The 64,789-nt window shown below is 41.3% G+C and overlaps 3 protein-coding genes across 5 annotated transcripts; 1 reads left to right on the top strand and 2 right to left on the bottom strand.

Annotated features, from left to right (window-relative positions):
* Nucleotides 1-4,533: 4,533 nt before the first annotated feature.
* si:dkeyp-120h9.1 (uncharacterized protein LOC566469 homolog) lies at nucleotides 4,534-17,254 on the bottom strand. The gene is made up of 12 exons (XM_017426793.3): nucleotides 16,971-17,254; nucleotides 13,258-13,571; nucleotides 12,848-13,023; nucleotides 12,553-12,695; nucleotides 11,318-11,443; nucleotides 9,612-9,756; nucleotides 9,347-9,470; nucleotides 8,688-8,791; nucleotides 8,499-8,595; nucleotides 8,248-8,397; nucleotides 7,531-7,714; nucleotides 4,534-6,707 (listed from the first exon to the last, which is right to left on the bottom strand). The coding sequence occupies exons 2-12, from the start codon at nucleotides 13,384-13,386 to the stop codon at nucleotides 6,613-6,615; spliced, it is 1,473 nt and encodes a 490-aa protein (XP_017282282.1). The 5' UTR covers nucleotides 13,387-13,571; nucleotides 16,971-17,254; the 3' UTR covers nucleotides 4,534-6,612.
* Nucleotides 17,255-20,309: 3,055 nt separating this feature from the next.
* Nucleotides 20,310-32,124, top strand: stmn2b (stathmin 2b). 3 transcript variants are annotated; one of them, XM_017426024.3, is made up of 5 exons: nucleotides 20,310-20,466; nucleotides 27,126-27,221; nucleotides 27,305-27,477; nucleotides 28,237-28,428; nucleotides 30,388-32,124. In XM_017426024.3, exons 1-5 carry the CDS (start codon nucleotides 20,448-20,450, stop codon nucleotides 30,445-30,447), a joined length of 540 nt encoding a protein of 179 aa, XP_017281513.1. In that variant the 5' UTR covers nucleotides 20,310-20,447; the 3' UTR covers nucleotides 30,448-32,124. The 3 variants fall into 3 exon arrangements, with proteins under 3 accessions (XP_017281513.1, XP_024863523.1, XP_037831798.1); XM_025007755.2 differs by lacking the exon at nucleotides 20,310-20,466 and adding an exon at nucleotides 25,832-25,954; XM_037975870.1 differs by lacking the exon at nucleotides 20,310-20,466 and adding an exon at nucleotides 25,925-25,944.
* Nucleotides 32,125-34,982: 2,858 nt separating this feature from the next.
* hey1 (hes-related family bHLH transcription factor with YRPW motif 1) lies at nucleotides 34,983-37,328 on the bottom strand. Its single transcript, XM_017420506.3, has 5 exons — nucleotides 37,087-37,328; nucleotides 36,931-37,006; nucleotides 36,725-36,808; nucleotides 36,564-36,645; nucleotides 34,983-36,469 (listed from the first exon to the last, which is right to left on the bottom strand). The coding sequence occupies exons 1-5, from the start codon at nucleotides 37,170-37,172 to the stop codon at nucleotides 35,790-35,792; spliced, it is 1,008 nt and encodes a 335-aa protein (XP_017275995.1). The 5' UTR covers nucleotides 37,173-37,328; the 3' UTR covers nucleotides 34,983-35,789.
* Nucleotides 37,329-64,789: the final 27,461 nt, after the last annotated feature.

The following is a 64,789-nucleotide window of genomic DNA, read 5'->3' as shown; positions in this document are numbered from 1 at the left end:
GGGGGAGGGGGGGGTGAAGAGAAGAAGCAATAAAGTTAATGCAAGGAGGGCAGAGGTGAGGGGACAGGGAGGTGGGAAAATGAAAGTCAGGCGGGTCAGAAGAGCACAATCTGGTAAAGTGGTTCATTTCAGTCACCTCCATCATGGCTTCGAGTTAAAATAAAACCACCAGGGTGACGGATCACTAAAGGGGCTGGTTTGCACTTTCAATCAAATCTTCCAGCTTCATTAAATAAGCCCCTGTTTTCTCTCAGCGTGGGGCCACGAAAAAAGGGGAAGAACTGAGCTGCAATCCTCAGAGGATGAAGAAACACATTTCATCACCTGAAGGCAAAATGCTGATTGGAGTAAGACACTTTCCCTCTGAGCTGAGACGGAAACAGACACTGATAATCATGGGGCTGTGGGAGCCCCCTGCTGGTGGCTACAGGTAATACACAAGTGGCCAAAGGTGAAGGAGGAATGATGGCGTTATTGCTCGAGTTAGCAAAATATCTCATGAACCACTGGACAGATTTTATTGAAGCTTTCACAAAACAATCATTAGATGTACGTCTACAAGTGATTAAATTTTGGGGTCAATCCATTTTAAGATGCCCGCCACAGCCAACTGACCTTATGTGACACAGATCATGAGTATAAACCTGGTGTGGTAGTAGCTGAGAGTCCTCCTCTTTGAGCATCAACACATCTTGGGGGACGTGACCGTGGAGGAGGAAAGGCTCAGAGCCGCCCAGCGTCAATTCAGACAGAAAAACTCAAGTTTAAGTTTCTGTCTTTTGAATTTAAGCACTTCATTCTCTGGATTTATGATTCATCCGCAGCAAAAAGATTTGCCTACACTGTTTCTCTCCACCATTATAATTTGTCCTGAAGGCAAAAATTAAAACAGAATCACTCAAAAGAGCAAGTCAGCTACATTTAGGTGAGGTGATTACAAATTTCAGGTAATAATAAATGATCAAATCTGCCACGTTTTTTTAAAATACTTGTATTTTTATATTAGTGAGAGCAGATAAAACAGCCTGAGTCAAGTTCAGAAGCTTTTTTTGGAGGGGAAACATAAATAAAACATCATCCAGTGCAGAAAAACAGCTTTTTTTTTGCTTTTAAGTTTAGCTTCCTTTGGTTGTGTGTGTGGTGACCTGTTCTGACAAACCTGTAAACTAAGATTTCCATTTAATAAAAATAACTAAATGTTTTCAGGATCCAATTTGAACGGACTCTCTTGTGAACATCATCATTTTGGCTCTCAGTGCATCCATGTCGTTCTGCTCGCACACTAATGTGAACTCATTTTACTGACTCAAAGCATAATGCGTTCATACTGTAGGTAAGTGAAAAGAAACACGATGACAAATAATCTTCAGCCCAGCTTAACAAAAAGTCCAAATCGGCACCGTTCAGTGAGACTTCTCATCTGAAGATGATGGGAAACAACAACAAAAATAATAAATCTGAAGACTAAATTCGTTAAAGGTCTGGTATTCGTTGAAGGAACGCATGTCGCCCGCCGCCTTTCACACCAGCGTTTCCCACTAAGATCCATTAAGTTAGAAATATTTTGTTCAAACATTGACATTTATAACATATGTCCAAACTCCTCCATGATCTGTTAGTGCTCAGAGTGTGTGTTGTGAATGACTCTCAGCTACTACCACACCAGATTCCAGCTCAACATCTGTAAAACTGACAGACTTGGAGCCATTTCTATGAAAGCTAATTCCGATTAACTGTGGTGGCCATCTTGAATCGAGTTGACTCCAAAAAGTTAATCAGTTACAGATGTCTATACAAGGATTATTTCCTAAAAGTTTCAACCCACACTGACCGACGTCATGACGTCATTGATTTAGTTTAAAAAAAAAACTTTCGGTTCTTCCCTCAACTACTCTTGAAAAACAGAAAATAAAATAGCTTCTCATCACAACACCTAATTGGTGTTAGACTGCCTGTAATCTGTAGTGGATCGAGTGCATCATATGGGTTTGCAGTGAACTGTTGTAATATTTTTATGCGGGTTTTCTCTGCCTGAAGTGGTATTTCACTTTTATCTAAATAACATTCAGGTTAAATAACATTCAGGTTGAATGTTATTTAGATCATTAATTATCCAACAACAAGTCTTTAACTGTGTTTACTCCTCTCATCATGGACAACAAGTCCTGTGAATTTGGAGACATTTGTTATTTTTCTGCAAAAGTTACCAGGGGGGAACCAAATATTTCAGCCGTCTGAAATAATCGGTTCCCCCTCCAAAACATGGGAAAAAAATAATTTACCAAAAAGTCCTTAACTGTGTTTATTCCTCTCATCATGGACAACAAGCCCTGTGAATTTGGAGACATTTGTTCTTTTTTTGCGAAAGTTACCAGGGGGGAACCAAATATTTCAGCCTTCTGAAATAACCCGCCACTTCAAATATTTACCCGCATTTGGCCGGTGGCAGGTGCTAATTTCCACCCCTGATCACAACACCAGTTTTAAAAATCTGTAACCATCACAAGCGAATCTATTTTTCCCTACAGAACCCAAACACAGCCTGTTTGGTCTGAACAAACTAAACCTGTTTACTGAACAAGAGAGGAGGGAAATGGTTTTCTGTAAAACCTGAGATTATTAAAGCTATCTGGATGAGAACAGATCTAACCAGGTATCCTCCTGACTCCTGATGTCCTTCAGTTTGGAGCCTAACTGGACTGAACTCTAAGACGTGCCTCCCGTGCTGCTTTTTGTGACACATCCTGATTTGATTTGCCGTCTTCGGCCCTTTGCTTTGTTCTCAGTTAAGAGAGCTCCTGTTCTGTAAGACTCCTGCCGCCTCAGGAAACACAGATGGCTTCACTGGAGGCTCCTTGGGTTCAGAGGCTGGGCCGAAGCAGCACGGAGCATCAGAGCTTTTAATCACGCAGAAGACAAACACGAACACCTGCTTATCGCCATCCAGTCCACTTACGGTTGAACTTCCTGCGGCGGACATGAGGCCTCCAGGGTCGGCTCCGTATCCACCTCAGGCGCCCAGACAGCTCCATCTTGACGAGCAGGTGCCCATCACAGAACAACACGTTCTTCTTCCTCCCATCCCCGGGGCTGATGCTTCCTCCAGAGCATCCAGAGTGCCGGACCTCCTCACCAACGAGGGGGGGTATCTCCTCTCTGCAGGACAGGGACAGGACAGGGACAGGACAGGTACAGGAGGCAGCTGTGGCTACATTTCCCTTCCACCACTTTATCTTTTATGCATGAGTCTGTGGAACCCAACTCCCCTCGGTTCTGGGGAGGAACACAGTCGGGCCTCTGAGAGAGAGAGAAAAGCTGCATCTGAAGAGGAGCGAGAGCAACCTGGAGAAATGTGACACCTCCGAGGCGGCTGGACGGTGGGGGGTTAGGCAGTCACCTGAGGAGGCAGAGACTGTTTACTCATCCTTTCCACTTTGGAACAAGAAAAGAAAAAGAAATACTCTGAAACAAGTCTTCTTAAAGTATCTGCTCCTTGAAAGCTTTCTGTACATGTAACAGTGTAAACGCATACTCAATTCCTTAAAAAAAAAACATTTTTCTTCTAGCATACTTGCTGTTTTTGTCCTTTTAGGCTACTTTTAGCCAGTAGCTAGCCTTTTGCTATCTTTTAGCTACCATTCTGTTTCCTTTAACTAGTCTTTAGCTTGTTTTAAACCAGCCTTTTTGCTACTTTTAGCTTCTCAGCCCAATTTTGCCAGTTTTAGCTTTACCTACAGACTTCAGCTGTTGTTCAGCGCTCAGCATCGGTACAGAAAATGTGTTTTTCCCCTCTCACATCAGCTCTTAAAGTTGGGGGTTTAAATTCAGGTAAAAGGAGACTAAAACAAAAACAGAATAAACAGTTTATATAACATCCAACTGTACTGATAAACAAAAGGTGAAATATATACAGTTTTAATGAAAACTCCTTTTCTGAACATGTTGATGCTTAAAATGCATAATTTTATGTTACATATTGATCCATACTGCCCTTAAAAATGGACGTTTTATGACTAATATAATATGAACAGCTGCTTTATTTTATTAAAGACTTAATATTTTTTAAACATTTTCCCTTCAGTGGCTCAAAGTCAGACCACGTCTGTCTTTAAACTCAGACATCAGTGAGCTGGTAACTCATGTTTTTGGACATAGTTATAAATAATATTGATTATAAAACCGTATAGATTTAGTTCTTAAGTTTTGGCTAAAATGCACTTTTCCTGACAGATGAATCACATCAACAGATTTAGATAAAATGTGTTGATGCTGCTGCAAATATATTTTATTCTTTTATGTTTACATCATATTTATTTTTACAAAGGATCCTCCAAAAAATAATTTCATGTCAAAACAACGATACATACATGGAAAACTCTTACGGTTTAAATTGTTTTTTTAGCAAAGTGTGCAGAAAGTTTCAAAGGTTCAAGCAGTAATTGTGATTTCTTAAAGCAGTCGTTGGGAAACAGTGACCTCTCCTGACAAAAAGAGCTTCTTACTGAAACCAGAGAAGAGTCGGAGGCAGTAAAGTCTATAATCCACATCTGGACGTTGCTTTATTTGGATAAAACATCTTCTGAGTAAATACAATTATTTCATTTGGTCTGTTCACACAAGAGTCAAACCATTTATTCCAAAACATTTTAAACATTTGGTACCACTAAAACGACAAATACAAGTTTATATTGCAACGCTCACTTCCTGCATTTAAATACGAGTTCATTTGTGGAAACACAGTAAATATGGAACTTTTGTTTACTTTAAACACATCCTCACTAGTTTGGTTTCAATGATGTCTAGAATCCCAGAGAAAGCAAATAAACTACATCTGTGTGCTTCTGATAGCTCAGGTCAAGATAAAAAAAAACAAAAAAGGACCTTTAAATCCAGCTGCAGACAAAATAATCTCAACTCTACTGTCTGTCTGTCTGATACGAGCCGACCTGAAGCAACAAAAACAACAAGCAGAAGAACATTTGAGAAACTAAAGCGGTGATTGTGTGCAGCGTTTCCAGCACAAACACAACAACGTTACAACACCTGAAACAGACAGGACCTTGAAGGCACATACACCTCATGAGGATAAACAGCAACGTTTGATTTTTCTTTTACTACCTGGAACTCAACGTCGTACAGCTGCAAAACACCCAGCGAGCAGGAAAGGAAAAAAAGCTCCAGATGTTTGCTCACGTACAGCGAAGACACAAGCCCAAACGGGATAATTCATGTGTTCATGTACTGGAAGGAGAGAAGAATCAACAGCAGCATGAGAACATTAGCATGGTTGGTCCTGAGGTGTGCTTCTACAGAATCTGAGCAAAAAAAACAAAACAGTAAACTCTTAAAACTGCTTCAACGTCTGATACTTAACAGAACAGTTCAGATCTGGTGGAGAGGGCTACTGTGGAAGGGATTCGAATAGTGACCATCTTACCTGTTTGTTTGGAGAAAGGGTTTAATTCTGACCAGGATGATGAGCTAATGGCTGGTCTGAGCAGGTCTCCCGGTTTTTCAGAGAAAACCTTTAAAACAGGCATCATTTTCACATTGCGTGGAGTTTTACACAGAATCCTGCGGTCACGTCCAGGAGTTAACGGCCGCAGCGGGTAACGGCTGGAGTTTTGTTGTGCGGCCTGGGGAATTTCTGTCAGGAAAAGGCCCCAGGTCGCAGCAACTGGAGTCATATTAAAGGACGGCAAGAATCTACTTTGGTCTCAGGTGGTCCGAAACGCCAAACTGAGGTCGATCCAGCTAAAAAAAGGAAAACAATTAACCTTCCCATAGAAGCCCACTTCAAAATGTCTGAACTGTCCCTTTGATTAGAAATGGATAAAAAGAGGCAACATCAACAAGCGTGACCTAAACAAAAAAAATGATGTAAACAAACCGGTAAATGAACTTTTAGCTTGTTGATGGACGTCAACATTAGCTAAAGTTGGAGCGAATCTGAAAATCAAACTTGACGTTTAAGAAATCAAAAAAATTTGACTTTAAACACAAAACACATGACGTTATGTAGATGGCGAAATAAAAACAGAGTGTTAGATTTATGATTCAAGTTATACAAGAACAAAAGTTTCTTTGGGAAAAACCTATGAGTGAAGGCAACTAAAGATTGCGAGAAATAACGGCACTTTTCGTCCAGAATCTCCTCCTCCTTCGAAACAAACTAAAGTAAAACTTCTACATGTATATTTGGTCCTTCAGTAACAGAATAAAACTTCTCTTAATCCACAAACCGACAAAAACAAGTGAAAGCTGTGCAAAAGTGCTGCTGTTCATCGAGTGCCACCAAGAGGTTTAAAAAACAAAAACAAAAAAAAGAGTGACTTTGTTGCTGCCATTCAGGCAACAATAATCTCTTAATCACAAACAAACACCCAGAGCTGGGCCTTTGTGTTGAAGCACGTGAAACGTCCTGCTGGTTTCTAACGCCACGGGAGGAGCTCCAGCTCCTCGGGTTTTTATTTATCTTTTTATTTTTTTCTGTCCCCATACGTTCAGACAACAATCATCCAAATCCAGGCGGTCTGAAACTCACAGCTTCCATTTTCTCGTTCGTCCCGTTCCTGCGCGGTTCTTCCCACGGAGCCCTTTGTTTGGTTTCGATCATTCGATCTTTTCAGGGTCTATGTTGTCAAGATCGATATCTGGCGAGGCCACGCAACACATGCAGAGCTTCTGGGTGACCAGAGAAACCTTATCTGCAGAGAGATGGGAAAAACATATGGAAAAATCTCAAGGGGAGCTTGTGAAAACGGCAAATATATACTTAAAACAAATACTGGTGTTAAGCTCACAGGATTCCTCGTTTTAACCATTTAGCATAAAGTTTGACAGGATTAAACACGAGGTTTAAATATTAGAGTCATTTAGTTCGTAGACTTCTCACTGAACTTTGAAACTCTAATCTTAATCCCACTAATCACCAATTCACAGCATTTTTACTTGGATCTATGGAAGCTGGTTTGTACGAAAGCAACTAATAATCCACTCATGAAAGCGATTCATAACATTCAGGAGAAAACCTGTTCCTGTTCCTCTGTGCTGCTTGGGTTGGGACTTCAAGAAAAGGAAAATACGATAAAAAAAAATATTAAAAGAAACGGGAAATATCTGAGCTCAGATTTGACCGCTAGAGAAATATAAAGATGTCACTCAAAATACAAGCTGATGCTTTTCTGTTCATTGGAAAATCCAGTTCTCTTTAAATTAAATGTAAATCTGAGTACAGTAGTACACCTGATTTGAATCAATGGGGGATTAACAGGCTTCTGCAGAACATGAAGAGGTGATTTAACCACTGAATCAGGTGTGTTGGAGCAGAGAAACAAGGAAAACATGCAGGATGGTGGCCCTTGAGGACCAGGGATGGCCACCCCTGTGCTAAATGATCCAAAATTTTCCCAACTGGGCACAAAGTAAAACTCTTCAGTAACATGAAAGATCATTTGCAACAGATATTCAAACTTCCAGGATCTGTGCCGACCGATCTACTACGCCCACATTCGGCGCGGTCGTTCTTACTGAGCGTTTTGACGAGGAAGGCTGGCCTGGAGGTGGGCGGCAGGTGGAAGCAGACATAGTAGACCGGTGCCCCCGACAGAGCAACGGTGATCCCAACAAGGGAGTTGATGGTGTCACTGTAGAGAGGAACCACCAGCAGGAAAATGCTGCACAAGCAGTAAACTATTGGGAAGAACAAGGAGAGCTGCAGGAGAGATGAGAGAGAGAAAAAAGAAACATTTAAAAAGATTATTCCAATTTTTCTGATGCTTCCATTGTAATCCTGGTTGCTCTGCAATGCAGCTACCTGTAGGATTAAGATAATTAAATATTCCAAGTTATCAGGTTTGAAACATCAGGGGCTTCGAAACACTGTCAGGACTCATTACTGAAGCTACGACTGATGATGATCAGACCTACAGAGCTGCAGGTACTGATGAGTACGCAAAAGTAAATTAATTTCTCACCAAGTGAACAAGAAATGTAAAGATAACATACAGCCTTTTTTATCCTTGTTCTCTTAGCCAACAGAGGAATGACATTATATCTTTAGAACCGCTGCAGCTGCAGGCTCGGCATTTAATTTTTAAAAATTTCATGTAAACAAAATGTGAAGAACTGCTTCAAACACAGCTTACTTGTGCACCGCACAGAGTGGTTTAGTAAAAATGTAAAAATGAGTGTTATTCGAGTTTAAGTCTAGCACAACACAACTCGTGCTGCCACAGGTTCTGCTACCTTAACGGGTCGCGGCATATCAGGAGCTTTGAAGCGAAGGTAGATCTGACTGGCTATGGACATGCCGATGAAGAGCCAGTAATTAAAACTGAAGTAGTTGATCAGCTGGTAGACATCGGGCACAGACAGGTACAACAGAGACATGGCACCCTGGGAGAAGAACCACACACAAACGAGACAAAATGTTACATTTGAGAAAAGGGAAAAAAACTGGAATGAGTCAAAACTCACTAAAACAGTGAAAGACTAACATTAAAAAGCAGTGCTGGGATTGGAGTGTAGCACTTGATGTGGATCATGCACAGGACATTAGGAAGGTGGCCTTCTCTGGACCCAACAAAAATCAACCTGCAACAGAAAACGGATTATTGATTTGCTCAAAATATTATTGGTAAAGTCAACCAGGTCTTTAAGACAGAAATCTGGGTGTGTTCACAGACCTGGAGGCAGCAATGATGGAGGAGTTGAGGCCTCCGTAGCAGGAAATGGCCACAGAAATGGGGATCAGCCATCGTGCCCAGCCCAGCACCTCGTCTGCAAACGTCTGAGAAAGGATTCAGAACAGCGTTTATCACCGACACGCTCTCAGGTGAGATTCAGACACATATCTTAGGCTTCAATAGTTTCTAGGAAAAACTAAAACCCAATCCCTACTCTACAATTCCTGCAAAAAGTTTGATGTTACTTCACCTAATTTCAAGGGGCACAGCGCTCGTGACGTGATGACAACATTTGTAAACCATCACAGTAAACACTCCAATAAAACGATCCTCTAATGGCAATGACAACAGGCACAAGTACAGCTCTTCCTCCATCAGAGGCCTAATGAGATCATGAACTTCCTGCTGCTCCTCTAACGTCTTTAGCTAAACGAGGCTGCTGCAGTCTCGGCTCCTACGGTCACAGATAAGCACGAGGATGCAGCAGAGCCAGATGCTTGTGACTACCAGAGAGGAAATGATTACAATAAAAACAAAACATAAAGACCTAAACCTGATTTTTCCATAAGGCTCAACACATGTGTAAATGCAGCTCAATGACGAGGTTTAGTTAGTGTCCACGTGGTCAAACTGTTGGATGATTAACATCACACACTCACCACAGCAACAGCTTCACTGCTGAGCACCGTGTCTGCATCCATGACGACATAGTACGCTACATTGGTCAAGATGTAGATTATCGTGACGATGGGCATGGAAATCGCAATGGACAAGGGTAGATTCCTACGGAGGAGAAGGATTTTATAGCATCTAGACGAGATTTATTCAAAGTTAAACATGCATTTTTCAAAAAACCCTGCACTGCATGTGGTCATGTGACTAAAATTAATTATTTTAATAAATATGAAAAATGCAACGCCACACCTCTCTGGGTTCTTGATCTCCTCTGTGATAAAGTTGAGCGTGTCCCAGCCGGAGTAGGAGTAGAGCGCCGAGTAGAGGGCGAGAGCCATATCACCAGGGTTCAGCTTGGAGTCTTTGAACGAGTCCTGAAAATTCTGGTCAAAACCTGCTCAAACACAAGGACAACGCTGTCACCATCTGAGACTGAGTGCTGCAGATGTCTTTTAAGTTATTCAGTCAAAATCCAAGCAGCTGTTCTGAAAACTAAACTGAATCTAGTGATCTTTTTAATCCAGGCTTTATTTGATTTAAATACATAAATCTAGTCAATAAATACACACAGTTTGAGAAAATACCTGCATCTAGGTACCATCATATGATGCTCGAGTTAAGACTCTGAGCCATTAAATTATCACAGATTTAAACTATCACTCAGTTCATTTATATGAAATTAATTCACAATGAGTAACTTCTTGTTAGGCTACACAAAACAAATCAGGTCCTAGTCAACGAATCAGCTGGAGAAACTCAAGTTTGTTTATATAGAGAAGAAAAAAAAACATTTCTTTGTGTGACTTCCTTCCTTTTTTACATTTTACAGAGAATATAAAAATGTTTTAAATATTGTTAACCAATACAAACAGAAAACTAAAAAAAACTCCAGGCTCAGTGTTACGACAGAAAATAATATTTAATGCTTTAAGCCTCAAACTGACTGAGAAATCGAATTAAATACAAATCAAAACACCTGATCAGAGGGAAGGACTGAGAAAGGTCCGTCTGCAGACCTGATCTGTAATGGAAAATTTTAACGTTGTTCTTTTTAATAGTAAAATGTATAACAATAATTATGATTCTTGCCTGCACAAGTGAAGACTAAATGACGTTATTCTTCTTCTAACTGTTATGTTTTGTATCAAGGTTTGAAATGCTTCTGTTCTCTGTTCTATGTGGGAACTGAGGAAGACTCTGGTCCTCCCTTCTGGAATTCTGTATTATCAGATCTTCTTTGTGAGAAGCGAAGCTGCTCAGTAACTATGAAAAAGTGTGACTGAAAAATTATGTAATAAAGTCTCCTTATAAAACTGTACATTGTTTTTCTTTCGGGCCTCTTCTCCTGACTGAGCTCAGTGAGTGGGATCTCCGAACGCTCGTTTGCCTTCGGAATAAAATTCTTTTTCAAAGACAAAGATCGATCTTTCTCGTGATTCTTTGAAACAGACATCTCACTACTTGTTGATTATTTTTGCTGCTACAGATCTCTCGGGGTTCGGCTGCGAGTTAACCAGATTAGTTTGGTTGACTGAATAAAAGCAATAATTGTGATAAATGCAGCAAACATTTCTACGGGGCCTTACAGTTCTGACATAAATGAAAAAAGGATGCAACAACACTGCTAAAATATGTTCAGAAACTAAATTTTAAAGACTAGATAAGGTGAGTAAGAGACAGTTCAGTGCGTATCCACCATAGTGTTGATTTAAATGAGAAAAATCTTTTATTGCACAGTCACTGCTAAAGGCACAAATCTGCATTAAACTAAAAAGTTTAAATCAAAGTAATCTTTTCTACAAGGTGGTGTTTCTGCACAGACTGCTGACAGGCTAATCAGTAACTCTGAACAGCCTTCCAGCTGTAATGCAGAACAATGCTGCATTGTCTCGCGCCTCCAGTTCTGAGAAGTGTCATAAAACGCTTTTATTTGTAACACGTCAATAGGACAATACCTTGTCCCAGCTTAACCAGGCCGGTGATGATTATGACGATGAGAGCGAGGACCTTGGCTACGGTGGAGACGACCTGAAGAATCGCACCCCATTTTACTTTCATGCAGTTCACGGCAGTGAGCAAACCTGACGGACAGGAAGACGGAAAATAAATCACTCTACAAAACAAAGAGTGATGAATAAAAGCAGGGAAAATTAGAGCAAAGACTGTCACTTAAAGAACTTCCGAAGAAAATCATTCCCGTTTTGTCAGAGTCATGCACCACACGTTCACTGAATCCACTTAAAAAGAGATCTGCGTGTACAATATTGAATGAGACGTTCAATTTTCAGGAAGATTATGTGTTTAGACATCCAGGTACATGAAAAGGAGAATGATTTCAAACTGCCTGCGCAAGAATAAGAGCACTGATTAATCATCAAAGGCGTTTTATGCGAATCGGCAGCAGCGGTTCAACTTTCGAATAAACCTGATCTGTTTACAACCTGCTCTGCCGCATATTTTACCGCTCTGTCAGGGGGAAACGCACTATGCTCTCTAAACAAACCCAAGCCTGAAGGTTTAAGACTCGACTGCTGGGGTTTGCATTACATTCATACCTCAGTTTAGCGCTGCAAAGCCTCACCTAGTGCATTTACAAAGCAAGGCAGCTTTAAGGAGGCATTAATCTGAATTTAAACTGTAGTCATAAACATATTCTTTAAATGCAGAAGGAAAGACTGGATTAAAAAGTTGTGTTTTGATGCCAAAGCCTCAAAAGTTGCAGCCAGGTGGTCCTGAAGAACATCTCAGAGACGTTTCATGGAAGAGGAAGTTCAAGTTTTATGATCCTTCTGTGTTAACAATTGTTTAGCAACACAGAAGGATCAGTTAGATAAAGCCGATTGTTTGAGGAACAGCAATTAACTGCAAAAATATTTATAAAGTACTAATTTACATAAAAAGATTTTTCCTTATTTACTTTGTTGCCAGCAGCTTAAATAAATGCACACAAAGTAATGACAGAACCAATTTACACTTGCAAAGCAGTTGGACTTCACATATGTTGTGCCATTTAAGCGATTCAGAGACCCAATTGTCTTAAATATCAAACTTTGTTTGGTTTGTAGTTGGCAAAAAGGTTACCCTTATTATCTGTACACATTTTTGCAAGCACACCACGACTTCTGTCAGCCCACGTGTCTATTTACCACCCAAATAACAGCTGGGATGAAGAGCATGGGAAAAGCCTTACATATGATGGCGGCGGCAAAAAGGCGGACGGCGTGATAAGGGGCTGAGCAGGTGGGATAGAAGGGTTGGACCAAGTAGTTGGAGAAGGTCAAGGCGATCACAGCCTGACAGGCTGGTTCTACTATCAACAGGGACGTCCACAGCCTGACACAGAAAAGACAGATTAATGAATGATGAATTTTTATTCTAACATGCCTGTAATGTCTACACAATGAATACACAAAACACACAGGTTTGGTTCAGATTATATGCAGTGTTTGATCAATTAAAAACAAACAAGAAGAGTTTCTACAAACCGAATAAAAGCCAAGAAGCCTCCAAAGGCCTCCAGGATGTAGGCGTAGGAAGCTCCAGACTTCCGGATGGTGGTGCCAAGCTCGGCGTAGCACAACGCTCCGAACACGGAGAATATCCCACCGATGGTCCACACTATCAGAGACAAGCCAAAAGAGCCTGTGTACATGAGAACTCCCTGCAAAGACACACAGGTGGAGAATCAGTAAAAACATCGGGCAACACGACTTGCATATCAAAACAAAGATGGAAAGATCTTTATGTAAACTGAACCACATAACGATCAACTGAATTAAAAAACAATGATAGATGAGATTTAAAGCTGCACTTTTTTATCCTAAATATGATGCAACACAGAGCTGAAGGTCCGTGGATGTCGGTGCTGGAATTTTAAAGAAGCTCGGACTCTTACCTTAGGTGAGACGAAGATCCCAGAGCCAATCATATTTCCCACAATGAGGCAGACCCCGTGGAGGAGGGAAATCTCCTGTTTCAGCCTAACGCCGCTGCCTACAGAAGCCGAGTCTACTTCAGCAACCATCCTGAGGCGTTCGCAGCTTCAAGCCCTCAGTCCTGGCGGGGAAAGATTCACGGGGACCGACAGAGGTGGAAGCACAGGGCAAAAAAAGAAAAGGGGGAGGTTGGTGGGGAGGTCACAAAGAGGCCAAGGTTGTGTCCATTTCAAACAGCCATTGAACCCAAGGCGTACTTCTCCACTGGGATACTCTGCAAACAAAAACAAGGACATACAGCCTCGTCATAAACGTGCCTCACGTGTTCGGAGATTTGGAACGAACTCGGGATGTCCGGTCAATCGGTCACACAGGTGTATCGGTCAGTCAGACATACAGGTGTATCAGTCAGTCGGTCATGCAGGTGTATCAGTCAGTCGGTCATACAGGTGTATCAATCACATGATTTGGAGTTTTCAGCTCAAGAAAATTTATCAGAATAATTTTTGTGCCAGATAAAAAACTTCAAACATTTTTTAAAAACCTGTGCTGTACGCCACAGTGCCGTGGAATAAAAAAGGCGCTATTAGAAGCCAAATTTAAAGATTTAAACTAATTGTTATTTGGGTCTGACCTCATTGAAGAGCAATGTAAAACAATCTGAGCTGTGTTTTACAACAGGCCGTACATATTTAGCTACCACGAAACTCAAAGAAAGACATTTTTCTGAAGGCCACCGAGTTGAAGCTATTAGAGAGTTTTAAAACAAACCTGTCTGACAACAGCTTGTTACAGACAGCTGAAAACAAGACGGTTTAAATTTTATGGCTGAAGACTACTTACTTTCGACTTTAGACTTTAGATAATATACATCTCTAACACTGACACAGACTTCAGGAGACTTTAAAAGTCTGTCTGAACAGACTAAAAACTCAAAGAACAAAGAATGATCAGTAATATATTTGTGATGGACTTAAGAGGTTTAGGAACAGTATTCTAAAATCATGCAAATGATAAGTTTCGTTTATATTATTATCAACACCAATAATTATAATACTGGCCTTTACATACACCACCAGTGAAGATGTTTACAAGAAATACTCTGATAAAAGAAACAGATTTGGAAATGACTTTAGGCGTGAAAACAACGATACAAAGGTGTCCATTGAAAAGTTTCAATGATCCAAAACAGAAGATGTCTTATCTTTGTCTCGTTTTATTCACTGCAGCAAAGCATGAAATGTTTATCACTTTTAAAAAGAAACGCTACAAAGTTTTAACCTCAAATTATCACGACTAGGACTTGGCGCCGGTCTGTTAAAGACTGGATGAAGCCAAGTCCGTCCTCCCCTCTTATTAAATAAATTAAATTATGTAAGCATCTGTTCCTCATCTTTAAGCCAATATGGCTCCTGCAGCCAACGTCCTCCACCGCTGTTTATGAGTTCGGGAAACATCCAACAACTTCCACAACACGTGCTGTTTGCACGTCCCCTTTTCATACAGAAAACACACAAGTTACTCAGCTACTATAATTATTACGACGTGATTAAAACTCAATACCTTTAAGAATAAAACCGGCTTATTCTCACGTCTAAAACGACTGAACAGTTTGTAATGTTGGATTATGTCCCTGTGGTGAAAACAGCCAACCCTCACTGACAAAACTAAAGTTACTGGAAACTTGAATAATATCTAAGTTTAATCTTAACTTTTAACATTTCTACTATTCTGTTAGGTCAAAATATGTTTGTGTTTGAAATCAGAAAAATGAAAAAGGATTTTACAGACGGGTCTTAAATACACCACATCTGTGAGTCTGATATCTGGAGCCTTTAGATTTATACAGAAGTTTATTCCTGAGCTTTACTAATGAAACATTTTACCTTGAAAAACGAGACAAACACCCTCTTTGCATGTTATATGTCAACTAAAAGTAACAATTTTGAGCCGGTTTTACTCAAAGTTCAGATTTCTTTCCAGAAAGTGTAAGCAAATTACAAGTAAATCATTTAACCACTGTGTATATGTTTACAACAAAGCTGTGTTTAGGGACCCCTGTGGCGGTCAGACAAAACAAAAAACACAAAACAAAACATGATGAAGGGAGACAAAACTCAACGTATAGAGTAAAAACAGAAATACCATGACATAAACCGAACTCGCAGAACTTAAAGACATAAATCTAAACATCAAAACTAAAAAAAACTCTTCTTTAGAAAAATACAGACTTGAAACATTCATAAACAACAAAATAATACATTTGAGTAATTAAAGACCTGGCATCCCTTTAAAGAATGATAAATTGCCTCTCAGTCTAGGATCAGAAGGGATGAAGCTGCAGCCGTTTGTCAAACCTTGAGGACTCTCTCAGCTACTACCATATCAAACATCAGCTCAGTATCTGTCAAAAGTTGTAACTATTTGTGTCAATAATGTTGATTAGCCGCGGCAGCCGGCGTGATTCCAAAAGTTAATCAGTTGCAGACGTACACAGTTTTTAAGTTTTTGCTCAAGTTATGTGTTGTGAATCAGTCTCAGCTACTAACATGCCCAATTTCAGCACAAGATCTGTAAAACTGACTGAACGGCTCCCATTTTGGGGTCTTGAAAAGCTAGTTGGCTGTGGCAGCCATCTTGATTGTAGTTGGTTTGAAAGGTTTATCATTTTTGGAAGTTTCGTAAAGATCAGTCCAGTGGGTTGAGAGATATTTTGCTAACAGACTGAGCAGGGGTGATAGAAAGTGGCAAATTTTTAAATATACCGGTCTTGTGCGATCAGTTGGTGTTGCGGATCAGTCTCTGCTACTACCAGGCCAATATCTGTAAAACTGAGTTAGCTGTGGAAGCCATCTTGAATTGGGGTGACATCCATTGATTAGTTTATGAGAGTATCAATAAAATCCGCCCTGTGGTTCGCGAGATATTTTGCTAACAGACAAGTACAAACACATTAACGCTCCTCTGTCGCCTTAGGTCGGCGGGTGACAGTGAGAAAGCCGACAAAAAAAAGAGAAAGTATTTTGATTTTCATATTGTCTAACCCTACAGGAAAAACTCATTGCGTCATGTTCGCCCGAGGCGCGCGCAGCCCCGAGCGGCGCGCTCCTCGCCTGACGGAGGGGCACGAAGCTCGGCTGAACACCGGTCGGATGATGGGCGCTCAGAAACGTGGACGCTCCGCGTCTCCTGAGCGTTTCTTACCTGCGTGACATTTTTAAAGAACCAAAATCGATCCGGGACTGACACGCTCGGGTTCCACGACGACCCCAAACCCCCCCACCCCCGGTGTTTTTCCGCTTCACAAACCGCCTCGTGCTACAGGGTGATCAGCGCGAGCCGGAGGTTGATGTATCCGAGTTAGCACCGGTGGCTAATACCACATTTAAAAAGGGGGATGAATTAAGTGTTTTTTTCCAGCTCAAGCTTTGACTCATCACCTAAGAATGATAAGTCTAAACGGAGTCGGTTTTAATGTCCCCTCAAAGCAGCTAAATGTTTAGCTTTTAGCTAACAAACCAAGCAGCTGGTGATGTACATACATGATGTTACCGACATATCATGCTAACGTTTATTAAAGGAAGTTAAAGTGAAGCCCCATTAAACACGCCGCTGTCGACGGTGTTTAAAGGCTGAAAGATGGGTGTAATTCAAACAAAACACAGCCAGTTACCTCGCAGGGTCCCCCTATCCTCGGCAGGATCGAGCACCAACACATGTGCCGCGTCTGAAGAATGTGTCACTAACTTCTTCGGGCAACATCTGCTCAAGCTCCTCCTCATCAGCAGCCACCGGAGGATGGTGGACACCACCCACTGACAAAACCCGGCAAGGACTGAGGGAGGCGTGCGGTTAAATAGAAGTCGAAGTTAAAGTATTAAGTTGTTTTTAGGTCGTTCCTAAACTACCTAAAGTCGAGTTATTCGCTCGGCGGGGCGACAACTAACGCAGACGCGCTAAAAATCCGAGTGGAAGGAAGGGGGGGGGTGCTCCTTATCGGGTCCGCCGGTGCGCGACCCGTTTGGATGTGGGCGGGGCGTACGCGGCAGACGCTCGGGGCCGAGTCGCCGTTAGAAGGTGGCGCGAACTCCGCCCACTCTCATCGCCCCGTTGTTTGTGCCGGTGAATAAACGGTGCAGAGACTTTCTGCTCGGCCAAACGCATCGATTCGAGTAAGGTGATGTGGCGGCACAGGTGTGCGCCTCCGTCAGCCAATTAGAACCGAGGAGGAAGCTTTTCATTTTTTGTTACGCGTCTGCACTTTTACTCATTTACAGCTGGGCTTAATAAAAAATAAATGATACATAAAAAAGCAACTGATCAGATGAAGTCACATGAACCTTAAAGGCAAGAAATGGCAAATAGCAGGAGAGTGAAAGGCTAAGTAGGGCGATTATGTCTGTCTGTTAGCAAAATATCTCATGAACCACTTAACGAACTTTAATGGAACTTGCAGAAGGTAATCATTACATCCACAGCTAAGCGACAAAAGCAAAAACAAAAATGTCAACATTTCATCCAGTTTTACAAATACTCAGCTAAGATTTGGTGCAAAATAGCAAAATATTTTATGAACCACTCAACGGATTTTAATGAAACCTTTGGAGAGTAATCACTAGATGTGCATCCACAACTAATTAACTTTTGGAGTCAGTCCATTTCAAGATGGCCACCACAGCTAATCGACCTTAGCCCACACAGAAGAGGTGGTAACTCAGTCAGTTTAACAATCACTGAGCTAAAATTTGACACGGTAGTAGCTGAGAGTCATTCACAACACACATCCTGAGCTTGACATCTAACTCTTATTTGTACAGGTAGCCTCGCTGAGATGTAAGGACTAACTTTTCACAGAGACATGAGGTTGCACTAAATGTATAGTTTTCAAGGTTTGACCAAAATGGCTACAACTCCATCGCTCCTCTACATAAAATAATCTTAGTCTCCAACTCCAACATGCATTCCCTCAACGACTTCTAGGCTTGTAATTTTTCAAAATCTCTGAATCTCTTTGAACAATCTCTTTTTATTATCTTAGGGCAACAATAAAACAAAACAGAGCAGTATATATAGTCTCTGCAGCATCCGGCTTTAAGTGGTATGCTGTGGTCATCTGCACCAGTGGTTCCCAAACTTTTCAGCTTTCGACCCATACATTAATAGTGACAAAGGTGTGTGACCCCATATGCTGGCTGTTTAAATATCCAAAAAAGGTAATGAGCCTATTAAATAAGAGCATAATGACAACACAGACAGTCCTAACATCCATTATGCTATTACTTGGTGTTGGGTGACCCACTTTGGGGTCCCAACCCCAACTTTGGGAATCATTGATCTACACCCTCCTCTCAGATCCCCTACTAAAAACTCTGCCCTGGTTAATCAGTGGCTCTTTAGTTGCCCGAGCGGACATTTTAAATAAATAGTAACAGCTTTGTTATCTGAGCAAGCACATTCTTTTTGATAAGGATCTGGTGTTTTGGCTCTGAGCCGTGTTGGGCTGCATGATGAGGACTGATGCACGGGTTTACAAGACTACTAACAGATTACAAACTGAATAATTATTAAATGGATACTATATGTTGACCTAAAGTCTTGTCTTCTGAGTAATAAAATGACTTTACATTTAGTTGGTTTTCTCTAAAACTATAAACCAGTTCAGCTCAGAAACTGGAATTTGCTGCCACCTTGTGGTAGAAAAGCTTCGGTTCATTAATAGACATTTACAGCCACTGAAAGCGTCGCTGTTTTTCAGGAACAGCACATCCAGAGTGTTTATTTATTTATTTATTTTTTATCTTTGGACCTGCTCACCTCTTCACAAAGAAACAAACACCCAGAGCTGCCAGAGGAGGACCTGAGCTCTGGATCTAAGAGGACATGAGGTCTGTCAGACCTTCAGCTGGCAGGAGGGAGTGTGACAGGACGCTTCTCAGGCATCTCCATTGGCTCGGCATGAAGTCAGGTGGGTTGTTTAATGACTGTTCCTGTCATTCCTTTCAAAATAAAACGCTCGACACGTTTCTGACATCAAAACCCTGGGAGGTGAATAACAGTGTCTGTTGACAACAGAGAAATTAAAACAACAAAATTCAAACAAATAAAGAAAGTATGGACGTCAAGAATAATATAGGAAACTAAATATCTATTGTTAATAATTATACACATGGTTAGGTTTCAAAATGCAAAATGAAACACAATGTGGAAATAAAATGCAGATTTTTTGTCATTTTGTCTTATTAAACTTTTAGACTTGTGTCTGTGTACTTTTATAATGCTTTCAAGTCTAATTCACATTTGTATTAATTTATTTAATTTTTTTACATAAACTATTTTTTCATAACATATGCATTTTTCTTATCTTTATTACAGTAAGTCACAGGTTTAAGTTTTAATGACTGCAGCCGTCGTACGACTGTAAAAGCACTCAGGTTTGTTCAAATTTTTTCTTAAGGGTATTTTTTTATTTGTATGCTTATATCAGTTTTGCTGAAGTTAATGAAACAAAGTAATAAGTTTGTCATGAATATAGAGAGTTTTTTCTAGTAAATACTGATTTATTTATATTTTAGAGTCATTCTTATAAGACATGTATAAGTAAAGGTCCGACATTCTTTGAAGGAAAGATGATCTTATTAGAAATTATGGGCATTAAACTGTTTTAGTCAAACATTAAAAGTAATGTTACGCACAATCTCATGTGATATCGCAGGATTTCACAAGGTATGTGTGAATAACTCTCCTCTACTACCACACCAAATTATAGCAATTCTTGTGTTTTCTGAAGTCAGTTGGCTGTGGCAGCCATCTTGAATTGAACTGACTCCAAAAGGTAATCTATTATGGAGGCATGTTCAGTGATTGTTTCCAGAAAGTTTCACTAAAATCCGCTGCTACCACACCAGGTTTGAGGCCGACGTGTGGCCGAGTAGAAGCCATGAGGTCGCGCGGCCGTGCTTTTATTCTGGAGGAGAAGCCCGCAGACTTCCGGCGCTGCCGCCGTTATTTCCCGCGGACTTGCCGCAGCTCCTCACAGACCACCAGGCGCACCGGCAGCCCCCCGTCTCTGCTGACTCAGTGCCTTAACAGCAGTCCCTTCGCCCGGTGAGACAGCATCCAGTGACCCCCCCCTCAGCAGCGCTCCGCAGTCATGGCCAAAACCGCAATCGGTGAGTTTTTATTTTTGTTTTACTCCTCCTCGCTTTTGGGTTTGACTGATTCTTCTAACGGGGTTCAGGAGGATGATGGTGATGATGGTGATGATGATGAGGCGACACCCATGGCACAAAAGGATGCTGAGGGCTGGGGGAGAAGAGGGAGCGGCCAAACTCCTCTGCAACTCGCTGCTTCCTTAGATCCAACTTAAAAAACTGCGTTTTCCCCTGAATCCCCCCACTTTGGGGTTTGGCTGTGAGAATGTTTATTCATGCGGATTTATTTTAATTAATTTTTTTTTTTTTTTGCGTGGTCATGAATAAGCACGGGTCAGTTCAGGATTCGGCTTGCCATTTCAGTGACGCATACAGCTAAACGCTTTCATTTGAAAGGCAATAAAAGCGTAAAAAAAAGCAGATTATTTCGTCGTACCCCCCCNCACGGAGCATCAGTTGATGGATGCTGCACCTGCCTCCCCTCCGCCTGACTCAGAGCCGCGTGCAGCATAATGCAGCGACCCCACCCAACATCTCCGGCCCCTTCAAAGCCGCTCCTCAGGGTGGGAAATATCTCTCCGTGACAAATCTGCTTATGAAAACTGGGCCATCTCCTGTGGCTGAGCCAGATTCTGGGGGTGACCGCTGCAGAGAGAGATAGAGAGAGAGATAAAATAATAATAATAATAATAATAATAATAATAATAATAATAATAATAATAATAATAATAATAATAATAATAATAAAGGAGCATCCACCCTCCGCTCAGGCATAGCTTCGCTGTCGAGGGAAGAATTTATGACCTGCGATGAAATTGAGGATTCCTGTTGGTAAACACAGTCCATAGCCAGGCACGCTGCAGCTTTTTGCTCCCAAAAGTGTGGAGAAATAAAACGAGACTGCGTACTTTTGGAGGCAGGAGGCCTTGGAGGTTGAATTTCCAAATGAAGGCATGAATTATTTGCAGATCTCATGATACGACTTTTAGAGGAAGACGCCTGAACAGCAGCTTCGTGGTGCGGTTTTGTGTCGAATAAGATTTGTGGGTGTGTGGCCAGTTTAGAGGAGAGTGTGTTTGTTTTCTGGTTGACAGAGCACTTGATGGATGGAGGGGCATGCAGAAGGACAGTGGTAAGGGTCTACTAAACAATGATACTCTCTCCCTCCTCCTCCTCCTCTTCCTCCTCTTGTCCTCCTCTTTGGTTTGAGCTGTGGACAGGCAGACAGGGATGGGCACCCAGCAGACATCAGGCCACTCGTCGCTCACAGGGTGGCTGAGTCCAGTTTTTAATTTACTGTAAAGCAGCTATGCAGGGAGCCAAATTCAGCATTTTTATTTTCATGAGATGAAGAGCAGTAAATCCTGAACATTTATGGAGGGATTATTATTTTATTAGGACATCCAAAGGAGGATAAATACTGTATTTACGAGAATCCTGAAGCCTCAGTACTTCAAACTGCTCCACAAAACAAACTCAGAAGAACCGCAAAGTGCATGAATGAATGAGTTCAGATCAGGCCATGTGTGGAAAGATTATGAACAGCTAATATCTTACCTGTTGTAGATAGCTCTTTAAAGGACCCCCGTTTTCATTTTGACCCGATTGAAGAGGTAGTGTTCAGTCCAGCTCATGTGAAAACTAGTTTATAAACCTCTGTTTGATGATTATTCAGGCAGAAATATTCTGGTACTCCTCCTGGAAGTGCTACAGACAGCTGCTTCAAAATAACCGTAGAATTCGATGTAAACTAGAGAAATTACATTTTCTGTGAAAATGCGGCACAAGAGCTTAATGAGGCTGAAACTGAGTTCTTAAAGCTAAAAAAGCAGAACACCAGCTAAAAGTCAAAAGTAGCAAGATGCCAGCTGAAAGCAGCAAAAGTCAGCTAAAGATAAAAGTAGCAAAAAATGATGTAAAAGCTAAAAAAAGCTAAATGCTAACTAAATGTTGAAAGTAGCAAACACTAGCTAAAAACTAAAAGTAGCAAAAAGATGGCTAAACGTTAAATTTTAAAACTAGTAAAAGGTTAGTTGAAAGAATCAAAAGCAAAAAAAGTAGCTAAATACTAGCTAAAAGCTAAAAATAGCACGAGAAGACAAATAAAAGAACAATGCTGAAGCAGATTTCAAATAAAACAATGATTTTAAAGAAAATGAAGAGATCTAAATGTTTTCCTGTGGATAAAATACTTTTAAATGAAGGTAAATGTTTTGAAAAATATAAAAGTTACAAAATTTAAGAGTCATAGCATCCGTCTCCTGAATGACCTGAACTTTATGATAAAAAGAGAGCTAAAATAACACAAAGAATGCAGAAGTAGTTAGAATCTAACTGTTAGATTGCAAAAAGCATACACATAAAAGGTAAAACAACAGCATGAATGCAGACTCTGCATTCAAATAATAACCACAATGAAGGTTAATAAAAGTTTTTGTGTGAATTACTATGAAATTCTCAAACCAATCAGAAATGAACTATTTTTCCAAACTGATCATTATCTGCAACAGGTAAGATCTTAACTGCGTTTTCTGTCATTTTTACACACTTGTCACAGGTGCGGTTGTACGTTTCTCTTCGCAACAATGTGTTCAATCGTTTCATTATGTTTTGTGTCATTTTGACCGTAATTTGTTGACCTTCGAGCTTCCTCCCTGCTGTTGTAATCTGCATGAGCTCCCCTGGACTCGTAATTCGTCCTGATTTATCAACGGGTCCCATCGATCTGCGCGGCACACTCCCATTACCGCTTCAGATGACTGTTGCTCCCGGCTGGGAAGAGGAGGTGACATCAGTCGGCCGGCGTTGGTGGGCTGCGAGCTCAGGAGCTATTTATCACCTATAAATATTCAGATCAGGGACAGATCAGGAGGTTTTAACATGCAGAATATGAGTTTCTGTAGACACGGACAGTAGAAACTGGTTTCCCAGAGAGCAATTTGCTCATTTAATATTTTCTGGCAGTGTCATTCTGATAATCCACTGATTAGATTTAAAGAAAATAGTTATCTTTTTACATAAAGTGACTATTTATGTAGTTTGAGGTGCTTTTAAAGCAAAAACTGACACACGATCTTTAAGTTTCAGATGATGTGGAATTAAAAATCTTTTTTTTTTAACTCTTTGTGACATTTAAAACCTCATGTCCCCAGCTTTCCCTCCATCAAGTCTGTTCTTAGTCGTCTGGGTGCCATAATGGGTTCTTTAATAGTCAATTTTGCTCTTGTGATTGCTTCATAATTTCCTGACTTTATTGTTGCCGGGCCGCTCGACTGTAAAGTTGCTGAACATGCATGTCTCAAGCCCATGATGCCTTGCGGCTACAGCACCCAGGGGGGCCTGTGGGGCTTTGATGAAGCAGGGTTGCATTTCGTCGGATGCCTTTAATGGATCCGTTTGTGCTCGCCGTGACTGTAAAAAAGCCTCTCTCCTTGTGCTGGCTGAGGAGCATGAAGGTGGGAGCGCATGCAGGTGCGGCGGTTTGTGCTGACGCAGGAAACCCAGAGGGTGACGAATATCGAGATGGGATGGGGAAGAAAGGAGAGGGATACATCAGCAGCAGATGAGATGGAGAACCGGGGACGCAGGGAGGGAGCAGGGCTGCTCCCTGGGGAGGAGGTGCTGCAGATATTGATGACCTGAGCTGTTTGACTGATGGGTTGGAGGAGGAGGAGCACTTTGATGATGATGGGACCCGAGGAACAGGATGCTGACCGGGCCGGTCGGAGCAGCTCATGAGAACAGGAGCTGGACTATTAAAGAAGTGTCATACCTCTGACATTTTTTTTTTTTTCATTTCATTGCAGCCTGACATGGGAAAGCTGAACAAACGCTTGTGTTTGAACTCTTTTGTCATTTTTACTTGTCTGATCCTCTGGGGAACGGTGTCTTATTTCAACTGTTTATGGAGAAATAATCTTTTTTCTCTCATGAGAAATACAGAAGTACTTTCATATTTTGTAAACCACCATGAATCTAATATATTTTTCATTATGAGTATATAAGAAAGCTGTCTGTGGCTTTGGGTTAGAGAGCTATCCTGATTCACTATAAGCAGCTACTGAGCAAGATAAGGCAGAAAATAAATCTGCTCTGACACAGTGATAGTAAACACTCGTCTCATGCGCCTTAAATGAAATCAGGGCTGCGTAATATTAGAAAAACATCCAATTGTGATGTCATATATTGTTGAATATTGCAACAACAATATTCTGTTTGTCTGTCTGTCTGTTGGCAAAATATCCCATGAACCACTGGACTGATTTTAATGAAACTCTCAGAAAGTAATCAGCATTTAAAACTCATCAACCTTTGGAGTAAACCCAATTCAAGATGGCTGCCACAGCTAATCAGGCTTAGCAAACACATAAATGGCTACAGCTCAGTCAGTTTTATAAACACTGGGGTAAAATCTGCTGTGGTAGTAGCTGAGAGTAACAGATTTCACAAGATCTTTGTTTAAAACTTTGATGATGGATGCGTTCCTCCATGGAACGCTGGTTTCATTGATTACAAAACAAAATTATTAATGCAAGTCTAAAGGTGATCAAGCACCTGTAAAAACTTAATCCAGATTATCTGCTCCACTGGGTCGGTAACTAAGATTCCTGATGTTAACGGAGGATGTGGGTGTGAGGAAATGGCTGCTGGAGTTTTGACTTTTAGGCAGCTTTTAATGAGCCAGCAACAGCCCTCCAAATGTGTCCAGCCCCCCCTTGTAATCAGTAGAAATTTGCTAATTACAAACTGAAGTGCTTTCCACCTGAGGGGGCTGCTTCCATTAGGCTGTCCTGGGCGCAGCCGACGGTGGCAGATATTCCTGTGGGAGCTGCCTGCTTTGGTGTCTAATCCCTCTGTCTAAACGGCGTAGGTGTTAACGCTGCGAAGCCAATCGTTTCCGCCTTCAGTCTCCTTTTCACATGCAACACAACCGTTTTCTTCCTCGTCCTTCCTTTCCTTTTCACGTCTGAAAAAAACCCCCATCTTCACCGTGTGTTCGCTCCATCGTCCTCAGGGAAGGAGCTAACAAGGCCATCAGAGACTAGTGAGAGCTACATCTGAGAGTTCATCACATTACTGGGGCGTCTGTCAGTCTGCAGGGCAGAAAGCAAGGCACGCACACAGAAAGGAGAGCAATAATAGCGAGAAAGAAGATTAGGCAGAGAAGCTCTTTCACAGCAAATCTCATTTCTGCTTTTGTTACTGTATGCTGCTGCAGATCATGAATCAAAGTGCCACATTTCAGCTCCGCAGGCCTTGTGCTCTGGGTGATGGATTATGCCACTCTGTGACAGTTGGCATGCAGATCTGCAGTCTAACCCCGCCAGAACCCGGCAGCTCGGTGGAAAACGCAGGATGTTTCGCAACCTGCAGTGTGTCGCAGATATTTTTGCCCCTCTCTCTCCCTCTCTCCCTGCGGGGAGCGCTGCTGAACTTGAGACTCGCGTTACAAAGGGGTTGGTGCCAAAAACACAAGACTTAAAAAAACTAAACAAGGTTAGACAAGGTTGGTTGTTCTTCTCTCTTTTTTTCCTTCCTGTCTGCAGTTTTTGGGGCACTTTGTTGCACCTTAGTAAGCAGACTGCCAGTTGCCAAATCCTGCCATTTAAAACCGATGCCAGCTTTGCTTCTGTGTTATTAACCTTTGGTTTATAAATCGGCCACAGGATGGAAAGTCATGTTTCTGTGTTATGCTGATAAGCTGAACCCTTATCTTCTATTCATTCCCCATAGAATAATGAGATTAGAGAAACCTATGGAGCAGAACCGCACAGTAAATAAAGAAATTAAGGGCTTAGAATCCCTTGAAGGAATGCATATCGCCCGCTGCCTTTCATGCCAGAGTTTTAGTCAAACCTTGTAAATGATGTAAAGCATGAGCTCATGAGATGTGTTGGGGATGACTCTCAGCTACTACCACTTTAAATTTGAGCTTAATATCTGTAAAACTGGCTCAGTTTCAGGCATATGAACCCATGCACACACACACACAGACATGGGCAAAAACAATACCACTTTTCAGGAAATGTGTTTATATCACAACTGATATTGTCGTTGTGAAAACAGACAATATTCTCTCGATTGTGTGTTTTGTTATAACACCATGCATCTCGTCTATAGAGTATCTGACTTACTTGAAAAGATTTACTTGAAATCCTGGCATTCTAGGATTTTAATTTTTCTCCGAATCGTGAAACTTTGCTCTGATGTTTTGTCGCGACTAGCTGAGAATAGCTGGGATCCAAACGGGCGTTGGTCTGGCAGAGTTAATAAATAATACATCAAAATAAAATGCATAGTCGATGATGTGCAGAGGGGCCCGTGGGGACGGGAACATCTCGGCTGTTTGGGAAATTAGGCCATGTAAGGAAGCATCCATCACGCTCATCTTTTCACAACGAGATGAAAAACAAAAGCCTGGAAAACCCTGAGCGGCTCAGCAGCCACAGACGTCCTTTGATGATGAGATTTTTCTTGTCTCTTTTAACGGACTCGGTGAATAATTATTCGTTTTAAATTGTTTGTGTTTACATCAAAGCTCTCCCGTGGCTGTAAAAGTAGGTTAATGATGTTTCATCTTTTCTTTCTGTGTCACTAGGTTAGTATTTTCTCCTCAGCTGGATGTGTGTGCCTGATAACGAAACAACATGCAGTCATGTTTCCTTTACCCTTCACAGCTTACAAAGAGAAGATGAAGGAGATTTCTGTCCTTTCGCTTATCTGCTCCTGTCTGTACCCCGAGACCCGCAAAAACATCCTGGGTGATTTTGAAGGTAGGTGGGAGCCCAGATAGTTTCCTTTTTGGCAAATAAATTTGCAACTAATAGTCTTTTTAATTTTTTTTCTGTATGTGCAGATATGGACATCAAGCCACTTAACAAGCGGGCCTCGGGCCAGGCCTTTGAGGTCATCCTGAAGCCGCCCTCCCCTGTGTCTGATGTGGCGCACTGCATCACCAGCCCCCCGAAGAGGGACATCTCCCTGGAGGACATCCAGAAGAAGCTGGAGGCAGCTGAGGACAGAAGGAGAGTAAGTTCCTGTCATTTTAACTCCAGCCAAAAGAACAAAACAAAACAAAAAAATCCCACAAATTTTACATTTAACAATGCGTTATAACAAATACTGCAGCTGCAGTTAAACAAATTAAATCTAATGTCAACTTAAGTTATGCAGCTACTGATCAAAATGTCAATAATGTCAGTCCAGCACCAGCAACCCACTAAAAAATCAATTAAACAATCATTAACCAGTCGATACTGCCAGTTTTCCGGTACCATTACTAGAACTCATCTAAACTATGTGCCCTGGGAAAATGAAGCAGGTATATTAAAGGCACTCGCTGCAAATATCAAGAGAGTTGACTCGAGTAGTTTTCCAGATATATTTAATGTAATTCTGGAATGCGGGTCCACACTCAATATAAACAAAGCACTCGGCTGAATCCACCTGAAACCCGACGGAAGCTCGAGTCACGTGACTGAGCTGCATTAGGCTGCCTGCAGTCTGTAAGCAGATATCGATGGTAAGATTAAAGTTTGAGCTGTTTTCAGTCACTTCAACTGCTTCTGTAGGTGAATGAAGGTCACAAATTTTGATTTTAAATATTTAATTTAAGGACGCATTAACCATCGTTATGAGAAAAGTATTATCCAGACTTTGTTTCTTACTTCCTGTTTTTTTTTTTTGGTCCAGTCTTCATGACTTTGCAATGAGTGCTCAGCAAAATCACAACCTCAGCCTCCTTTTTTCTCCTGACTGATCCCTCTCGTCGTTCTCCTCCTCCTTCAGTCCCAGGAGGCGCAGATTCTCCGGATCCTGGCTGAGAAACGGGAGCACGAGCGCGAGGTGCTGCTGAAGGCCATGGAGGAGAACAGCAACTTCAGCCGCATGGCCGAGGAGAAGCTTCAGCTGAAGATGGAGCAGATCGAGGAGAACCGGCAGGCCTACCTGGCTGCCATGATGGAGCGCCTGCAGGAGAAGGTGAGAGGCGGCGAGCGAAAACATCCAACACGCGACGGATGAGTCCACATGAAGGACACGGAACAGGTCGTAAAGCAAGATTGAAAGTTTTATTCTAAAGCAAAGGTCAAACACAAGGAGGCGCTTGGGCGTGCAAACAGGGCCATAAAGTAGCAGGGAAAGAAAACAGGCAAGGACGAAAGACAAATAAGGCTGAAAGGTTGATGACTGAGAGTGCAAATATGATCCAACAAGGGAGGGAGATTAAATAAGCAAGATGGGATCACACAAAAGAAACCTGAAGACAAAAAGGCACTTTTATCTGCTTTAACCTCTTCAGGTTAACAAACATGGGTCTGGAGAGGCTGTCAGTCAGTTTCAGCACAAACACAGAGACTAATAAACGCTCACACTTTTACCGATGATTTATTTAGAGTAACTAGTTGCCCTAACATGCATGTTGCAATTTGCAAAAACAGGAACAGGAACAGAAAGATACGAATCCAGAAAAGATTCAAACTAAGGATCTTTTTACTGAAGAATGACATTTTTTTTATGAATATTCGACTATGTGTTTACATTTTATTTTAAATAACTGCACCATAAACACAATAAAAATTAAATCTGCCTAAACAGATAAAGCCAATTCAGGGAGAAAATTATAAACATTAAATCCTCAGTTAAGATCAACTATTTTCTGCCATATTTAAACATAAAAAACACTTTGTATTTTCATTGTCAAACACTAGTTGATGCATTTTTGTAGAGCATTTAGTCCAGAATCTGATCCACTAAGTGAAGAAACCTTTTCTCTTTGCTCTGAACAGATTTATATAGTTTCAAGTTGACGTTGTTTTGCTGAATAGTTGTTTTAGTTACAACCGTAACATCTGATAATCAGCAGATGAAACTGTTTAGCACAAAGTGGTTTTATTTAAATTATCTTATTGTCTAGAAGCATCAGTAAAACTACATTTACCTGAAGTTAGAAATATATAGATGCAGCTCTAAAGCAATGATCATCAGCTGGTGGCTCCCGGGCCATATCTGGTCCATGAGTTCATCCCATCTGGGCCGCAAAGTATTCAGTTATTGATTAGTTTCACACAATGTCATACGCTAACGTAACCCTGCTCAGGAAAGGTTAATGATGGTGCTTTAGTCAGTCAAGAGTGTTTACTCAAACACAGCAGCAACAGGAAGTGCTCAGGATGAACGTTTGAGTTCATCCTGAGAGTGGCCAATGCACAGACTCATCTTAAATAAAAGACTAATTTATTAACAAACAAAAAGCTGACATGGCAGCAAATCCATGGAGCTAGGCCGTGGCAAGGAAAGCAACCACAAGGACAAGAACTGCATACCAGAATGAATGAACCAGCGAGGAAGTGGAGAAGGTGACCAGTTTTTAAAGACAAGGGTAATCAGGGGAAGTGAGCACAGGTGAGCGATTAGAAAACTTGGGACAGGTGTAGATGGGCGTGGCAGGCAAACAAGTGATAAACTGAGGAGAAGTGACTGATGACAGGAGAACAAAAAACGAATTTCAACCAAACTAAACATAAAGACGACTAAATAAAATAAAAGAAACAATAAACTCAAACTGAAACATGAAAACATAACCCCTGAAAACAGAAAAACAAAGCACCAAGGACCAAAGTCGAAAATAAACTCAAAAATACTTAAATCCTTGAGAGACATATTTACTTTTTTCTTGCTGATCTTAATATATGCAGCTCAATAGCTTCATATAAAGTTTTTTTTGGAGCAGGAGTACGCTGCAGATGTGTTAAATGTTAAAATGAGTGCCCCTTGTTTCCATTATGGCAGCACGAATTTAAATATTTGAAACAAACCGGCTGATCGGAGATCTGTAAGCTGACATTTTAAAGGTCGGAGAGGAGGAACGTAGTGAAAACATAAATGTCAGGAAAAAGGTGACATCTTCTTCTTGTTTTCTCTTCGTTTCTCCCCCTCCAGGAGAAGCACGCTCAGGAGGTGCGCAGGAACAAGGAGCTGAGAGAAGAGCTGTTGCCGTGAGAAGCCCCCCTCCCCTCCACGGGCTCCACATCCCCACCTCCCCACCTTCTGTCACCACCGCCAGCCCTGAGGAACACCTCCCTCCCCACCTCGTCCTACATGTCCAGCACCTCTCCTCCCCTTCTGCCTGCCATATCTGCCCCTCCCCCCTTCTGTATTACTATGAAACTACAAAGAGACACCACCCTGAGATAGCAGAGGTTCAAATGGGGTTGGGGGTGGAAAGGTTTCCTTAAAATAAAAAATAAAAAAGAAGAACAAGAAGAAAAAATTAATGTCTCCTGCCATTTCCTTCCAAAAAGAATGTTTTTGCTCAAAATGAGAAGAAAAAAAAATTAAATTGACAAGTAACGGTGGTTTTTGTAAATACTTTTTTTGTTTGTTATATACAGTGCGATACAAGCAGCAAAAGTATTGATTGCAGTGTGCCATTTTTACATCTAAGTTTCTCCTCCCTGCTTATATATGGATGTGATAATCTGTTCATTTTCATACGTTCATTCTTTTCTTTTTTCTCCCTCATTTCAGCCTGGGAATGCTTGTTTTGTGTGGTAACGAAGCTTAGGTGTTTGTTGTGAGTTTGCCAGCTAGCTGATGCTGTGCTGCGACAGGTCGCGTCCTCACGAAGCCCGCCTGCTGGCTCTGTTCCCCCGTCCCCGCCGAGTGGGCGCTCGTTCGTGTGACCCCCAGCAGATCTGCACGCAAAAAAACCAAAAAAACAAACAAACAAAAAAAATGGATCTGCGTTTGGTCAGAGTGATTTTCCGTTCAGGTTTTTGCCAATGATCCACTTAGTGAGTGATGGAGAAGCCATTAGAAGGAGAAGGGCGACAAGCAAAGGGGGTCTGTGGGGGCTGCGAGCTGTCGCTGCACATCCACTCCTGTGAATTAGGTAGTGACTGTCCTGCAGGAGAACACTATAGCATTTATTGAGCCCATCCTCATCCTCCTTCCCTCCATCGCCATCTTTCCACGTACATGTATGCTGTAAAAAGCACTCAACACGCTCTCCGCACAGCCATCAACCACAGCACAGCGCTCAGGAGACCCTCAGAAAAACCCTCCAAAAACAAACCTCCGGTGGCTTGTTGCTAATGTGTACAAAAAGCCATCTGAGGTTAAGGTGCATCCTAAGAACACTGGAGTGCAAAAACACTCGGCTTACTGTGAGTCTACACTGCATAAAACAAAAAACTAAGTCCCAGCTTGCTCCATTTCACAAGTTTTCTACATTATCTGCTGGAATCATTACATTTTCCACAAAAAAAGGTCAAATCCACTTTAAGGTTGGCACAAAGAAGATATCCAAGCCATACAGGGCGTCACTGCAGAGATAAACATCCTTAAAAACAGCATTTCATTCATAAAGGTGATTCTGAGTGTGTTAAAGGATGCAGACGGTTGCAACGAGGGGTGCTGATGGTTGAACACTGTTGGCCCATAGATGTGTGTGAGTGATGTGTGTGGGTGTATTTCGCAAAGGTCGGGTAGTTAAGTGTCATGTGATATTGGTCTGATTAGATATAAACCAACAACGATGCAGCGTGTAACAGTTTTCAGGAGTTAGTATCCTACCTGCTTCTCTTTCTCTCCTCCGTCCATTTGTGTGTTTCCTCCTCTCCACGTATATCTTTGTGAGCAAGCAGTGGTTAATAAAGATTTGGGGTTCAAACTGGCTTTGAGAGAGTGTTCTTTCAAAAAACAAACAAATATTTGTTTTCAGTGTTTTGTTTTAGAAAGATGAGGGGTCCCCAAATGCAGGTCCACAGACCAACAGAAGGCCGTATAGGCACTTATTCATAGGCCACAAGCAGTTCAGAAAAATTAAATATAAATCTCAAATCTGTTAAAGTTTTCATGCCCCCTTTGAAGGAGGAAAAATCTCCTCTCCTTGCAGTTTAACTGTAATTGCATATATTGTTAATATAATTCATTTCTTTTGGTAATTTGTTGCACAAGTAAAAGAAAAATTAACTAGTTTTGTGACCATTGGTCTCTAAATCGATCATTTGGACTGTGTGCATTCAGAATAAAAACAACCAAATAAGAGCTGCACCTCTCTGAGATAATAAAAATAGACCATGCTTATTCGGTAATAAAAATAAAAACAAAATGTGCAATAATAGTTAAAGAACCTTAACAATAAAATCCAATCTGTGCATATAAACAACAAATTTTTAATTTCAGTATTATGAGAGCTGGCAGCAATTAGATTATTTGTAAAATATAAGAATATAATAAAATATAATCTGTGCAAGTAAACATGAACAAGTTCAGGTTTGCGATAAAAAGATCCAGCTCAATATTAGTTCCACCTGCAATTATTTCATGACTGAAAAATAAATAAATAGATAAAACTGTCACAGTTCTGCACCACTTCCACACCCTCTCATTAATTAAAGAAATAATTCAGATTGTTTCTTTTAAAGAGGGGTTCTATGGAGAGGTTAAATAATATCTTACCTGGTGAAGATAGCTCTTTGAACGATCTCAGTTTGGAGAAATAAGGTTTAATTCAGAACAAATTAAAAGCTAATCTCACACTGTAAAACATTTCAATCTGTAGAGACTCACACAAAGAGAGAAACAGCAGTTAGACAATTTTATTGGACCGAGGATTTGGCGCTCGGACACCGGCGGAAGACGTGCGTGCTGAGAATCGCAGCGAGCTTGAATGATCGGCTCGAACGAAGCTCAGGTAGGTCTTCCCCCGGACCCGGACACTGGTGGTGGAGCGGAACTTGGATAGAGGAGTCTTGAGGGGACCTGGAGGCGTCTGGGAGGCTGGTGGTGGAAACGGGGAGGAGGTGGGTTGAAGCACAACTGAAGCGGGTGGATCTGGGTCGCTTCGCCTTTTGAAGGAGCTCTTGTCGGGCGATTGGATCGAGGTAGTGAGGTGGAGTGTCCTGATTGGCTGGGGCGAAGGCGTGGTGATGGGGGATGCCGGAACAGTCTTACAGGTTGAATTTTCGCCTAGGGCTTCATTTCAAGTTGGTTAAACTCACAAATGAAAGTCCACCTGCTGCCTGAAAAACACGTTAACTCAACATGAGCCTTATCTTTGTTCCCACCCAGAAATTAAAGTTTAAAGAGTTGATTGTATTGCATTGTTGTTTTTGTCTCAGCATTGTGTTTTAAGTAGACAAAGTTGATTAAACGTTTTATCACTTCCTATCTCAACTTGATACTTTGACTTAAATTAGAAAATCATTACACATTATCAGCACAAACTGTTAATCACTTCCTGTTTCAACTTCAGACTGAGAGTTAAAACAATAAACTATTTAATATCATTAATATAATCCAATTTCCTCAGCTGGCTGAACAAACACATATTTCTGCCTGATTATAACTCACTGTTTTGAGTTAAAATAACTGGATCGCTGCCATCTTAAAACTCTAATCTCAAACATTTCATCACACAAACGTTATTTTCTAAAAGTTCTTTCAGTGTTTCATTAACTGCTATATCTGTTTTTTTTGTGTATGTAACTTAAAATTTAATATGTTTACAATTTTTATAACTATTCTGGTCTTTCCTCTTAACAAATCTAATGTTTTCTTCTTATGATGATAATAATCATATTATTATTGTTACTGTTTCTTACTTTTTGTTATTTTCCCTTCATGAAAACAGTGGAAAAAGCAGTTAGCTGTCAGTCAAACAAAAAGTTATTGTTCTAGTTTTTATGTCTGCTGAAAAAAGGTCAAACGAATGAAATCATTTAAAATATATATTTAAAAATCAGCCTTTTACAGGCCTAATTCAGTGGACTTTGCTTAATGAGCGTGAATTTATACAAACCTGAATATTTTAAATAACATTGTGTTTTTACTCTTGTTCTCTTCCACCATGATGGTTCTGTTGTTCTCCAGAGGAGGAGCAACTTTCTGACCAGCAGGGGGAGACAAAAGACCAGTTCTGCTCCTACAGCTGACTTTAGGATGCAGAGCTGACATCATCTGACCCAGGATCAGCAAGACTTCCAGAGAAAAAGATAAGACAAATTGATGACAAACACAACTAAGAACCACGGTTTACATTTTGAAGAGGACAAAAGATGAGAGAGTCATGAATTTGTTATCAAACAGGAGAGAGGACGGTGGAGGACAGAAGGAGCAGCTGGTGTTTGGATGAAATGATGGCAGAGAGACAAAAACTCCTCACTGTGGACTTCCTTTCTCACAGCTCCTCTGTCCCTCTCTCCTTTGATTCCTTTCTGTCTATCCTCTTTCCCCTCCCTCACCTACTCTAACCTCCATCCCTCCTTTTTCATCCTCTTCCAACCTTCCCTCCCCTCCTCCTCCCCGCGTTCCCACGAAGCGCATGGGTCCAGGCGGGCCGCTATTGTCCAGGATATCCCCGCCTTGTTAATGGTTTCCTGTGCACACACAAGAGGGCTGCTGAGAGAAACAGGCAGCCTCATCTGACACCAGATATGTACGACACACAAACACACATCCATCCTGACCAAAAAAAACACAAAAACAACCGCAGGCATCAAACACTCAAACACACTGAACGAACCCAGAAAGTTGATCAAAAACTTTTTATTGTAGGGAAGCTACCACCAGCAACAACTTGAAAAAACAAAAACAAAACAAAAAGAAATTTGATTTTTAGTGCTAGTTTGTGCTTTTTACAACCAGAAAATATACAAACTTTGCAGTGAGACGATCTGAAAATGAGATATTTCTAACATTTGACTGGTTGGGTTTTAAATCCGCAGCCCTAAAAACTAGCAAAGAACTTGAAGACAAGGTGATCATTTACACGAGGAGACATGCGTGATGCGCTGACACATTTCAGGAAAATAAATGAGCTTGAACAATAAAGTCCCACATGATTAGATCAGCCAAGCTGGTAGTTAACTTCTGCTCCCAGTATTTAGTCAAACAAGCACCTGGTTTCAGTTTTTTTCCATCTGATAAAATGATGTAAAACTCTCAGCTGGAAACGGGGCACCAACACTTGCTGCTTCAGCTCTGGAAAACAAAAACCAGGGTGGGCATGTGTGTAGTGGGGGGGATACTTTCACCTAACTGGCTTTCATCTGGAAAAGCCATAGCAGAAAAGCTGAGCAGTGGGTGAAACCTCTACAGAGGAGTGGGGCAGAACACAGATCAATCAACATGTTAAGTCACTCGTGTTGCTTTTAAGTTGTGGTTTCCCTCCCTAATGTTTTTCTGTGTGTATAAAATAACTAAAAATGTTTTATTTTTTTTAAAAAAGGACACTTCTCCTGTCCTCTGTAAGACAAAAAAAGAGGACAACCCTTTTCTTAGCAGGGAGAATAAAGTCCAAGAGTCCCGCTCGGCTGCAGAGTTTTGTCTTATTTTAGTCAGAAAGCTCCGATCTCCATGCCCCAGGGTCTGTAGGGTTTGCCCACGCTGGAGGTTTGAGCTGGGGGGCTGATTGCCGAGGCGGGCGAGATGATGGGGAAGGCGCTGAAGGCGAAGGGGAACGCCGAGAGGGAGGACAGCAGAGGTGAGGACAGCTTGGACGCCGGCGAGGGAACCAGAGCCGGGTGGAGGACGGCGGAAGGGGCTGTGGTGGAGGGGACCCGGAGGGGGCCCTGCTCCGAGTGAAGGGTGGCGCTGCCGCTGCTGCGCCTGGGCCCTTGGGCGTGAGTCTCTGCGGCCAGCGAGGAGGACGAGGACGAGGCCGACGAGGAGGAGGAGGACGGAGACGAAGCGGACGACAGAGGGTTCGGGGGGCTGCTGGTGGTGCTGCGGGGCAGAGGGCCCAAAGGGGCCGGAGCCGGCTGGTGCTGCAGGAGGAGGGGGTGCGTCAGGGGCGCCGGAGGGGACCCGAAGGCGGAGCCCCAGGCCAGGTGACTCAGGCCTGAGTGAGCCTCTCTCTGACTGGCGTAGCTGTTCAGGTGGGACACCAGACGGATCCGAAGAGGGTCTGTGCTGTCCAGGCCCTCGATGATGCTCAGGTAGCGGGCTGTTTCTGCCAGGCACTCCCTGAAACCCAGACCACGGTAGTCCATCGCCAGGGCATGGGCGTCAAAGTAACCTGAGGGGACACGGACAGGAAACTGATTAGACTTAGAAAAATAAAAAAAAGACAAGTGAACTTTCTGTTTATCTGTGAGTGTAATTAAAGTCACCTTTGCCTCCTGCAGCATGAAGCATCTTCAGATGATCCACAGTCATCTGCAGAATCTCTGCTTTCTCCAGCTTGGCTGATCCCTGGAGATTAATAAGAAACAGTAAATAACCCAGAACCCACAGAAAAATGGAGATTGTTCTAAAGTGCGGGCTTGCCCACCTGTTTCTCATAGGCGCTGGGGACCAGCCTGCGGAGCTCACTGAGGCTGTTGTTTATCCTGTCCCGCCGCCGTTTCTCAATAATCTGACCAAAAAAACCCACACAAACACGTATTAGACATGGGTCTATTTTCTGCTCCAGTGCGAACAGTTCCACAGGTGGGTGGGGGTAAAAAAAAAGATAGAGATAAAAAGGATTGAACTCACTCCTCTGCGTCTTTTCCTCGCCTGCACCTGAGTGGATGTTGTTGGAGACATGGAGCGCAGAGGGGAGCTCATATTCCTTCAAATAAACAACAACACCATGAGAAACTATTTCCACTTCAGCCGCTTTCCCCCAACGTTGAACACTACCTGACTCACCCGTTCTCATCCGCGCTTTCCTTCTCCACCTCGATGGTTTCATCCAGCTCGCTGTCCGAGGAGCTGAAGTCGTGGTTCCTCTTCATCTCGGCCCCTGAATGTCCCTCTCGGTGCTGCTGACTCTCAGACTGTGTGTGTGTGTGTGTGTGGAAGTTTGGGTCCAGGTTTCGCCCCGGAGCGCCTCCGTTTGAAGCGCGCTGCTTTCCCACGGTGTCATTTCAACGCTGCCGTTGGCCGGCGAGGGCGGGGCCCCGCGCTCCGTCAGCCAATCGGGAGGCGGCGTCGGGTTTGAGTGGCAGCGCAGGCCCCAAGAGGAGGAGGGGGAAAGTGAAGACGTCTCACTCAGCGGCTCAGAAATTAGCAGAAAACGAGGTCAGCGGGTCCTCACCTGCAGGAGGTCATACAAAATAACCTAAATAGGTTTTTTAAAAACAACAAATGATTAAAAAAAAAACAATCAAACTAAAAAAGGCAAAGGGATTCAAAATGAGTGGAAAGAGTAAAAAAAAAGTACATCTGCAAAATAATCAGATGGAAACTGAATCTGGGTAGAAATGACCCAGCTGTGTGGTTTGTGGTTGTTTCCTTTCTCTTTAAGTCTGAATGTTTCAGAGGGGTTTGGAGCCCCTTTGTTTTATAATCAGTCCACGATGGGACCGCAGCTATTTTTCACTTAAAAACAAATATAGCTCAAGCATTCTCGCCATTCAGCCCAATCTATTTGATCAACAACAGAAAAAAAACGTTCATGCAAACCTTAAAAATTGTATGTTTTTATATATATATATATTTGGTCTGGTCAGTATCTAAATCCGGGTCTGTTATTACTGTCGGCATCTGAGCTGTATTGTTTCTGTAACGAGGTCAGGATGAAGAGCTTTTTGTTGCTGTCGTCTTCAGTACGTTAATATGTTTGTGCCTGTTTGTCTTAAAGAAGTAATTCAGATCTTTTGATGTGGGGCTCTGTTGAAAGGTTACGGACAAACATCCTAATTGTGGTAGACAGCTCTCCGAGCGACCTCAGTGTGGAGGAAAAAAACAATAAACTATTTGCATCGCCGTCAGTTTCACGTTACACGGTTATTCCAGATCATATATAATTATATTTCACCACACAGGAAGTGCTGCAGCTAGCTGCAAATGAGCAGAACTTTATGTAAAGAGCTGTTCATGTGAAACTGACTGTAATGTGACGAGCAATGACGTGTTTAAGAACGTAGCTGTTTTCAGACGACATGTTGGTCATCGAGGAGCCATCTGCATCAGGTAAGATAATTATTTAAACTTTCCACAGAATCCCACATCAAAAGATTTGAACTATCTCTTTAAAGGAATGAAAACAGTCCTTTTCCATCACTAAAATAAAGTTGTCTGAAACTTTTTAAACGTGTTTCTTTCAAGACCAAATTCATTTGTGCAAAGATGAATGGAAACCCATTTCCACCACTCTTAAAGCTAAATGATCCTCTAAGTTATAGTTATTAGATATTATCTCAAAATTATATCTTCAATTTTAAAATGCTAAATCATAATTTTGAGAAAATAATCTCAAATGTAAGATTATAAATCACAATTATAAGAGGCTAAGTCCTAATGAAAAGATTTTAAGTCACATTTGTGAGATTTTATGTCAGAATTATGAGTTTTTTAGTCACAATGATGAGATTTTAAGTGACAAATATGAGATTTAATGTAAAAATTATGAGATTTTAGGTCATTATGAGACTTTAAATTACAATTGTGACATTTTAAGTCATAATTATGAGATTTTAGGTTATAAATGTGTGATTTTATGTCAGTTATGAGATTTCAAGTCCTAATTATGGGACAGAGTAAGCCATAATTCTGAGATGGTGTCTCATTTATGATTTAGAGTTTCTTTGTTTTCTTGAACATGAATGAAAAGTTTGTCATGAATGCTCTTCTTCTTTTAGGCTACATTTTACTCACTTTCACAGGACTTGTTGTCCTTTTATTTTTCTGTCGGAGTATTGATCTTCCCGAACATAGACGATCTTCGGTCAGACTTTGACAGCGGTCCAGCGGAGTTTCGGTCAGTGACTGACCCCCTGCTCCTCCTCCTCCTCCTCCTCCCCCACCCCCCGGTGGTGACGAGGAGTGGCTGGCCGGCTGTCAGCACGCGCTGGCCGTGGGAAAGTTCCCCAACCGGCGCTGATAACCAATCAGAGGCCGGCGGCCGTCTCCGGCGCTGGAATGAATGGAGCAATTGGTCGGGGCGACGGGCGGTCTGCGAGCGAGCGTGTGAACCTGTAATCCAATCCTGACTCAGCCCGGGGAGGAGAGAGACAGCCAGAGGAAGCCACCGAGTCTAATCTTACCCCACAGAGAGAGCTCGTGCACGGCGAGGGCTCCGCGGCCGCTTCGAGGACCCCGCGAGAGGGCAGACCGTGTAATGAGGGCCCCTTCTCCCCGGAGGTCCCCCATCGCCGCCACAGCGCGGCTGGTGGCTCCTACAATGGTCACGCTCCCCAAATAATTTGACAGATCTGCTGGTGTGTGTTTGTATACATGAGGGGGATCATGTTACTGCATGCGGAGCTGGGGGGCTTCAGTCTAGGGGCTCCTGCAGAGTCCACTTTAAATACCAGGGGGTTAGTTTTTGATAAAAACAGACCCAGAACTTAAGTTTTTCTCTCATCAACACAAAAGAAGACTGCTGCAAGCAAGCAAAGCCTGCTCTTTTACCTTTTTACTTGTTTCTGGTTACTTTCATGGTGATAATTATAAAAAGGAGAATGCATTTTCTCTAAATTTGTGCACTCATGTGCAAAAACAAACCTCCCATGACTCCAAACTTCATGCCTTGACAATTTATTATAAATAATTAATCAATGAAACATGTGCAAGTTACTTCAAAACCACAAACTAAATAAAAACGTCAAAAAGTTGACCAATAAGTTTAATAAAACTATTAAAATCTGTTCTAAAGTTGCATTATGTTCATTATAATTTAATTCAAAACATGTCTGTTTTATGTTGCTTATGAATAGATTCTTTAAAAGATATTTTAATTGTTTTGTGTCACATGTAAGACAATTACATTAAATACTTCTTCATGAAATCTCACATTGATAGATAGATAGATAGATAGATAGATAGATAGATAGATAGATAGATAGATAGATAGATAGATAGATAGATAGATAGATAGATAGATAGATAGATAGATAGATAGATAGATAGATAGATAGATAGATAGATAGATAGATAGATAGATAGATAGATAGATAGATAGAATTCAAGTTATTTTGAAATATTTCTGCTTCTATTTAGTCTATTTTTCGCAGCAAGTTTACAGGAAACGCTCAGGGAGCGTGCAACCAGGAAGCGTTAAACCATCTGGTGTTGTAATGTTCAGCAGAGCGCCATTCGTCCGTGATTTTAATCTCATGCAAATGAAAACCAGCAGAATCATAACTTCTGTTTGCACACACACACACACACACACACACACTGCAGTAAGGTGATCCATATCAGTGGGGGGGTGAAGGCTTTAAAGTCGTGTCAGAGAGAGGAGGGAGCCTTGTTTGGTTTGTATGAATGAGAGGAAGCACTTAGGACTGTGTTTTCATCTTATTGTTGTTGTACGAGGCGACACTCAGCGGCGCAGACACACAGATTCACTCCAACTTGAGTTTAGCTGATTATTGGTGAAATATCTGTGTGAGGAGGAGGGGGAGCAACCTGAAGCCTTTGTCCTCATAAACACAGGTGTGCTTCCACGTTAATGTCTGTGAGGGTGTATGTGTGTGTGTGTGAGGGAGTAGGGGGGAGGACACGGAGGAGGAGGAGGAAGGGGGAGTGTGAGCCCTCTTGTTGTATTTCAAGTTCACCCAGAGTTCCCACGCTGTTATTTTCTGCCCGGCTGTCTTTGTTCCACCGGTCTCATCACATGTTGTGATTAGTAGGGCCTTTCAGGGGCCGCCCTTTGAAGGTGAGGGCCAGCTCCACCGCATCACCGTGTGCTAAAAAACACACACACACACACACACACACACACACACACACCCCTCCTCGCTCTTCCCTTTCTGCAAACCAGGCCACTGAATTAAACTCAGCGAGGCCTCCCCTCCTCCCCTCTCTTCGTCACGTCTCTTTTTTTATTTAACATCTCATTTTTCTAAGTGTTCATATAATTTCCTCTGTCTTGGTTTCCTCAGTCACACCCTCAGTAACCAATTTTGCTCGAAGAAGCAGCTCAAAGCAACGTTTGCACCGAAATCCCTGAAATAAAAAGCAGCAGAATCCTCTCAGGTCATGAAGGAGATGAACTCATGATGAATGACTCTCAGCTACTACCACCCCCAACTTTAGCACATTATCTGCGAAGATGACTGAGTTATTCTAAGTTACGTGTTTTCTAAGGCCAGGTGGTTGTGGCGGCCATTTTGAATTGGGTTTGCTCCAAAAGGCAATCAGTTGTAGACATACGTCTAATGAATATTTCCTGATAGTTTCATTGAAATCCGTCCAGCGGTTCATGAGATATTTTGCTAACAGACAGACAGATTAGTGTCAAAATCTTGAGCCTTCTGTTAGCACTCAGAATATGTGTCGGGGACCAGTCTCAGCTACTACCACGCCAGATTGTAGGTCAATATCTGTAAAACGGACTGACTGTGGCGGCCATCTTGAATAGGGTTGACTCCAAAAGTTGTTAGTAGATGTTCATCCAGTGATTACTCTCTGAGAGTTTCATTAAAATCTGTTATATTTTGCTAACAGACAGGCCAAAACCATGATTAGAACGATGAATACCTTCCACTCACCCTTTCCTCTCGTACACTAAAAAAAAAACAGGCATTCCAGGTTATTCAAAAGCAATTACATGTCATTTAATTTACATAAATTAGATCTCGATTGTCTCACCAAAGGAAATTCTTGTGCATATTCCAGCTCTGAAGCAGTATTTTAAGAGGATTTCACAGATAAATTGTTCTTGTACATATTATTTCTTATGTGTTCTTATGTCTTCGGTGCATATTTGCCCAGCGTCCAGCATGTCATCAGGTGTTTAGCTGCAACGGTTTGTTAGGATGTGATTTCCTGTAAAATGCTGCCCCACATGACTTCAGGGGGTGTAAACGGAGCCGAGCCGCGGCGTCGACAGAGTGATTTTGATGAATGATGTTGATGTCACCTTCAGGAACTCTCAGCTCGCAGAAAACTGTCAAGGGATCGAATGCTGAAGCGTTCCTAATGTTCCTGCAGAAGCTGAGTGTTCCCAGTCAGGTTTCGGATCATTTTTCCATGTGAAAAATGTGTTCGTTGAGTCAAAACATGCGACACAATCCTGAACAGAAAGCATATTATCTCCTACCAGCTTTTGGAAATAAATGTCAGTTAATCTTGTCTGAATAACTATGATGAAAAAATACAATTTCTGTGTTATTTTATGCTGCTTCCTGTTCTTAAACCAAATGAATGAGTTCCTGATTGGCTCAGCCGATGACTGATGCACTATTAAAGGATGAAGCTGGTATTCTTTAGTTTGTTTTTTTTAATTTAACATCATGAAAGCATGAATAAAACATCAAACCTTTATCAGTAGAAGCGGTGAAGCCTCATTAGGGAGAGACAAAGGAGGCTTTCCTTCCTGCAGAACAGCTTTTCTAATCTGAAGTGAAAAGAGGTGGATATTTCTGAAATGAGAAAATGTGGTCAGATTTTTTTTAATTTATTTTTGCAACAACAAAAAGCCTCAGGTCATATAGAAACTTCATTGTTGTCTTGATTTAGAAGTCTTTCAAGAAGAAAATAAAAAAGGTTATTTTTTATTTGTGCACCTGATTTGAACATTTATCTGTGCCTATGTTAAAAAAGCATGGGTAGCTTAATCTGAACTCCTTGACTTCTCCTTACATGTCACAAATTTATAGCTGCCATAACTTTTACCTCTCCTGGGTTATTGGGGTTAAATGAATCACACCAGACAGGTTGAAATCATATCCGTTTGATCAGTTTGTTCATTTAAATTACAACTCTTTCGCAGAACATCAGAGCTACTCATGGAGTTCTGCAGGGCTGTGTACTCGGACCCCAAGGCAAGCATTTCTGCAGCTATGAAGATGATGCTCCGCTGTCCTAAACTGCTTTTCACAAATCAGCATTTTATAACTAAAGTCAAAAAAACGGATTGAATTCAATCGTAGATTAACTTTCCTTTACTTTTATTAGAATTAGATCAAATAAGAAAACTGAATTGAGCTTTATCTAATTGAACATCTAATCTAATCTATAATAGATTGGAATTCTAATGAATTTGACATGAATTGGAAAAAAAGCTGGATTTAATCAGACATTTGATTGAATTTGACTGAACGTTCATGTGACTTCCTGACTGTCTCTGCGTAGTGCCCTGAGATGACTTTTAGCGGACATATCAAAGAAGCTTCAGCTGAATTAAATGAAACGTCTCAATGACACAGAGGAGTTTGGTTTTCTGAGCGCTGCGGCGTCTGCAGGCCTGTCCGCAGACAGATGTCCATCCGCCTGGCGCAGAAACAATACGCCGAGCGGCTCTCTCCGCCGAGGCCGGGCCTTGTTATTGTTTATAAATAGAGCTGTGTGGAGCTCGGAGGAAGGCTAACTTTGTTTCCCCTGACAGAGAGAGGAAGCAACGGCTAATTCTGGTTCAGACGTGTGTGACACTCGACAATTGTCCCTCAGCGAGAGACGGGGGGGCGAGAGCGAAATGAGACGTGAATGTGAGTGTTTTTAAGCAGGGTGGGTTGTTTGTGTGTGTGTGTGTGTGTGTGAGACACCCTGGTATTGTCCTCGAGGAGGGTGGGGATTTCAGCGTGGCTTCATTGTCTGCCCGTGTCAATCGTTTGTTGGTTCCCCTGAGAGTTTTCTTGACGGGGGTTCTTCTCCTTCACCCCTCTTGACTCGTATTCTTCTGTTTGGCTCCGAACAGAAGATATCAGTCAGAGCGTCGGTGGCTTGAGGAAGTGAAGGATGTGTCAAAGCTGACCCCCTGACACTCGTCTCTGTCTTCTGTCCCCATGGGAAGTATTCCAGGGGACCCCCTCTGTGTCCCTGTCACACAGACTCACAAAGTGACAAATGTTTCCGATTCGTCCACGACTTTTATCACATGAAGCCAACTTCATGAGAAAAGTTGAGTTTTTTTGGGTTAAATAAACTCGTTGTTAAAGAATCAGCTGAGGCAGATCAAGTTTCGGATTAAAGTTAGTGAAAATAAGTTTCTCTTCTCTGCTCATTCCTGCTGAAACCAGGATTATTAAATCCTCATTATGACGTAATAAAACCAGCAGATGCTCTGTGACCAAACAACCCCCCTGTTGTTTTTAATGGCAAATGCAACTGGTGATGTTAAAAAATAAATAAGTAGATAAAATGAAAAGACAAACAAAGACTTCCTTGGATGGTGGTTCTTGCCAGAAGCTAAACTAGAAAATAAAATAAATAAAAGAAAGTTTAAGAATGTTCTGTTTGTGAAACAGTGCAGTGATATCTGCTCCTGTTGCTCCTTTTTCCAGCTTGAAACGCACCTCGAGGCAGTTATCATTAAATCTGAGCAGTTCGGTTGAAATTCAGCAGCTCTTTTTCCCAGAATGAGCAGAAACGTGCACGCAGTCACACGTGAGCAACAATAAATCCAGTTTGACATCATAGTTCATGTCAAACCCAACGCTCACGAGCCAGATCAGGCCCCAATGATAATAATTTAAACGCTTTAAATCTGTGAATATTTGAATCTTTGTTGCTCGTAGTTTTACGTATTTAACAGCAGACTACTCTTTGGATGTCAGAAACTTAGAAGGCAAGAAAATTAAGTCAGAATTTTTCAGTAACGTTTGATTTTGATGTGAAAAGAGCTTCAAAAAACACCTAAACGGGATCAGTCAACGTCTTGAGATGAACTTGCAGCCAGAAAAAGATGTCAAAAAATGTCATTTTTATGTATTTTTTCTTATTTCAAAGTCAAATATCAATAGCTTTATGTTTTATTTTTGTGTTAACGGATTTTTTAGCTGATTTATTGTATTTTTTAATGAAATGTATCTTGTCAAATTTCATCTTTAATCTTTTTTTCTTTAATCAATAAGCCATAATTGTTCAAAAGTCCTTTAATGTGTAATTAGGAAAAAGTAATTCATAATTTATATGAATAATCTGACACATTACACCTGAAAACTAACCTTAGTTTATATCTTTTTAAAATAAATATCAACTAAAATTGGCCCTCGACTAAGATGAAGTTTTTAATGTTGTCCATGTGGTAATTGAGTTTGACGCAATGATTTTAAACCATAATGGTTTTATTTTATAAAACACTTTAAACAACCACAGGACCAAAAAGCTGTATGAAATATAACAGCAGGCAGAAGACAAAAATAATAATTCAATGAGCTCCACAAACTTAAAAACTGGTTTGAAACTGTTGATAAAAATCTGAAATGCTGCTCTGCTCACATCTGTTTTATAGAAATTATAATTCTACTTTACACAGTTGTTTGCAGCTAAATGAATTTCAGAAAAAAAATACAAATATAAATGCAGATAATTCATATAAGGAGATATTTTATCTTTACATAGAAGTTTATTTAAAGTGTGCTGCCGAAACATGAACTGCTGCTTTTGATTTTTTTGTTAACTAACTTTTTATTTCAAGTTATCTGTTAACAAAATCATTTTTAATCAAGACAAAATCTAGATACTGAACCCACTTTTTATTCTTGCTAAACTAAACTTAAAGCTGCATGCCTCTGGAGTTTTAAAACTCTTTGGTGAAGATTTACACCTGCAAGATTAATTTTTTGTTGATTCATTGATAAAAGCTGTAACTAAAACTAACTATGAGCTATTAAGGATGTCAAAGACAGAGTTTTACATTAACAGGACAAACAGTGCAGTTCTTTTAAGGTTAAACGTGAGGGTTTTTGATGAACCTGACGCACCTGTCAGACAGGAGAGCTGACGGATGTGTTACACGGATTCTTTTTGTCATTTGTTTCTTTTCTCCACAGGAAATGAAGACAGCCTGAACACACCCTTTTTGTCTGCACGTCTTCCTAATGTTCCTCTAATCCTCCGTCTGGTATCTAAATTCAACAGGTGGAGGGGATGTAGAAGCTCCCGTCTGCAGCGTTCTCTCTGCTGGTCCGGGCCAACAAGGTTCGGATCAGAAGTGGAGATTTTTCCTCTCCGTTTCATTTGTCTTTAAGGTGGGGGGGTGGGTGTTCGGGTGTGACTCATGTCTGGAGCTGGTGAAACTCCTGGTGGGTGGTCACTGTGAGAGGAGAGTCAGAGAACAAAGGCAGTTTTTTTAAAACTTTCATCTCAGCTTGAGGTAATTATTCGCTTTAAGTTTGACCCGATCACACTCTCGGGCCTGAAACTGTGGCCCTTTTCTGACGGCTCACCTGAAACAGAAGCGCACGTGATGAGAGCCGAAGGTGCAGCAGACGCCTCAAGAAGGTTATGAGTGAACTGCTCCACAAACAACACTTGTTCGTTGACATGTGAGGAGAAAAGCCAACATGTGGGTGTCACACACTTCCAACGCAGACCCCTAAACTTCTAATCACTCATCTTTACTCGCTAATTCGATAACAAGCCCAAAAACGGTTGAAACATGTTTCAACGTTTGACATTTGCCCTCCGTATCTCGGGATCCTTCGTAGCTCATCCACCCCCTCCCTCCTCCTCTCCAGCTGCAGCCAGGGGTTGCCGATCCTCTGACCCTCGTAATGATGGGGGGGTCAGGAGTCAGGCCCGTGTGAAGGAACCGTCTGCGTCTGCAGAGCGCGTGAGGAACGCCTGGGAACCAGAGCTCCCTGTGTGAGCCGGCGAAATTGATCTTTCCAGAAAGGGAGCAGCCCTGTGTATTTATATTTATGTGTGTGTGTGTGTGTGTGTGTGTGTTTAGGAGACATACATCAGTTGAAATGTTAGGAACCAATAGTTGGAAACAGAAAGTGCAGAGTGAAGATTTTCCTTTCTTTAACATTTATTTTAGCTGAAACAGCCAAAATAGATAATAACAATGCAAGACCAGCTATTCCAAAAGGGATGCATCATAAGGATGTGATTTCCTGATAATAATTTGGCACAGAGAAGAGTTAGTCATAAACACCGAGGCATTAAAAGTGCTGTTAAGTTGCTGTAATCTGATTGGTGGCTCTAGCATTTTAAATGCAAATATTTAACTTTCTATGCACAAACATGATCAAAAAACAGTTTTTTTAATGTAAATTTAAGGTTTGTAGCCTTAAAGACAGATTTCCTGTAACATCTGTAATTTTGCGTCATTTGTTTGCAAAGGTTTTATGTGACATTTTGAATGCTTATTTCCGTCTTTTTCAGTCCTGACAGGATAAAAACGTCAAGTAGGTGTTCAGAAAAATCAAGATTTGAACATTAGGTATTCAAATCTAGGCGACAACTTGGTATGAACAAATTAAAACTTTCAGAAATGCTGCAAACGAAGCAAAATTGTTCCATAATTTTTTTTTTTTTTTTTACTGATGTGCTCACGTTTCCTAACTGAGCATGTGTGAATAAAGTGGGTCATAAGCCTGCTGTAGAGATGTTTTTCCACTTGGAAGTTTTTTTTTTGTTGATGAATTTAAAAAGAGAAGAGAGGGTTTTAAAGCGAACAAGATGCAGCAGGGACAGCGTTTTTCTCCACGGGAAACAGAATCCCCCCTCCAGCGAAGCTTCGGCTGCTCTTTCATCTCGAGCATCTGCTTTTCTTCTTAAGGCTGACCGAACAGCCACTGTCTGTCTGCTCGCGCCGTTCAGATGCAACCACTTCAGTTGTATCTGCAGGATTCTCATGGCAGCGGCGAAACCAGTTCCTCCTTGTGCTCATTTAATCACAGAAGGATCTCTGAAGCTTTCGTGTCTGTCTGCGCCCTCTTAGAGGCTTTCTACAGACATTATGAAGCAATCACGTCTATGAGTTGTCTGATCTCTTCGCCGTGCGTGGGGGCTGCAGGAAAACTAACCCACCTCATTTACAAATTCTGCAGGAGAAAAAAGTCTGTTTTTAAATATTTATCAACTTCACACCGAAAAGCTTCATTGTTCCTCAAAAGTAACGCCATGCTTGACTTAGACCAAAGTGGATTTCTGCCATTTTATACAACTCGATTTATGCAAACGCTAATTTACTGATGTCACTTTTGCATTACATGGTTATTCCAGCTGAAATGCTAATATATTCCTGAAGTACCCCAAGCTGCATCGGAAGTGCTAACGCTAGCTGCTGCTGATTGCACTTGCAGCAAATATATAAAATTCTGTCTAATTCAAAGTGTAGAGCAAAACTGATGTAAATGTAAATGTTTAGCATTCGCAATAACCGTGACAAAAATTTTGAGTCTGGAGTTGTAAGGAAAGGTGGAAGGCAGGTCAGCATCTTGGAGTCTAAGTGCTGGAAGGATGGACTGGGAGACGGATTGACAGATCCAGGCCTCCTCTGCAGTAATGAGGCTGTTGTTTCGATCGGTCTTGGTGAGGAAAGAGTTGAGTCAAAAGGCAAATTTGCGATTTACTGGTCTGTCTACCTTCCAACCCTCACCTGTGGTCATGATGTGTGACCAAAAGAAAAGTAACCTGGATACAGACAGAAATCAGCTTCCTCTGTAGGGGAAGCCTTGGAGAGGAGTTTGGAGCAGAGCTGCTGCTCCTCCTCGTCGAAAGGAGTCAGCTGAGGTGGTTCAGGCATCTGATTATGATGCCTCTTGTGTCGCCTGTCTTTGAAGATTTTCAGGCATGTTCCACAGGTAGGAGACCCTGAGGTAAGCCCAGAACTTGCTGGGTGGATCATGTCTCCTCTCTGACCCAGGAACTCTTTGGGACCCCACAGGAGGAGCTGGAGAGTGTCGCTGGGAAGAGCGACGTTTGAGTTTTCCCTCCCGGACCTGTTGCCTCCACAACCCGACCACAGATGGGTGGCAGGAAATGGATGGATGCATGAGTTGTAAGACAGCAGAAATCCACTTCTGTCTTGGCCCCAGTCAGACTAGTCATTAGCTTGTCAGTCCGGTCAGAATCAAACTAAGGAGAGCTATCTACAACAGGTAAGATGTTAATTGCTCATAACTCCACTTCAAACAATCTGAACTATGTGATTAAGTTCTGTATTCGGATTAAGTTTGAGTTTAATCACAGATGTTTTTATAATTCCGTGACTGAATACTTTAAACCATTCATTTCCAATAAAACTTGACGCTGACGTAACATAAAGGTCGTAAAGCTGTCAGGTTTGCAGGTGAGATTCCCTGAAAGTCAACTCCCGCTCTGTGGGAAGTCACAGGCTCGTCGCGCTGACGGTCGATGACTAAATGACATGAATGATGTTATTACATCACTCAGAGGCCAGGTTCAAAACATTAATTAGACATACTCGCCCCAGCTTGTTTGCTTCTGGGCTTGTGAGTGACGTGTGTATGCATTTGTGTGCATTGTGTGTGGCTGCTGTGATTCGAGTCCTGGCTCTCTCACCAAGCTTTACGCTGTGCTGTGCTGTGTGTGTGTGTGTGTGTGTGTGTGTGTGTGTGTGTGTGTGTGTGTGTGTCACAGAGCGGTTAGCGCAGCACTGATTGCTGTTTATTTGGTCTGTGGGTTGACACAGAGCCTCGCAGTCAGGAGCACTCCTGACAGCTCTGTTTTTATTGGGTCCCTGCGGTTGGACCAACACTAACACTGGGGTCACGCTCTTCTCTCTGCCAGTACTCAGAGGCTCCCACAACAAGCTTCCTGTCTGCGCTTCAAAACAACATGCAGTCGACTTTTATGATTGCAACATGAAAGTTGTTTTAGGGGGACATTTTTTTGATTTCAAAAGTGTGCAGAACTGAGTCAGAGTTGTGTAACAGTTTGCCTCTCCTGACTTTGATTAAAGCCCTGCAACTCCTTTGTGTTCATCAAAGTTAAATCCCATGTTGTCTCACAGAAAAGTGGTGATGGGACGCAGGAATCAAAGCTCCTGCAGCACATGTTGCACAAGAAGAGCGATTTCAAACAAAGCTCCATTTTCAGGCTTGTCTTTCGCCCATAAATCATGTGATCACACACTTATGGTTGTTCTGCAAAATCATACATTGTTTCTCTGCTTTTAAACCAGCATTTTATTTCTAAACACAATAACACAATTCTCCACTATAATACATGCAGAAAAGAACAATAATCGGTTTTCATTATTACTCATAATTAACCTAAATTTTATACCTTTTTTAAAACCAAATACTGGCTTTAACTTGATGCTAAAATTATTTCCTAATTTGACTCCCAGAACTCAAACATGGATAAATTTCACCTTGATTCTTGCTGGACATTTATAACAAATATCTCCTGTAAATTAAATTGTTTTATAATTTGAATGGATCTTGGAAACCTACTGTTCACAATGAGAAACGATAATTTTAATCATATTTAAATTTACACTTTCTGTAAATTTTAAAGATCCTGAGCACATTAAGAGATTATTAGGCTCATTATAAATGGCTTTTTGTGTAATGTTTGAAGTTTAAAAATTAATCTTTTATTGCTCCATCTTAACATATATGGCATTAAAAGAGAGCAGTGCAACACATTCAAACATTTCTCATCCAATAATTCTGTCACTCCATTCAAAATACCAACATATTTAGATTATTTCTTTGTAATATATGTGGTTTCTAACAGAGTTTATGATTCATAATAACATTTAATTATTTAGCTTTATAAACTCTTGCTTTCAACACTATTTAACTTAAGAGTGTGTCAAAAATGTCTTTATTTTACCAATAGGTAACTTAACGTAAAATATTTATTTGATCACAATCAGCTGTTTTGTCTAATGCTTTTATTCCCCTGAGCTAAATAAGCTAATATCATCTGCAAAAGTATTGGTTATAACACAGTAATTGAAGAACAAATATCTTTAAAATTCATTATAAAGATATATGGTCTGAATATTGAGCCTTGTGGAACACCGCATGTTCTCCTTACCTCTGATTCTGTAATAATAATTGAATAAATAATTTATTTGCTCAGTCACTTTTAACACAATTTAACTTGAAAACTGTGTCAAACTTGCTCCTAACATCAACAAGTAAATAAACAGTTTTCCCTCTTCAAGATAAACACACACACCCCAACTCACACACACATGCAGTGACATGCACAAGATGGTAAAGTGTAACATGAGCGGTCAGTCAGCCATGTAATGTGACCCTGTCTCAGCCTGAACAAACTTGTAAAGAGGTCACCGCTTTACCGTCTGGTGGTCGTGTCCTCATCACACACACACACACACACAGACATACACAATCAGTCACAAACACAATCAATAAGATAATCTAATCAGAGCATCCTTTCTGCGCCTTCACCTGATCTCTGCCTTTAAGAGAAGAAGTTGGGATGTTTGACGGTCTGAGGGGAGCAGAGGGCGGGACGGGATGCTGAGATGACACGGCTGTCTGCGTGTGTGTGTGTGTTGGGGCGTGTGTTCCTACTGTAACGGCTGCTCCCGGCCGTCCACACAGCTGTCTGCTGAACACACAAATGTGCGCTCACTGAGCAGCTGTGAGAGATCCCCCCCACGACTGCTTCCCAGGCCTGGGACTGAGGCAGGCTGGGGAAACGGCTGGAAAGGATTACTCACCCGCACGGCGACAAACACGCGAGACATTGTGCACATACCGATGACTCAGGAAGTAATGGTTTTCCAGAACTCTTAGCATGTTGTGCTGCATTGTAGTCCAAACTTCAAAGGCATAAAACTGATGTTTTTTAGGCGACTAAACTCATTTAGGACAGTGATAAAACAAAAGCAAGGTTTTATCATTTTAAATCTTTAAAATGATACAAAGCCAAAGATTTTGATATGAAAATGTTCAGCCCTTTAATCCGGTGTTGTTTGGAAGCCCCTTCAGTAATGTTTGAATCCTTAAACCCTCCTCGGTAGAAAAACAACCTTTGAACACCTGGATTCAGGAGGTTTATCTCATCCTGTTAAGCTTCGTCAGACTGGACAGGAAACATCTGCGAGCCGTCATCTTCATCTTCAGGAGGAAACTGAACGCTTTACTGCAGCTTTCTGTCACTGCACTCTTTTTCTGCTTTGAGCATGCTGTTACATATCATAATGCTGCCGCCACTGTGCTTCAGAGATTGTATTATTCGAGTGTTCAGACAGTATTAGCAATAATCTCAGGCCATGAAATTTGTGTCCAGCTGGTCTGTTACTTTTCTCAGAAGATTTTCCAACCTTCACAGCTCTCTGAAGGTCTGCTGGGTTCAGAAAGGAAAAGATATAAAAGCCATTCTTACATTTTTGATAAACACAAACCTAAATGTTTAGAAATATTAGAGCATTATACGCTACACTAAATGGTGTTTTTGAGTGATTGCCGTTGCCTTCCTTCACTAGCTCTGAAAAAGCAAGCAATCATTTTATTTTGTGAAAATAAGAAGTATTTTGATTTGCAGAGACTACAGTTTGTTTAATAACAGATTTATAAACCAGGTAATCGAGGCCAAGATCTGAGCATCAGCAGGGGGTAAATTATGGTTTAAAATGTTTACAACTAATGCAATAATTGTTGGTTGTTGCCTTGCTCAGGACTAGTCATTAGCCTGTCAATCCAGTCAAGATTCAACTTTATTTCTGCAAACTGAGGTCGGTTAAAGAGCTAACTACAACAGGCAGGATGTTAATTATTCAAAGATCCCACAGATCCCAAATCGAAAAGCCCTGAACTTTTGCTTTTAGGCCAAAAAAGACCACATCTAACATATCATTTCATCATATTTTATCCTAAAATCCTCACAATCCTTGCAGAATTATGACTGGTTGCACTTTTATAGACACTTCCCGTTTAAAACGGCTTCTCATTAAAAGAAGGTCGTATATTAAAACATCGCAGATGTTTTTTCTCCATTTTTAAGCTCCTTTTCCTGATTCTATGATAGTGTTTCTACTGATTTAAGGAACATGTGCATATTGATATTAAATATTTGAAAGGCAGGCATGAAATTACTTTAAAATATTCAGCATTACACAACAAATTCATCATTGTGTAACTCTCTGAGGCCTTTTAAATGTCCGGTTTGTGCACTCAGGTAGTTGCCATCCAAAGCTGAGCTGGAAGATAGTTTCCTAACACACGAGCCCAACAATCCAGCACCTTTTCATCAAAGGTTCAACTCAGATACGATGGCTTCCCAATTTAGTCGACGTACGCATGAGGAAATAGTTCATTAACAGGAAACGGGACCTCAGACTCAACAGGAAGTGATGGGCAGCTGCGTCAGTGATGTTTTGAGGTGCAGACGTCATTCATTAATGCATCAGTTTTCCAGATCTTCTTCTCAAATCGCCTCGATATGTTGTGTTAAATGCATTCTCCTAACATAACAATTGATCATGTGGAGAAGTGCATGCTTTTTTCCACTTTTTAACTGCAGAAACTGTTACTTTAGATATTTGTTGAGGGCTTCATGCATCAGACTCGGATTTATTCCATGATGTTTGTGTTTTTCTTATTCCTAAGGAAGCAAAGAGGAGACAATCTGGTGTTTAGTGCTGTTAGTCACTGATTAATCTCAATTGATTTGCTTTAGCCTGAGTCCATGTCGAGTTCTGTGAGAACTTGTTGTGCATGTTTATGGGTTTGTAAGAAGAAAAAATAGGGAAAGAATTAAAACAGCGACGCAGGATGGTTAAAATCAAAGTTGTGTTTTAGCTGCAAAGAGTTCAGACCCTAAAGCTTTAAAGCTTCACCGCACATATTTGCTTTGTAGCTTTTCTTCTCATGAATATTGGGGAGCATGCTGGTTAGTGGTGTGTGTGTGTGTGTGTGTGTGTGTGTGTGAGTTCTGGAGTGGTTTTTGATGCATACTTCTCACGAGGCATGACATTAGGAGCCGGTCAGGACTTCAGAGGCTGGTGGTGTGTTTGTTGTGTGTGTCGAACATGTGGGAGCGAGACAAAAACACTGAGGGAGCTTGGGGGAAACAAGGACGAAAGAATCCACAGAGCGAAATTAAAGAGGGGGGGACGAGAGAAGGATAAAGGACATGTCAGAACAGAACAAGACTTAAGGTTTTTATGGATAAAAGTGTTTGTGTAGGGCAGTGGCAAACCGATTCAGTGGGAATAAACGTGAACCGCGCAGAGTCACAATCATCGCAACTGAATGCTCCTAACCCAAACTGATCAGGAAAACACACAATAACACACACCTATAGGAGTGAACATGCAAAGTAGATCAGTTTTAATAAACAGGATCATTACATGGTGCTGTTTGTCTTACATTTATTTAGGTTTATACATATTATAACGTCACGTCTCGCTTTTCTGCACTGATGTGTTGGGATTACCAGAGTCTCACTTAGAAATGATAATTCATAGTTTGGGAATTTACCAGATATTTTTTTTAAAAATCCAAATAATAAATAGAAAAGAAGCTTCATGGGTGTAAGAAGTGATTCATACATAATCCAGATTCATAAGAATTACCAATAACTAACTACCCACATGGATAGTGAAGGATGTTTAATGAAAAAAAACATTGTTACAAACGTTGTCCAAAATCATCAATGCAAAATTACAATCAACCTAGCTGAAGGTTAGACTTGGAGGAGTATGATGCTCTCAACATTTAAGATTTGAATGGATATAATTAACTTTAAACCACGTTGTACATCGCAGTAAAAGCTCCTATAAGCAGAAGAAACTTCTCTTTCTGATGTTAAGTTTTAGTTAAACACCTTATTTGTAAAAGGTTTGGTTTTTTTGCTCCTAAGTTGATCTGTAGTTTGTAAAAGTCAGGCTGCTTGAGATGTTCAGCAGATTAGATCTGCCTCCATCCAGCATCTTCCTACTGTAACGATCGACTTGTTTACGCTGTTTAAACCCATCATAATTGTTTTGGGTTAAATGTCTCGGGGCGTTTAAGACACTAAACCATTAATCTGTGAAGTGGAAAACCGTCTCATGTGGTAAATTAGGAGAAAATTAAATAGACATGTGAATAATGTCCCCACCCACCCAATGACGCAACATGCACACATTTTCCCACACTGTAGATGATAGAAATATTCCTGTTCTAACTCTGACATTTGGCTCTGAACGACCATTTGAGCTGTTGAGTATAATTACACTGGAGTGATAAAATGTGTTGTTTTAACTGCGTGTTGTCTCCCGCTGACCTGCAGTAAGTGTTTGTGTTGATGGGTGTGGAATCTGCTGTAGCAGCTGGTGGATTACGCCGGGCTGATGCGTCCCTCATGTCTTTCAGAAGCTGCCGTCATGCTTCCTGTGTTATGGTCAGCAGTGCATGATGTCACTTCCTGCGCTCTGATAGTGTGTGTGTGTTTGAGGGAGCAGGCAGGAGCCCAGCTGTCTCTGAAAAACACAAAAGGAAAAACATCAAGGATGAGCGTCATTAAAGAAATCTGCAGAAACTGCGTCTTCAGTTTTAGATTATTGAAAAGACTTTTGTTGCGCTGACAGCGTTGTGAGGCCCCTCTCCATCTTCACCTGTCCATGGTGCTGAAAGAACTCCGCCCCTGCTTGACACGGCTGCACCTGTTCAGGTGTGGTTTTGAGGTGGTGCAGCCTGAAGCATATCACCATTCACGTTTCTGGCTGTTTGCCGGGCTGTGATGGTTTTGAGGCCTTTTAGTTGGTTGTTTTTATGACAAAAACGTTCCATCTTCATTTTATGTTGGTGCCCAACAAGCTGGGTCGTAGCTTAAATTGGGGGCTCGCTTTGAACCCAAGCAGGAATTGTCCCCCCCAATTAACTTTATTAACATTATATTAATATAAAGATGAGAGTTTCATCAAAAGAGACAGACTTTCATTTAGCTTTTCCTTAAGTTCTGCATCAAGACATCTGCCATTTCTCACTTATGTATGATTTTACATAAAAATATTCAGGGGCTGAACTTATGCAGGCCCTTTTTAAACCTAATTTCATCTAAACTCCTGCATTATGGTGCACTTTTCTCCCTGAAATAAATGCAACGTGTTGTTAATGTGGGACAGAAGTATTAGTTGTAAGGAGACCTAATCACGGCAACCAGTAATAATTAAAATGTTTATAGGAATAAATGGTAATACGAAGATGTAATATGGTTAAATGCATTAAATTCACTAAAATTCCTATTAAATGTTCCCTTTAAGCTGGTAACTCCTTTACAAAACAGGAAAACTATCAAATATATATCAAAAATTGACTTTTTTTTGTCTTTTTTACTCTAAAATATTCATAAACACACTAATAAAAACTTAACTTCATTAAAATTGTTAAATTCAGCTACACCTTCTGAAAGCTTTGCATTATAATTTGGTTTTTGTTATCAAAACATGGAAAGAATTTTACTCCACAATCACAAGTTTTACATATGTAACTACCTGTGTGTGTCTGAGACCTAAAGCTTTTAGCTTATTTAGCCAATATAAAAGATATTTACACAAAACATGATATTCAGGTTCATAACAAGCTTCTTTGGCTTTGTTGCTAAAAGCTTTTGAAATATTTATCTTTAAACAGTTTTCAGAAAGCCATAATACATCATCAGGATCCAGATAAATAAATTATTTGTGCACATTTTAAACACGTTTTGATTAAAGAATGTGTGAGTATTTTACTCAGGTGGGATGAGAGAAGTCGTGATGGAAGAATGAAGAAACTGGACAAAAAATGTGAACAATGAATAATTAAGAATAAATGCCTTTTAGTAATGAGAAGTCTTTGCTTGGCAAAAATTCAAAATTCACGCTCCTACAAGGCCTCTAAAGAAACAGGGAGTGGGATTCAGGTTACATGAAACTGTGTTTGATTCAGGATGAACTTTTTCATTAAGAGTTTGTCCAAGAACCCTGAAAAGCTCAGAAGTCCTTATCTCTGTGATTTTTAATGAACCTGATCTGTCTCCATCCTCAGGTTCGTCCCTCCCTCCAAACGTCTCGTCGATGACTCCTCTGTCCTCTGTTTTTCTCTCATCCCTTCCTTCTCGTCAGTTTGACCCGTTTTCAGAGTCTGTGGTTGGCAGGCCGGCTGCTCGGACACGTGGTTCATTGACTGGAAAGATCTGGCAACACTTTCTCTCTCTCCCCCCCCCACCTCTCACACCATTTATTATCTGTGCTGGGAGACTCCCAGGACCCAGGAACTTGTGCTCGCATGAACGCTGACATACTTACTCCGCCTGAGACAAAACTCGCACACAGACGAACATAAGCAAGGCTCTTCCTCTCAGTGTGAGAACTTCTGCGAGGTCTCTTCACCCGAGTCACACAGATGTTCCTCTTGGCACCTCAGCAGGTTGTGCCGGGGCGGCTCAGGGGGCCTTTCTGGGATCTAGGGGGGTGGGGTGGGGGGGCCAAATAGGGCCCCAGAGCCTGGATGAGAGCTTCCTTTGTGGGACACAAAGCATTGTCTGTACTGGGAAAGGCCGTGGGGATGGGAACACCGCCCAGAGCTGGACACTGAGCGGCGATTCTAGCTTTCCGTGTGTGAGTGTTTATGTGAGGCTGGAAGACAACGGTGGAGTCTGAGAGTGGGAGAGAGAAAGAGAAAGTGTTTGCTCACATGTCTAATGTGTGTGTGTGTGTGTGTGTGTCAAAGTCTGTCAGAGAAGGTGAAAGAGCAGCTGGAAGCACAACGTAAGAGCAGCTCACCATTCTTCTCTTTAGGGTCCCATCAGTGAGAGCTGTTTTAAAGTTATGATGTTTTTAGACAGACTTTTATGGATATCAAGGGTGCATAAGCACTGAAGCACCTGTATCACTACATTGTTTTTAAAAAAAAAGCAGATTATAGCTCACGTCGCACAATGAAGACAAAATTAGCACAAAAAATAAACTGCATGTAGAAATCAGTGGAGCTCAACGGGATTTTGTTGAAACAGATGAAAGCTCCACAGCTCAGGGATCCTTCGCTGCAGAAAAATCATCTAAAGTTTAAACAGGTCACAGAAAGTTGGGTTTTACGTGTCTCAACGAGCAATTGGATATTTCTAATGGTTTTTATACAGTCACAGTTTAGGTTTTAATACTTATGGGGATTTTTCCACAAAGCTGATGTCACACTTTAACTTTTGAACTGTCTACAAAAATTTCAAAACCTTTGCAAATAAACGCTTCTTACTTCCACAACTTTTAAGTACATACATAAAGTATACATCAAAACGGAGGGTTTTTTGTCTTCTTTCACTCTGTGTCCAAACATAAAAATTCACCTGTGTCATCGTCAGCATCTTCTGCTGCTTAAAACGTTTAAGATATGACTTACAGATTTCAGACAGCAGCTGTTAGTTTGAGGCTCACTTTTTAGTCTGTGTTCCTGTCTGCCTCTTTCAGAAGCGCTATCAGGACACAGATGTGTGCTTTGACTGATGTTTTGAGCAGCAGCTGCATTTGTAACCTTCAAAATTTCTTCAGACGTTTTCTGGTTTGGCTGCTTAAAATTATAAATACAATTATGTTTATTTGTGAGTGTAATTATCAGCGGCAGCAGCAGCTAGCTGTAGCACTTCTGATGCAACCTGGGGCCCTTTCTTTTCAGGAATATCGTATTATTTCTGGCTGAATGGGCGTGCAACGTGAAACTAGACTGTTGCTTTAAGTGGGTTAACTTGATGCGTCACTAAAAACAAAGCAGGACAACAAAAGTCTGCCTTCACTCTCACTTCCCTTTGATCTTTACAACAGAGGCCGCCGAAAATACGTAATAAGCGTTTTCAAACCTAAACAACACCGTCCTAACCCTGGGATAAAGCTGTTGTCATAACAACAAGCAGCCCCACCCAGCTTTTCTTTCAGATATGATAAGATATGGTGCTGATGAAGGACCAGGAAGCATGCAGAGCTATTTTAGGACTTTGGGAACTGTCGCTTGCAAAACTCAAAAAAAAAAAAAGAATGTTGGTGTGAGCTAAAAGAGTGATTCTGCATGTGTGCGTGAGTAACAGGGTGGAGTGGGGGGGTGGGGGGATTTTTGGGGACGGTGGGAATGGACGAGGAATGTCAGAAAGCCAAAGAAGGGGAGAGAACAAAAACAAAAAAGCAAAGAAGTGGTTTATGCCCACAGAACAAAGATGGAGAGAGGGTTTTTTTATAATTGGCCTTTTCCTTCGGGTCCCAGACTCGCTGGCTGAGAGGAGGAGACGGGGGGACAGACAGAGGAAAGTGTGTGTGGTATCTCTCCAACACACACACACACACACACACACGCAGACACTGTAAATGTGTGTGTTGGACTCTGAGAAGACAGCAGAGTTTGGAACATAGGTGATGTGGAAACTTTGATAAATGATTACTGTCTAATTACTGTCGCCACAACTCTTCCACATTTTACCAAAACAAAACACACACTCACTCACAAAACTACACACACTCCTCAGTTGTTACAAAACTGCCTGAAAACACACACACACATCTTTACTGCAGCTCGTGTGAACGTCCGAGCAGGTTGGGCCATAAAGTCTTTAGTGGTGTGTTACAAAAAGCAAACTTGACCTTAAATCACCACAGAGAAAATGTGTGTGTGTGTCCATTTAGCGTACCACATTGGGAAGCCCCGTCCTTTAAAAGCGAGCCCTGCTGTTTCATAGCTCGTTTAGTTATTTCTGGAGGTTTGAGAACATTTTCAGCTCGTCTCTGGACGCAGAAAACCCGAGAGAGTTTGTGTGGCGGTTTATTCCCAAACACAAAACCGTTTTTTTTTGTTGTTTAGTTTTGCCGTTCATGTTTTCCACCTTTTGCTTGAAACACATCTCATGAGCCCCAAATTTGGACAGCAGTCTTCTGTTGAGGGATTTTATAAATATCTGGGACTTTTGTGTTTACATTTTTTAAAAATAAGGTCAACAAACTGACACCAAATGTGACGAGCGGACAAAACTCCTCTTTCAAATATCTATGAGCAGAAAACCTCCCAAAGGAGGAGCTTTCATAAATTTATTTTTAAAAAAGCATCATTTAACACCATGTCATTTCTATAATTGATCAGAAACTCCTTGACTTCGTGGTAACAAACTCCTTAAGAATAATTGTTGCTGTGTGGGTGAATAACCATAAATAAACTGCAGGATCCATATTCTGTGTAATCACAAAGTTATATAGAGTAGTGTGCAAAAGTTTTCCAATTTCTCCATATTGGCATCCAAACTTTCTTCTAACCTTTTTAAAGTGGTCTTGAACAAAATACTTGTTTACGATGTCTTGGTATTCAGTACAAGTACAAATAAGGCGTGTATGGACTGAGGTCACGTATGAAAAAAATTAAATACCAATGTATGGAACATGTTGCTCTCATAATTGGTTTCCAGAAATGTAAAATAAAACTTTAATTTCTGGAGGCTGATCGTCATAAAATGAAGAGAAAAATGCATATAAATCTCACCCTCTGTCACACACACACAGATTCAGACAGTCGCTGAGCGCCTGTTGTCAGTCAGCAGGCTGCAGAAGCTCCGGTTGCAGAGTCTAGTTTCCACATGATGAGAGTGTCATCCCTGCAGGTTCCTGCCTGCTGCTTTGTTTCCCCCCGTTCGTCTGACTCATCCCTCCAACCTGTGGGAAGGAGGGAGAGGTGGACTCTGTCGCTGTCACAACACGGGATTAGTGTCTGCAACGCACTTTCTCAAAGGGGTGGGAAAAATACCCCGCAGTTTTTGTCCTCTGGTCCGTCTTTGTCCTTTCAGTTTCCTCAGATTTCACTTTTTATCGGCCTTTATTTCTCTCTCATGCTTTTCCCATTGGGATTCCTTTACAGCCCTAAATACAATAAGAGAGTTTGATCAAAAAACTCTTTTTTATACAAATAGTACAGTATCTGAATGTGGTTCATTTAAAATCATTGCGTTTTCTGAAATTTTGTTGTGTTTGTGTTGTTTTTTTTTTCCCCCTCAACTACACAGTTGTGAGTTTTAGTTTTATGTAAAAAAGTCACACAGGATGAAGCTATGTGACCTGCTCATAGTAAGTGTTGGGCATGACTCTCAGCTACTACCACAGCAAATCTTAGCTCTGTATCTGTGAATTACAGCCATTTCGATGTATTCTAGGGTCAGTTAGCTGTGGCGGCCATCATGAATTGGGTTAACTTCAGAAGTTAATCAGCTGTAGATGTTCAACCAGTAGTTACTTTCTAAGAGTTTCATTAAAGTCTATCCAGTGATTCATGAGATATTTGGCTAACAGAGACACATGATTCCAATAGTTAATACAAAGTTAAAGCACGTCACGTGATCTATTAGTGCTCAGAGCATGTCACAGGGATAACTCTCACCTATCACCACACCAAACTTTAGCTCTTTATCTGTAAAACTGATTGAATTATAGCCATTTTGTGTTCGTCTAGGTCGATTAGCTGTGGCAGCCATCTTGATTTAGGTTCTCTCTAAATGTTAATCAGTCGTAGATGTTCATCCAGTGATTACTTTCTGAGAGTTTCAGTGAAATCTGTCTACAGTTTCATGAGATATTTTCTTTATTACATTAAGAAGATGGAAGCAGGACATAAAAAATATAAAACAGGACCATAATTTGTGTCAAATCAAATCTAAATTCATTTGTGTTTTTATAAATCCGAAGCAAGAAAAGAAAAGAGTAAGCGGCGGAAGATGTTTAGACTTTTCCTGACATCATTTCCCCATTAATCCCTGCCAACTCCCTTCCATTTGTACGATGTGTGTGAATCCCGGGTCTTATCAGCCGACACCTGCAGCGCTGCTCGGCGTCAGCAGACTAAATCCAGCTGGATCCCAGTTAAACACCGTGGGATTACAGCACTGAAGCTTCCAGCCTTCAGTGCCTCTAAGAAGCCGTTTTCCAGCTCGGCAACAATCGAGCGCTCGTCTGATTCAACATGTGGTGCAGGCTTAGCGGCCTAAAGACACCTGTCCCTCAGAGTCAGCTTTTGATAAAGCGATAAAGCCTGTGTTTACCCGCTCACGCCCAGGATTTTTTATTCAATGAGTTATCAAAGGGTGTGCTAAACTAGAGGGTAATTAATCTAATGACCCGAAAGCAGCCTGCAGCGACATCCATTTCTGTCAGAGCTCCCACTCGTGCACCAACACATCCAAAGAAAACAGTTTCAGCTTCTTCTTTTTTTGACTCGCAGCTACAATAGAGCCGAGGCGACGGCTGCCAAGGCTTGATGGTTTACCCTTTGGCTGGAGAAGTAACATCAAAAAAAAACCCACACACACTGGCTTACCTGAGTCCTACAAGAGCATAAAGGCTGGCTTAAAACTCATCGTACAGCCGTCCACCTGGCGGGAAAACCCAGCGACAAAACCTTCACCTGCACCTGCCCAGGTTATCCACCCTCCACCCTGAACGGAAAGGCAAGTCAAAAGGAGTTCAAGTGCTCCGTGTCAAGTCTGATGGGTGTTTTCTTTTAGCTTTGAGGGTTTGGAATTATTGTGATTTTTGCCCCAGGAGTGAAGATGTGACCATGAAAACAAGTCTTCCTATTTAGAAAAAAGAAAAGAAAAAGAAAGAAGTTGGGAATATTTTCATTTGGAAAAAAAGAAAAGCTGGAAACTTTAAGTCCAACTTTAAAGGACACATTTAGGAATAAATACACACAAAGTCAAGCACACTGAATTAGAAATACACTGGAATGGTGGAAGGTGAGCTTCATGGTCGCCATCTTGCTAGGTGCTACACCGGTGTATTGTTAACAGGTCAAAGCTACACGTTGTTAATGCCTTGTGTTCTGTATGCTGTGTCATCGGTCATAAAATACATAGAAAAAGCTGTATTTTACTAAATAAACACACATCATTCAGATTGAGAAAGCAAGGGACAACAATATTCTGTAATGAGCTTCCCACCAAGCCCAGTCAAGTGGTATACAAATGGCTATTAAATAAGAAAATGTGTTACTAATAATAATGATATATTTTGAGTTAGCTGATGTATGCCTTCAATACCCTGCTTTATAGTATCTGTAGCAGTCAAGATGGACAGTGACAACCCCTGGTATAATGATACAGTGGATACAGTTTAAAAAAAAGATAAATATAACACCACATTCTGAGAAGTTCAAGTATCGATAACCATAACAATTATGGCAAAACATTTGGCTTCTTGGCTGAGTTTAGTTTTTTCCTCAGAGATCCACGGTCTGCTACCACCCTGGCAGTAACTATGCGCGATACGTAGCACCTAGCAAGATGGCGGCACAGCCTCTCACCTCATTAGCTTAGACTGAGCTGTGGCCTGCCGTTCCAGTGTGTCTCTGTTTCAGCGTTCAGTAGTAAACAAACATGGTGGAGTCTTGTGAGAAATGTTTGTGGTTATTTCGCCACACATATACAAGTCGAACGATTGCGAACACACGCACACACACTCAGTGTAGCATGGCCCCCTTGTTCGTTCTCATCCTTTGCTGCTGCACAGGAGAGGCCTTGTGTGACAACAACTGCGGCAGTAGCTGCACGGTGACCTTTAATCCCTGACAGCATGGGAAAGTGGGCGCACTCAGCTGTTCGGCCCTCCGAGCAGCAGTTTATCATCACACTATAATGGAAAGACACGCAAACACGCACACAACACACACATAAAGAAAAAAAACTAGACAAAGAAGGTTGCAAATGATCACAAATGTAGGAAAACCTCTAAAAGAAAAGTTACAGTGGATCAAAGCGGTCTGTTTTCCGAAGCATACGACAAACCGCTTGTCATCACAATGTTATTTTGATCCGCTCGAGCTCCAGACATCGCTGCTAGTTGCTATGGTTACAGTGTCGGCATCAGTGGATTCCCTCCAGATTCATTTGCCAGCGCTCTCTCGCTCTCTCTCTCACACACACACGCACACACACAGAGTTATTTAAGACGTACAAATATTTCTGCCCATGTCTTTATGTTCTCACAGTCCTCAGTCGCTGTAGGAATGCAAAGTATCCTGAATCCCCCTCCACCCCCCACAGTGGTTAGGCCCATGATTTAAAACAGCTCTGATTGTTCCCATGTTACTGTCTTTGAACCGTATACACCACCGCGGCTGCCCACGCTGGAGGGATTCTTCTTTTCCAGGTGGAGCAAAATCATCTACCCACAGTCGCTCCACTCATGTCGTAAAACTATTTATGTTCGCAGTTAAGACAATTTTAAAAAAGGCAAAAGGTGGGTGGTAATGTTTGTGTTCGTCTGTCTGTTAGCAAAATATCTCAAGAACCGCCGAACGGATTTTAATGAAGCTTTCAGGAAGTAATCATTTGAAGTACAACTGATTAACTTTTGGTGTCAACCCAACTGAAGATGGCCGCCACAACTTAGCCAACACAGAGATGGCTGCAACTCAGATACTGGGCTAAAGTTCGGTGTGGTAGTAACTGAGAGTCCTTCACAACACGTACCTCGAGTGCTGAGATTGCACACAATGTTGTTTTCAAGATTCAATCAAACAACTCCATCATTTCTCAACAAACGATGGCTTTAGTTTAAAGACAAGCGGTGCAACCTTCAAATCTATAAACATAATCTAGTTAAGAGAGATGGTTTACCTGTTTGTTCAAATCTGGTTTTACATTTTTAAAACATGCAAATGTACATATTTAAAGTCATCGGAGCTTCTAATACCCTCACTCCTGCTCTCACAGAGAAATATTAGGATGTCGGCTAATAAAACATTATGATTATGATGATAAACAGCAGCTGAATAACTACTGAAGTGATAAAAAAGATGAAGCA

Source organism: Kryptolebias marmoratus, linkage group LG5 (assembly GCF_001649575.2).
Source record: "Kryptolebias marmoratus isolate JLee-2015 linkage group LG5, ASM164957v2, whole genome shotgun sequence".
Lineage (NCBI taxonomy): Eukaryota > Metazoa > Chordata > Actinopteri > Cyprinodontiformes > Rivulidae > Kryptolebias > Kryptolebias marmoratus.
This window is presented reverse-complemented; position numbering and strand designations above follow the sequence as displayed.

Bases quoted from the DNA above. Each gene is read 5' to 3' on its own strand.
- stmn2b (XM_017426024.3), top strand. The intron at 27,478-28,236 runs GTAAGTTCCTGT...CTCCTCCTTCAG, and splicing joins CAGCTGAGGACAGAAGGAGA to TCCCAGGAGGCGCAGATTCT. The intron at 28,429-30,387 runs GTGAGAGGCGGC...CTCCCCCTCCAG, and splicing joins TGGAGCGCCTGCAGGAGAAG to GAGAAGCACGCTCAGGAGGT.
- si:dkeyp-120h9.1 (XM_017426793.3), bottom strand. From the start codon at position 13,386: ATGGTTGCTGAAGTAGACTCGGCTTCTGTAGGCAGCGGCGTTAGGCTG. The intron at 9,471-9,611 runs GTGTGGCGTTGC...TCTCCTCCGTAG, and splicing joins GAGATCAAGAACCCAGAGAG to GAATCTACCCTTGTCCATTG. The intron at 8,596-8,687 runs GTCTGTGAACAC...TTTCTGTTGCAG, and splicing joins TCCATCATTGCTGCCTCCAG to GTTGATTTTTGTTGGGTCCA.
- hey1 (XM_017420506.3), bottom strand. From the start codon at position 37,172: ATGAAGAGGAACCACGACTTCAGCTCCTCGGACAGCGAGCTGGATGAA. The intron at 37,007-37,086 runs GTGAGTCAGGTA...GTTTATTTGAAG, and splicing joins GAAAGCGCGGATGAGAACGG to GAATATGAGCTCCCCTCTGC. The intron at 36,470-36,563 runs GTGACTTTAATT...GTGTCCCCTCAG, and splicing joins TCATGCTGCAGGAGGCAAAG to GTTACTTTGACGCCCATGCC.